At 39.0% G+C, this 51,385-nt stretch overlaps 1 long non-coding RNA gene and 1 other non-coding gene across 2 annotated transcripts; both read right to left on the reverse strand.

The window, feature by feature from the left end:
• Positions 1-15,421: 15,421 nt before the first annotated feature.
• On the reverse strand, positions 15,422-15,528 carry LOC145110176 (small nucleolar RNA R71). Its single transcript, XR_013709557.1, has one exon. It is a non-coding gene; the product is annotated as a small nucleolar RNA R71 (small nucleolar RNA).
• Positions 15,529-48,985: 33,457 nt separating this feature from the next.
• Positions 48,986-50,230, reverse strand: LOC145168682 (uncharacterized). The gene is made up of 2 exons (XR_013742002.1): positions 50,118-50,230; positions 48,986-49,615 (listed from the first exon to the last, which is right to left on the reverse strand). It is a non-coding gene; the product is annotated as an uncharacterized LOC145168682 (long non-coding RNA).
• Positions 50,231-51,385: the final 1,155 nt, after the last annotated feature.

The following is a 51,385-nucleotide window of genomic DNA, read 5'->3' on the forward strand; positions in this document are numbered from 1 at the left end:
ATCTTAAGCTTGAAGAAGGAAGCAAAAGCTTGGAGTTGCAGAAGGAAGGTTGGAGATCTAGAGCTTAAGACTCATTTTTGTATTCATAAAGGTATAAAGCTTATACTGTGACATCCCCATTTTCACGGCCAGAAAAGACCGATTTTGTTTATGCTTTATAAAAATCAGAGTACTTCTTTTAACAAAAATGTTGCGGAATTTGTTCCCAGTAAAACATGATAAATAAGTTATCAAAGCATTTCCGAAGAAATGTATTTTTATTCATTTTTGAAACATTCGGGATGTCATCGTCAATACAGAAAACATAAGCATAAACAGAACTTACATTCATTATCACTAGTGATTTACATCTCCTTAATCTCTCAGTGTAATGTAACTTCATATCGACACCTGTGATATAAATAAACTGAGTGGGTCAGGTTGGGAAACCTGGTGAGTACATAGGGTTTTCAACCCACAATAATATAATAATTATGTTTAAACAATCAAACAATCAACCCAATTCCCCATTCCCATTATCTTCTTTACTCTTAAGGATCTACCCTAAGAGTCATCTATCCTGCATTCGTTCATTCCGTAGTCCCTTGCTTCCAGGGTTATAGGACTGGCACTAAATCCATAGCTGCCAATGCTCGTTCGTAAAGCACTAATTCCATAGCTGCTATAGTTTATTCATCGGGTACTAAATCCATAGCTACCGGTGTTTATCTAATAGGTACTAAGTCCATAGCTACCAATTCCTAACAGGTACTAAGTCCATAGCTACCCGTGTTTATCTAATAGGTACTAAGTCCATAGCTACCAGTGTCTAACAGGCACTAAGTCCATAGCTACCAGTGTTTGTCCAATAGGCACTAAGTCTATAGCTGCCAATGTTTACTCACATCATCTTTTATCTCTCATCATTCATCTACCCATGCCATACCCAACATATTTGTAAATATAAAATACATATACAGTTTAAATCGTTTAAAATCTGTATAAAAACGTTCATCCAACATAGACAGCAAGTATTCAGATAATATGCACACATAGCATGTAGTTTATATAAAATACTTCATATCTATGTGTAAGATGAAAGTAACTATGCACTCACTTGATTAGGTGGTGATTCCGAACTCAGACAGCGCTTCGTTATCTCAAAACAATTTTCCTCGACAAAACCTAGTATCAATACCACTAGGGTTTAGTTTTTAACGTTAACCGCGACTAATTAATAGTCTAGCTATTATTACTATTATATAAGCGTTAAATAACACTCAATATAACTCATAATAATAGCCTAAATAATTATTTTAAGGTCCTAATAATGTTACTATAATTAAATAAAAGCTATATTAAATATAGTATATGCGTAGCTCACTTACAACGGGTTTTTATTAAAAACCAGGCTTCGCTGGAGCAGCGTTTTCGAGCCGAAAGCTTTTTTTCTCGGAGCCGTCGGGCGCTCCAGGGCTTTCTTCTCGTGCTAGGGAGGTTCCCTAGACTTGGGAGGGGTTTAGGGAGGCTAGAGAGAAGTTAGAGAGAGAAAGAAAGGCTTATGGTGTGAAGAAATTATGAAGAGTTCATCTCTTATTTATAGGAATTTTATAGTAAAGTAGCCTCCAAGCTTCGTCCGTATCTTTCGCGTACGAGCTCCGTTTTCTACGTTCTTTATATACACGCATTGGTATTTACGAGTACTACAACTTTCATTTAGACCCCGTCGGCTAATTCTCCTTCTATCTCAGATTTACAAAAACTGTATCGAATTCGCGGCGCTCGAAAAGTAGAGACTAAGCTTCGCCCATAACTTTCGTATACGAGCTCCGTTTTTGACGTTATTTATATCCATGTGTTGGTATTTACGAGTACTACAACTTTCATTTATACCTCGTTGGCTAATTCTCATTCTATCTCGGATTTACAAAACTGTATCGAATTCGCCGCGCTCGAAAAGTAGAGACTAAGCTTCGTCCATAACTTTCGCATACGAGTTCCATTTTTGACATTATTTATATCCACGCGTAGGTAAAAAATAAAATCTACAACTTTCCTTTTTACTCCGTCGGCTAATTCTCGACCGATCTTAAATTTAACAGTAGGAGGTGATTACACTGTTAAATGTCCGCGTAAAATTCATAACTTTTACATACGGACTCCGTTTTCGTCTGTCTTTTTTTCGTTGAGTTCCTATTAATGAGATCTTCAACTCTTATTTAGGTCGCGTAAGCCAAAAACCGCTCGAACTAAAATTCGAGTTTCGGGTCGTGCACTGCTATGCCAAATCTTAGAAAAATCATAACTTCCTCATACGAAGTCAGATTTGGGCGTTCTTTTTATGGACGCTCTCGGTTTAACGTTTTCTACGACTTTTGTTTAGATCGCTAAGGCTAAAAGTCGCTCTATCGTAAATTCACTATTTACGCTTCCCGGTGCCGAGCCGGTTTCGTCGCGAAACTTCGATGGGTCATAACTTCTTCGTTATAACTCGGATTTCGGCATTCTTTATATCTACGGAACCCTTGAGACATATTCTACAACTTGGTTAAGATTATTTATTCTAAATAATCTTTTGTCGAAAAGTCGTTTTCGACCCCTATTATCTCTAAATTGACTAGCCCGGATCTACGGGCGTTACATATACCTTGGCTATTATTCCACTGGATCTCTTTTCTAGCTTGAATATTGTAAGTTTTGGGGCCATTTCCAAGGCTACTCCGAGATTTGTACTCTTGGGGATGTAGAGACTTCAGATCTGGGCTCTATTGAGTTCTAGAGGCTCAAAGTTGCCACCTTTATGCAACCATAGTCCATGTAATGACTTAGGTCTCTATTTCTAGCTTGTAATGAGTGTTTTGGTCTTATATCTTCATGTATACACGTAAAGTTAGCAACTTTACGTGTTATTTTAGCCTTAGGAGCCTAGATCTATGAGTTAGAAGCATTGGAATCATTTAGAAACGACTGTATGGTTTTAGCATGCAAGGAACTCGCCGAGTTGTTCTTTTGACTCGGCGAGTCGGTTTGAGCTTCCCAAACCCTTTCTGGTTGTGAGTAAAACCATCGAGTAGGGGGGTGACTCAGTGAGTTGGACAAGATTAGGACTCGGAAGCTAAAGGACTCGACGAGTCCAAGGAGGGACTCGGCGAGTAGAGTCGAGATGTCCCGATTATTATTTCAGAAAGAACTCGACGAGTCAGAAGAAGGACTCGACGAGTTGACTCAGGGGACCACGACTTGGGTTAACCGGGGTTGACCTTGACTTGACTTTGACCAGGACATTGACTTTGACCAAGGTTAAAATGGTCATTTTACCCTAAGAAGGATTATTAGTTTATGATTAAGTGTTGTTATGGAATCTATAGCCGGAGAGTCTTCGGAGCAGCAGATAGAGATCCCTCACCCAGCTTTTCAGCAGTCAGTCTTACGAGGTGAGTTTTCTTTCAGTAGGAACGGGTCTAAGGCACCAAAGCTGGCCTATAGTATGAAATGTTAGTAGCTGAGTGTGGGTGGGGCCCGTATCTCGCAGTATAGTTTAATTATGGATATATGTCTGACTGTTAGAATTAGTATACTTGTTGTCTGTGTGATACTTGTATGTTGTATTAGTGGCTGAGTGTGGGCGGGGCCCGTATCTCATAGTAGCCGAGTGTGGGCGGGGCCCGTATCTCGAAGTAGCTGAGTGTGGGCGGGCCCGTATCTCGAAGTAGCTGAGTGTGGGCGGGGCCCGTATCTCAGAGTCAGCAAAGTGTGGGCGGGGCCCGTATCTCTTAGTTGCGTGATATATGTGTATGGTATGTGGTAGTTTGGGGAACTCACTAAGCTTCATGCTTACGGTTTTCAGTTTTGGTTTCAGGTACTTTATTTTCAAAGGAAAGGAGCCGGCTCGATCGCAGCACATCACACTACGTTTTCCGCAAATGAGATCTTTGGGATTACACTCTGATATTACTTTATGATAACATGTTTTGATTACTGACACTTTGGTTTTGACATGAGATGTTATTATGGATGTTTTCTTATACTGTTGGTTTTATAATAACCTAATAAAAATGAAATTTTTCGTCTTGAATTTAGGATGTTAAAAGTTGGTATCAGAGCCTTGGTTTGAGGGATTCGGACATACTCCCGGGTGTGTCTGAACTCAAATTAAGGACTTGGTATGAAATTTTTCAAAAGTAAAACCCTTTTATAAAAAGAAGTTTGAAAAGAGAAATGAACTTTGAAAGAACAAGATGTGTGATGCGTGCAATCAGCCGAGCTCAAGTAAGTTTTCCCCAAGATACCCATACATGTTATGATATGTTATGTTATGATATGGTTATGAGAACTGCATGCTAGATTAGGGCTAAGGATCTAGGAAGGATGCCTTATATGCCTATTGTATGTGCTTGTAGACTTTCATGCTAGTACTGATCAGTCAGTGATAGGATAGCCTGTTTAGGTTATGCCTGATTGTATGAGCCTTTGAATTGCATGTACAGATTCCTAATTATAGGATAGAATGGTTTTATTGGGGCATGATGGTTAGATTTTTCCATTGTCTGAATGGTGCTTGCTTTGTGCTTTGTAGGACTCTTAGTAATGTGAGCTAGCTATTAAGTGAATATGCTAAGTCACATGTGGCACAGGCTGGATAATCTCAGAGTGATAGATTTGACCCTATTGCGCAGCTCTTGTCTGAGTCCAACCGTTCTAGGGATGGGTCTATTATTCGAAGGATTATCTGATCTCTGTTGCATGTGGCTATATTCATGAGGTAGCTAGTTGACATTAATGGGAATCTTTTAGCAGCTGAGGACTGGGTGAGTTCGGGAACCTAGGAAAGCCTAGGATATGTTTCAGTGGGTTAGTAGTGAGGTTCAGTGAGACTTGGGTGTACCAGTTTGAGGAAGTGACTTAGAGGATTCGGGAGGATTGTTGAGGAAAGTATGGATAGGTGTGGAAGGTAGTATTGGGCCCGTACTACTGAAAGCACAGGATCCTTACTCGAATCGGTGAGAGTCTTGGAGAATCTGAGAAGCTTCGGGGAGAAGTTTGTGACCTGGTTTGGGGACAGAGGATGTTTCAGTTGTTGCAGCTTGGCCATTGGCAAGTAAGCTAGTGAGCGTGGCAGGGTGTCAGACCTTGAAGGATATGATTTCTAAGAGGTTGCAAATGCGAGATCGATTTGGAGCACTTTGAGCAGAGAGGTTCGTGTTTGGTGCGTATAGTAGAGGGTCCCGGGAAGAAACCCGTGACTTCTGATCATCGGGTGAAAGGCCAGCAGGGCCGGAGTCAGTGCAGCACGTACGGGAAAGTGCACAAGAGAGTTTATCACTCCAAGGGTTTAGGCTGCTACAGGCGTGGTAGGGTTAATCATGTCAGCTGAAGGTGATCAGTATTCCTCCAGATGTTACGAGTATGTCATCTTCTACTGCTACTAGATGGATGTTAGGAATACGTATCGCTTTGGAATTGTGTGTGAGTTTGGATAAGTCAGATCTCGGGTCAGTTTTCTGCTAATGTTTGGATTGTCAAGGATCATATATGCCATCCTGCATGCCGAAAGGTCCTTGATGAACCCACAGAGGGACGCATCTTGCGGAGTGGGTTCCACGTGTACCGTTATCATTCCAGATCTTTGTCGGGATCTATGTGGGGTATTATTTAGAGGATATTCGGTCAGGTTTAGAGCAATAGTTCTCCAGTGAAGTCAGCGTTTAGTGGTTCTATCATGGTTCAGATATGGTCGACAATTGTCTATGGATGAACTTTGGAGTTCAAGGCACTACCGTTGCTAGGACATGACTGGTAACATGAAGAGGGTAGTGCCAGTTGCGGGTGTTAGGTGCATAAGTGGTTGGTCATCAGATGATCAAGAGAATTGTATTTTCGCATGGGCTGTGTACGGATAGAGTTCAATGGTGCTGCGAGATTGGAAGTGGGAACGAGGACTCGTCAGCCAGAGTGAAGATTAGAGCCTCTAATTGTTAGCATGGGAGGTGGATTGAGGTGTCAGACTAGACCAGATTTCAAGAGTACTCATTAAGACTTCCGAGGATGGGCGATCTCAAGGTGTAACCAGTGATTAATCGCTAGCATTGGTAAGCACAGGTCGTCACTAGTGGGATATTAGAAAGCGAGAAGGACTGGGAATCCTTCAATTCTCGCGTGCCGTGAAGACTTAGTCGAATCTAAGTGGGGGAGAAACTTTTTGCAAAGTTCTCCAAGTGCGAGTTCTGGTTGTGCGAGGTGCAGTTTCTGGTACACCTCGTCAACCAGAAGGGTATATTAGTCGATCCGGCCAAGATAGAGGCCGTGATGCAGTGGGAGGTCTCGAAGTCTCCATCCGAGATTCGGAGCTTCCTGGGTTTGGCAGGGTATTACAGGAGATTCATCCAAGATTTCGCCAAGATAGCAGTTCCGCTGACCCGACTAACCAAGAAGTCGGTGGTGTTTCGTTCGGGTCCTGAGCAGCAGACAGCCTTTGAGATGCTCAAGTAGCGACTGTGCGAGGTGCCGATTCTTACACTGCCGGAGGGAGTGGAAGACTTTGTAGTCTACTGTGATGCTTCGATCACAGGTATGGTGTAACACCCATAAAATTCAAGCCAATTTAAAACTTTTTAAAACATTTAAAAAGCATTAAGTTATTACAATTTGTTTCCAAAATAGTTTAAGCATCATAGTATCCCCAGAATCAATCATGAAAATATGAGGAGGTGCACGATCACGCCTTCGCCTTCCCGCGATCATCAGAAATACCTGAAATAAATTCGACAACTATAAGCCCGAAGCTTAGTGAGTTTCCCCAAAATACCAACGCCATACAAATATAACCATATCATATAACAAATACAGAACAGCATGCATAATGAGCCTTCAGCCTGACTGGACCGCCTCGCAAGGCCTACAGCCTATCTGGACCGCTCCCGAGCCTTTGGCCTGACTGGACCGCCACGCAGGGCCTACAGCCTTTCCGGAACGCTCACCGGGTATGTTGGCCTACAACACAAAGCAGGACCGCCTCAACCCAACCCCCAATCAAACAAACATGTGCACATAAATATCATATGCTAGCACATATCATATAACAGTCAAACCAATCTAACAAATCACTAATCATTGCAACATCCCAATAACCGGGATACAGACCTAACCGGTCACTAACATAGCATCATCCTATAATCAGGACAATCATGTGCACATAGATATCATATAACACTAGCATGTATATATAACAGTCAAACCGATCTAACAGATCACAAAGCATAGCAACAATCCCTAACCAGGATATCGACCTAACAGGTCACTACCATATCATCATCCTATATACCAAGATACCGACCCAACCGGGTCACTAAAGCATAGCATATCACCATCCTAACTACCAGGATGTAAATCAGTAAGCATAACATGCAACAATCCGAATACAATCCATAAAGGGCCGACATTGGTGCCTTAGACCTTGTTGATATAGTGAGGATAACTCACCTGTCACTGCTGAAGTCCCGCGGATAAAACTCCAACTGCTGGTTGACAGCTTCCCGAACTGTCAACATCAAACAACACCCAATTAATAATTGCGTTCCAAGCCCAAGGTCCAACTCACACACCAAAAGCCCAAAAGTCAAGTAATGGGCCAAAGCCCAACATGTGGCCCAATTTTCCAAATTGGGCCCAGACCTCTAAATGGTCTTTCCTTAAGGCCCAGTATGACATAATCACAAAGGCCCAATCATGGCCCATCTATGGCCCAATTTTCCAAATTGAGCCTAAGTCTCTCACATGGGCCTTATCCTAAAACCCATTAATTATTCTAGTCCATTTGCTTGATCTTGGATGGCCCATTAATAATCTAATCATCAAGGCCCAAACGAAGGCCCAAGAATAAACCCAAGTAAAATTAGGGTTTCTCATAAAATGACGATTAGGGTTAAGTGTTTCTCACTTAACCCATTAAGGACTTAATCCATTAAGGACTTAATTCATGAAGTCCATTATTGCCTTAGGTTAATTTGCCAATGCTTATAATTTAATGTTTTAGGTTTAATAATTAATTCACGTGCGGGTCCCGATAAATCCAAAATTAGGGTTTCATGGCATTAGGGTTTTCCAAAACCTAATTAGGGTTTCCAACCCAATTACTAGCCCATTAATCAATTGAGTGGGCTTTTAGGTCCATTAGATTTTCATTGGGCCCATCAGGGTCTCATTGGGCCCACTAGGGTTTCTTTGGGGCCCATTTTGTCCAAACATCCTAAACGAGTCCAAAATGCAAACGAGGCACACCGCCACCCAACACGGCGGCCGTTGGCAGCAGGAGGCAGCAGCCACCACCTCACGGTGGTGGTTTTGACTTTCTTTCCATTATTCCATTTGTACAATTTACAATACCATCCAAACACACACACACACACACACACACACTAATAATACACACACACAGCCACTAAAACACACCCACCTACGGTGGTGCATGGCAGCAGCGGGGTTTTCCTCGAATCTCCGGCCAACGAACGATCTCACAGCCCTTACACGTGAAACACACGCACACAAACACTGAATCCCACTCACGACCACCCATACACGGCGGTTAAGGGCGGCAGAAAAGAGTTAGCGGCGTCAGCCACCACGGTTGGCAGTCATGGTGGTTCCCTTGGGTTTTTCGGCCAACAGAAATGCTCCAAAAACGATAATCACAGCAGCACCCAACTTTACATACCCAAAACAGATGTGGCCACCCACCCGTGGTGAAAAATAACGGCAGCAGCAGCAGCACTAACATCCGCAGCGGCGGCGTTTCGTCTTCGTCGGCAGAGAGACGTCCCCGACTATTTCCTGGTGGTCTTAAGGCTCTAACAGCGGTGGTGGAGACGTATCAACAAACAGAACGGAGAGGAAAGGAGAAAGTGGTTCGAACCACCGAGTACAGCAGCAGCAGCAGCGAAGAGACGACGGTTCGCTGACCTCGTCGGCAGCTCCGTCATCAACAGCGACGGCACAACAGTGGCTGGTGGTAAGGACCTGACTGTAGGAGGATCGTCCGTTAGCCCCCGGTGGTCTTCAGTTCCTCCGGTCATAGAGGATTTCATCGTTGGTCTTGGTTGATCGGAACAGGCGACATGGTGCTGGCGTCGGGGTTCAGAGATAGAAGAGGGGTGGTGACGGCTGGAGGGAGGTTAGAGGGAGAGTGGCGGCTGGTGTTTAGAGGCTTACACCCTGCTCCTGAGTACCACTTAACGAAAGAAGAGAACGGAAGTCAGAGGATTTGGAAGGAAAACAGCAAAGTTTGGTGCTCCCGAGTTTTTTTTTAGAAGATAAGAAAAGAAGAGAAGGAGTTTGCGCAGATTTGTGTTGTTCCAAACTTTCCTCCCAAAATGGGCGGAATTGGAGAGAAAGAAACGCAAGGAAGATAAAAAGTTGGAGTATGACGAAATTACCCTTAACCTAATAATAAAATGATACGTTCATGCCTTCTGTTCTACCTTCTGTTGATCTGTTCTCTGCCTTCTGCCTTGTTCTCTGTCATCTCCTGGTACGAAAGTTCTTGTTGTTCTTGTGTTCATTCTTTTTTTGTTATTCTTCTGTTCTCTGTTCACTTTTTTTTGTTACTCTATGTTGTATCATGGTAAAAACGAGACATGTACAGGTTTGGTTGTTTGGTATTTATACTGCTGTTTATCCTTGAGATGCCTCCATAAAAGGTTGTCGATTTTCCATGTATAAGAACTTTTGAAGTCTTGCCACTGATATCTTCCTTCTTTTCAGGTTCATCATCCTAACATGGATTGTCATCATTAGTCAATGAATTTTATAAGATCTTATTGTATTGCAATCTAACAATAATACTCATCCTTATTCTACATCAGTGATCAAACATTTAGTTGAAGTTTTCAAAGCAATATAAAAATTAGTTGATTGCACCATGAAAAGGTGTACAAAAGACTATAGAACGTGTGAAGAAGTAAAACAGCCACTAATAAGTAATACCTCATTTAGAATGGACGTGGGGATGTGGGGTTGTAAACACCTAATATTTACTCAATAACATGAAGGGTATAATTGTCTTTTTTTTTTACTTTCTTTTCTTTTCCTTTCAACTAGGGAGCACCTAAAATGAATACTTTCTTTTCCTTTCTTTCGAACTCGGGAGCACGTAATACTTTACTCTTTCTGCTTCCTTTCTTTTCTGTTCTCTCCTTGTTCTTCCTTTCTTTTCTTTTCTTTCCTTTAATGAACTTGGGAGCAGGGTGTTAGGGTTAGGGTTACCAGGTGGTAAGGAGTTTATATCCCGCCTCCATCAAACTTCTATCCATAATAACACTTCTGGTCCCTCCCTCCCTCTATTCTTTCAATTTCGATCCTAAATTTACCCTTTAAACCCCTCCTGCAGAAAACCCTTACAAATCAGGTCCAGATCTTACCAATCAACCCCTCCTCTACAAAAATCTTCTCACATAAGGTCTAGAATTACTCTTTAGCCCCCGCTTCCATAAATCCTTTTCAAAATAAGTCTCGATGTTACACTTTAACCCCCTGAAGGTTCAAACCTCGCCATTTGGCTTCCCGAAACCAACACCCCACTAAATATTATTCGATTTTAGGCTATAATATTACGAAATAACAATAAAAATCACTTCTCGGGGTTCCGGGTTTATTATTTAATTATTATATTTAAATGGGATGTTACATATGGGAGCAATGTTGATGCAGCGGGGGCATGTGATAGCTTATGCCTCGAGACAGTTGAAGCCTCACGAGGCTAACTACCCGACGCATGATTTGGAGTTGGGGGCGGTGGTGTTCGCTCTTAAGATTTGGCGGCATTACCTCTACGGGGTCCGGTGTACTATCAACACGCACAAGAGTTTGAGGTACCTCATGGATCAGCCGAATCTGAACATGAGGCAGCGTCGGTGGTTAGATGTGGTAAAGGATTACGACTGTGAGATCCTTTATCACCCGGGCAAGGCCAACGTAGTGGCCGACGCCCTGAGCCGCAAGACAGTGGCGGCTCCGATCCGAGACATCTGCTTGAGGATGACAGTGATGACTCCACTGCTGGAGCAGATTAGGGAAGCACAAGTTGAGGGCCTGAAGGAGGAGCGCCAGAAGTGCGAGAGGATTGTGGGCCAAGTAGCTTCGTTTGATTTCGATAGCCAAGGATTGTTGACCCTGCATGGGAGGGTCTGGGTACCGTACTGGGGCGGAGTACGGCAGGTGTTGATGGATGAGGCCCACAAGTCTCGGTTCTCCATCCATCCAGGGGCGACGAAGATGTACAGGGATCTTCGACCCGATTACTGGTGGCCCTACATGAAACGGGATGTGGCTTGGTATGTGGAGAGATGCCTGACCTGCAGGAAGGTTAAGGCAGAGCACCAGAGGCCCCACGACAAGATGCAGCCGTTAGACATTCCCGTGTAGAAATGGGAGGATATCACTATGGATTTCATTACTAAGCTTCCCAGGACCGCACGTGGGGTCGATTCGATATGGGTCATCGTGGATCGGTTGACCAAGAGTGCTCATTTCATACCGATCCAGGAAAGCATCTCAGCCGAGAAGTTGGCCGAGATTTATGTGCGAGAGGTAGTGGCACGTTATGGAGTGCCTGTGTCGGTAGTGTCAGACCGAGATGTCCGGTTTACTTCCAGGTTTTGGAAGCGGTTTCACGACGAGATGGGTACTCGTCTCCATTTCAGCACCGCTTTCCACCCTCAGACGGACGGACAGAGTGAGAGGACGATTCAGACTCTCGAGGACATGCTTCGGGCATGTGTGCTAGACTTCGGTGGCAGTTGGGATACGTATCTTCCGTTAGCGGAATTTTCGTATAAAAATAGCTATCACTCCAGTATAGACCGGCCTCCCTTCGAGATGCTTTACGGGAGGAAGTGTAGGACCCCAATCTGTTGGGGTGAGGTCGGTCAGAGAGTCATGGGGAGTACAGAGGTAGTACTCAAGACCACGAAGCGGATTCAGCAAGTCCGGAACAGGCTTCAGACTGATCAGAGTCGGCAGAAGAGTTACACCGACAAGCGGCGTTCGGACTTGGAGTTTCAGGTAGGCGATATGGTCCTCCTGAAAGTGTCACCCTGGAAGGGTGTTATCAGGTTTCGGAAGCGGGGCAAGCTGGGCCCCAGGTTCATTGGTCCGTTTAGGGTTTTGGCCCGGGTGGGTCGGGTTGCTTATCGATTAGATCTTCCAACAAAGCTCAGCCAAATCCACAACACGTTCCATGTTTCTCAGTTACGGAAGTGCTTAGTGGATGATTCAGCAGTGGTACCCCTTGAGGATATTCAGGTTGATGACAGCCTGAACTACATCGCGAAACCAGTGGCGATTTTAGATCGCAAGGCGAAGGAGCTGAGGAACAAGAGGGTAGAGTTAGTGAAGGTGAAATGGCAGCACCGGAAGGGTTCAGAGTGGACATGGGAGCCCGAGGAGGAGATGAGGGAGCACTACCCGGAGTTGTTTTCAGATCCAGCAGACTTCGAGGACGAAGTCTAAGTCAAGTGGGGGAGAATTGAAATGCCCCGTTCCTGGTACGTATTTAGTTCATATTATGCTTGTTTTATAAGAGCTACTCGATAAAGTTGGTATCCCTAACTCGTCGAGTAGATGCCAGTTTAATCGCGGCGTTTAAGTGGACTACTCGACGAGTCGGTAATAGACTCGGCGAGTAGGTACATCAGGAGGAAACCCTAATCCTTAGGGTTTGCACCCTATTTAAGCAACATTATGGGTCTTCACCCCAGCCTCCATCACCTTCACAGTCCATTCTCGAAACCCTACTTAGTTTTGGTGAATTATTGAGCTAGTTCTTGCCATTTTGTGATCTTAAGCTTGAAGAAGGAAGCAAAAGGTTGGAGTTGCAGAAGCAAGGTTGAAGATCCAGAGCTTAGGACTCATTTTTGTCTTCATAAAGGTAAAAAGCTTATACCTTGGCTATTATTCAACTGGATCTCTTTTCTAGCTTGAATATTGTAAGTTTTGGGGCCATTTCCAAGGCTACTCCGAGATTTGTACTCTTGGGGATGTAGAGACTTCAGATCTGGGCTCTATTGAGTTCTAGAGGCTCAAAGTTGCCACCTTTATGCAACCATAGTCCATGTAATGACTTAGGTCTCTATTTCTAGCTTGTAATGAGTGTTTTGGTCTTATATCTTCATGCATACATGTAAAGTTAGCAACTTTACGTGTTATGTTAGCCTTATCAGCCTAGATCTATGAGTTAGAAGCATTGGAATCATTTAGAAACAACTGTATGGTTTTAGTATGCAAGGAACTCGCCGAGTTGTTCTTATGACTCGGCGAGTCGGGTCGAGTTTCCCAAACCCTTTCTGGTTGTGAGTAAAACCATGGAGTGGGGGGTGACTCAGTGAGTTGGACAAGATTAGGACTCGGAAGCTAAAGGACTCGACGAGTCCAAGGAGGGACTCGGCGAGTAGAGTCGAGATGTCTCGATTATTATTTTAGAAAGAACTCGACGAGTCAGAAGAAGGACTCGACTAGTTGACTCAGGGGACCACGAGTTGGGTTGACCGGGGTTGACCTTGACTTGACTTTGACCACGACATTGACTTTGACCAAGGGTAAAATGGTCATTTTACCCTCAGAAGGATTATCAGTTTATGATTAAGTGTTGTTATGGAATCTATAGTCGGAGAGTCGTTGGAGCAGCAGATAGAGATCCCTCGCCCAGATTTTCAGCAGTCAGTCTTACGAGGTGAGTTTCCTTTCAGTAGGAATGGGTCTAACGCACCAAGGTCGGCCCGTAGTATGAAATGTTAGTAGCTGAGTGTGGGCGGGGCCCGTATCTCGCAGTATAGTTTGATTATGGATATATGTCTGACTGTTAGAATTAGTATACTTGTTGTCTGCGTAATACTTGTATGTTGGATTAGTGGCTGAGTGTGGGCGGGGCCCATATCTCGCAGTAGATGAGTGTGGGTGGGGCCCGTATCTCATAGTAGCCGAGTGTGGGCGGGGCCCGTATCTCGAAGTAGCTGAGTGTGGGCGGGGCCCGTATCTCAGAGTCAGCAAAGTGTGGGCGGGGCCCGTATCTCTTAGTTGCGTGATATATGTGTATGGTATGTGGTAGTTTGGGGAACTCACTAAGCTTCGTGCTTACGGTTTTCAGTTTTGGTTTCAGGTACTTTATTTTCAAAGGAAAGGAGCCGGCTCGATCGCACCACATCACACTACGTTTTCCGCACATGAGATCTTTGGGATTACACTCTGATATTACTTTATGATAACATGTTTTGATTACTGACACTTTGGTTTTGACATGAGATGTTATTATGGATGTTTTCTTATACTGTTGGTTTTATAATAACCTAATAAAAATGAAATTTTTCGTCTTGAATTTTGGGATGTTACAGCGAGGTTGGTCACAGGGTTATGGGGCGGACTGAGGTAGTCCTTCAGACTACGGAGATGATTCAGTAGATTAGGCAGAGATTGCAGGCTGCTCAGAGTTGGCAGAAGAGCTATGTTGATCGGCGTCGATCCGAATTGGAGTTTCAAGTCGACGACTTAAGCTACTGAAGGTCTCACCTTGGAAAGGTGTGATCCAATTTAGGAAGAGGAGGAAATTGGGTCCCCGATATATTGGTCCTTTCCAAGTTATTGCCAGGGTTGGCAAGGTTGCTTACAGATTGGATTTCCTGAGGAGCTCTGTCAAATTCACAGCCCTTTCCACGTTTCGCAGTTGCGAAAGTGCGTATTGGATGAGGATGCGGTAGTCTCCTTGGATGATATTCAAATTGATGAGCGCCTGAACTATTTTGAGAGGCCCGTAGCTATTCTGGAGAGAAAGGTGAAGGCTGCGCAACAAGGAAGTACCTTGGCTAAAGGTACGATGGTAGCATCGGAGGGGCTCCGAGTGGACCTGGGAGCCGGAGTCTGAGATGCAAGAGCATTACCCAGATTTGTTTGTTGTAGCAAACTTCGAGGACGAAGTCTAGATCAAGTGGGGGAGAGTTGTAACATCCTGGGTTTTAGGTATTTTCAAATCATTCCTTTGGTTTTAAGTATTTCATTTTTGGGTCCTTGGATTATAAATATGTAACCCTAGGGAGCCCTAGTGGCAAAATGGTAATTTGGGGAGCAGGTGTAGTACGCTGGGCGTACATGTGAGTACGCTAAGCGTACTAGGGCACACCCTAGTACATTGGGCGTACACATATGTATGTTGGGCGTACTAATGTCTGGTTGAAACCCTAATTTTTAGGGTTTAAGGAGTATTTAAACATCTTTATGGACCATTTGCCCTTATCCTTTCAGCCTCCAAGTCCTTGAGTCGTTCTTGTTAAGGATGCTTCCCGTCACTTTTAAGGGAGCTGCAAAGGATTGGTTGAAGGCACTTCCACCCGATACAATTACTACTTGGGCATAAATGCGTGAGCAATTCCTAGAACAATTCTGCCTAACATCAAAGATATCTAAACTCAAGAAGGCAATAGCCAACTTTGAGCAACAACCAGGTGAGTCGCTTTATGAGGCATGGGAGCGATATAAAGGGTTACTAAGAAACTGCCCTCAAAATGACCTTAACATACAACAAGAAGTGTCTATATTATATGACGGGGTGAATGTCATGACGAGGCAACTCCTTGATTCCCAAGGACCGCTTACTAAGAAAAATCCGGGTGAAATCAAGGAGTTAATTGAAGAATTCTCCAAGCATTCTCGTGAGTACCATAATCCAAGACATGAAGGGACAAGGGGAATTGGTACTGGAACATCAGAAGACATGGTTGTTGTGCTAGCAATGCTGAATACTATGGACCAAATGATGACAAAGATGGACTAGTCAATTCATGCTATTAGAGTTGGATGTGAAAGATGCAATGGTCCACACTTGACCAAAGACTGCCACTTAGATGATAATGGGAATAAGGAGGTACAAGTTTGCTACTCGAGCGGAGATAAATATGATGAAGACTGGAGAAAACCAAAGAAGGAGTGGTTTCCATATGAAGAATATTAGAAGCAAAAAGAAGAAAAATATAGGCAGACTAACCGAGGCTTCTACCAAAAAGAACAACCACCACCTGAAAAGAAAGTTAATTTTGAGACCATACTAGCTAGATTCATGGAGGCTTCAAAGAAAAGACATGATGAGACAGATGAACCGATAAAAGATCAAAGGATGATGATGAAGGATCAACAAGCCATGATGAAAGATCAACAGGATATGATGATTGACCAGCAAGCATTATTAAGAAATCATCAAGCATCGATCCAAGATTTCGAAGCCCAAATTGGTCAACTAACGACTTTGGTAAATGAACGATTATCTTCACAAATTCTCGAGAAAAAGCTTCAATCGCATGTTATGGAGGTCGATACTAAAGAGGATACCATCTCTGAGTTCCTTGAAGCTCTTGAAGTCAATCCACAACAGACCGGACCAAAGACGAAAAAGTCCAAACTCGAAGCAAATAAAGTTGCTGAAACATCGAACTCACGACATGAGCCTTCAAAGCTCACAACGTGGGCTCGGTCTGAACATAAAAATTTGGATAATGTTCCTACTTATCGTCCTCCTTTATCGTTCCCGTCACGGGCTCATATTCATCCATTGGAACAAGAGCATTTGAAGTTTATGAAGCAAGTGAAGGGTATTTCAATAAATAGTCCTTTTATTGAAGCATTGTCTAAAGTTCCTGAATATTGCAAGATCTACTTGACACTCGCCAGCAGCTAGAGAAGAATTCCAAGGTAATTCTTAGTGAGCATAGTTCTAAAGTGATTATGGGAGAGTTACCAAAGAAGATGGGAGATCCTGGACGCCTCACTCTTCCATGTGAATTTAGGAATAATTTGAAGACTTATGCTTTAGCTGATTCTGGAGCTAGCATAAATCTAATGCTTTACTCTTTCTATCAAAAGCTAAATCTTCCGGATTTGAAGGCAACAAGAATGACAATTCACTTGGCAAACTGTTCGGTGACACATCCAAGACGCATTGTTGATGATATTTTGGTAAAAAATTGGGAAATTCGTTTTTCCAATTGACTTTTTCGTAATGGACATGAAAGAAGATAACAATGTCCCGATTATTCTTGGTCGCCCTCTACTAAATACTGCTAGAACCTTGGTTGACATTCGTGAGTCCAAGCTTACTTTAAGAGTTGGAGATGACGAAGCTACTTTTGGAGTAGAAGATGGTTTTCAAGGGAATGATGTTCAAGGTGAAGTCTTCAACATTGATGAAGAAGATGAGCTTGAAGAGTTGGAGAAACTAATGGAAGAAGAACTTAAGACGATTCAACAAGTTAAACGCACCAAACCGAGAGCATCCGTTCCACTTGTTTTTGAAGTAATTGCTTATAAAAATCCAACTTCTTGGGTGAGTGAGGAAAGTGAAGACTTATCAAGTGATGAGGATGAGGTTACTTCCGAGGAAAAGAGTCCAACTGTGGATGAAAAGATGCTACCTATAGAGCTAAAGAATGAAGAGAAAGAAAAATCTCAACTTGTGGAAAATAAAGGGGTTAAAAGAAAGCTTGAAGAGAATGATATGAAAGTTAAAAAAGAAAATTCAAAGAAGGCCTATATCAGACGAGTTCAAGTGTATAAAAGAATGTGGAAAGAGCAAAAGATACAGCTGGTGATGGAGACTCCGACAAATTCAACGTGAGGTGGCATGGAGTCTGGCTCATGACTCCAACAAAAAGAAGCGCTTCTCGGGAGGCAACCCGAGCTTGGTTTGCAATTTCTTTTCGTTTTTGCATTTAGTCTAGTTTTTGCATTTTTAGTTGATTTTGAGGATAATTAATCATCTAATCATCTTAATTATTTTTGAAAGTGGTGAAAATTAAGTATGGGGTCCTTAAAGATTAAATGGTAAAATAAATTAAATTTTTAGTAAAATGGACTTTTTGTGTGAAAGATCTCGACACCACCTCGTGGTAATTTTAATTGTCCCGTAATATTCAGCCCAGACTATACTCACGACGTGAGGCATAAAGGCTCACGGCGTGAGCCTTTCAAATTCGGGACCACAGATTTAAGTAATCAGACACACAATTGACTACCAATTTTCTTTATTTACGAACGGAACTAAAATTCTCTTGTCACACCCCCAAACCAGAACAGCGGAAACGTCTGGGGGCGGATGGAGTGTCTTCATGTATAGTATCATAACAATTGAATACAAATGAATCATAACATCACAAACATTCATACATCAAGAATACAAGGTTACATTGTTTGCAAACTTTGTTTACTCAAAAGTTAAGTACAAATAATTGAAAAGTAGAAATCATGATGTAGTGACGCCTGTCCTCAAAATGTTTTCGTTATACCTGCTCACTGGTTTCCTGGGAATACAAGCAGTTTTGAAAAGCGTCAACATTAAAGTTGGTGAGTTCATAAGCGTTTTTGTATGAATAAAATTTGTAGTGTTTCCTTGTAAATGATAGCGTAGAGTTTTCCAGAAAATTCAATATTTTCTTAAATGTAAAATGTAGTCTTAAAACCCTAAGACCAAAAATGTAAGTGTAACGACGTAAATTTTCAAACAAAATTTTTTATTTTTAAATCACATAATTCTCATAACACATTTTATAAAAATCTCATTTATTTAATTTACAAACGCAACTCCATGTTTGTTTGATTAATAATCTAGGATCCTCGAAACATAACTCTTTCTCTGGTGTGTACAATCAAGTCGGTGCCTTCTCGCGATCCTGAGAAAAACCTGAAACACATAACACATAACACAGTAAGCACGAAGCTTAGTGAGTTCCCCAAAATACCACATACAACAATTCACCACTCGAGGCTATACTCTGTAGGACCCTCCGGTACATGTGTCTCAGCGGGACCCTCCAGTCCCGTAGCTCGTTGGACCCTCTGGTCCGGTCTAGCTCGTTGGACCCTCTGGTCCGGTCTGGTTGAGCCTTCCGGCCTCATATATCGTTGGACCTTCCGGTACGGTCTAAATAACTCATAGCATAATATCACATAGACAAGATGCATAACTCAAGTAAGCACATAAGACCTTCCGGTCACACATAAATACCACTCCAGGTAACGTATAGTGAGAAGACTCACCTCGAATGATGAACAGCCCCTAAAACGTTGTTGCCACGCACCGGTCTCTAACTCTGATCCAAATCCACAATTAACTCAATTAGGAACTAAGTCCAGACTCTCACTCATTAGGTCTAAAGGAAGACCACTAACCGGCCCATTAATAGCCTAAAACCCATTGGGCCCACCAAGGCCCAATAATAAATGGGCTCTCCCAAGGCCCAACTCTCAAGTCCAAGAGGCAAGCCCAACTCAAGGGCCCAAGGCACATATACATATTCCTCTGGTCCAAATCACTAGCACAACAAGCCCAAACTCCAGGCCCAACACTTAAGGCCCAATATAAGACTTAGCCCAAAAAGTCCACAGTGGGGTTACGCGGGGCGTACCTCCCTTGGTACGCTTAGCGTACTCCAGCGTACACGAATCCTGATCGGGGACACTAACCTAGTATGCGGGCCGTACTAGATTTACGCTCAGCATACGCCCATATTTACTTTTTCTACTCTTTTGGTCTTAATCAGTTAAGACCTTGACTCATATCACAGATCTGGACTCCCTAAAGGCTCTTACTCCATAAAGTCAATGACTTTAAGCCTTTTCATGGCTGAAAAGGTCACAAATCCCAAAACTCTCATTCTCTTGTCTCAAAATGCTCCTAACTCATGCATGGCTCGATTTCAACATCCAAGACCTGATTTTTATGAATCCTCTCCACTAGAAACACTTAAAGGGATATATAATAGTCTCTAGAGTTCAACAACTCATAAAGCTTCAAGCTTTGGGACCAAAAACCCTAAAATGGACCCATAACAAAAACTAGCACAACAATAAGCAAGTTTCAAACTTGATACCTCTGGAAGATGCACCAATAAGAGAAGAACATAGATCCAAAAGCTAGATGCTCAAGCTATTCTCTTTCAAAGATCCTTCTTCTTCAAAAGCCAAACATAACAAGTCACCACCCCCACTAGATCCACGTGAGAAAACCACCAAGATTCAAACTTTATGCTTTCTAGAGCTAGATCAACCTGATTAGGGCTTGGATCCACAAGCTCCAAGCCAAGCAATGCTTCCTCAAGAAACTCCTTCTTCCACCATATGCACCAAAAACTCACTAATTCACCAAAATGCTCAAGAATCACTCAAATGGAGGCTTAGGGTCGATTTCTAGGGTTTAGAGGGATGGAGGTTGAAGATATTAGGGTTAGGTTATGAGATAAGGAGCTTAAATAGGCTCCAAGACCCTAAAATAGGGTTCAGGTCTGATTAGCGTACGCCCAGCGTACTCCGAAGAACATTCGCGACCACCCCTGGTCAGTACGCCCAGCGTACTTCCTTTTTAACTAGTACGCCCAGCGTACGCTTTGTGTACGCCCAACGTACTCGGCTAAGCCTGAAACCACAAAACTTCAGAAGGCCATAACTTCTTCGTTATAAATCCGTTTCCGACGATCCTTATATCCACGAAAAGGTAACGAGAATCCCTACACTTCTATCAACTTTATTCCTCCTGAAGCCCACTCGAACTCATACCCAAAATTCATGAAAAGCCTGAACCAGCGCCTTTAACAATACATTTGGGCTCTAAAGCACAAACCGAACTCTTTTATCACACATCCAACCTTACCCACATCCCAAAAGGCCTAAACCTTTATCCCTCAAAGACTCAAAGCCTTCTCATACTCGGATTAAGGCTCACGGCCTTAAATCACAAAACAATCTGGAACAGGATGTTACAGTAAGTAGTGTTGCATTGTAAAGTAGTATCATATAGCTTTATATATATATTTTATAAAACCGAATGAAGATGCATTAGCCCCGTAAACCAACTGATTGTTAATACCCTATGTGAGTTATTATAACCATACTTAATACGACTAGTGGCCTGTACGGCGTTCTTCAGGCGTCGAAGCTGGTAGACATTTGTCACCCTAGACTTCCGGCCTAACTGTAGCGAACAGCTTAGGTGCGGAGTTGTCAATCTCGTATAGATCTATACACAATGGTCTCGCTCTCCCTCTAGGAGACGTTGGTTATAATGCAGGACTTAAGGTGTACTTTAGGTAAAGTACGTGAAGAGAGAGTGTCTCACGAACTGTACCAACGATTTACGTGTAATGTAGTGAAAATCCTTTTTGTATGTAAAAGCATTTAGTTCATAGAGTGACTTAATTATAGTTCGAAATAATTATCTATAATAAGCCCGAAAAGTGGTAACTAGTTTAAAAGAACTCCAAACTATACCCATTATAGTTTAGCTAAAAAAAGTTGTAGAGTCAGAGAAAAGTAACTCATTTATAAATTTTGTTATACCAAGAATAATAGGTTTAGGAAGTTCATCACTTGGTTTAACCCAAGAGAATATTGTCTTAGTAAAGTTATGAAACTCATCCTTGATGGGAAATTTCCTTTTATCATAAAAGTCATAATTTTCTTCTTTGTTCATGTAGTAAAATTTAAAAACTTGCTTTTATATAGTTTCATACTATAACTTAACCATATTGTGCATGAAAGCTGGAAATAACTAGTAGAATCACATAGCATGCACATAAAACCTTATACACAACATATAGATGAACACATATAACAACATTTTGTTATAATATAGTTTTGCTTGTATTCCCCCACCCCCCCCCCAAAAAAAAATACATGAAAAAATCTCGTAAAAAAGTGGGGTATGAACTCACATTGAGTGGTTTTTTTGGTTGATTTGAAGAGGTGTTGAGAAGTTTTTCAAGTCTAAATACTTGAATGTAGCTGATGAACTTCCTTGAGAATAATGTTATCCTAAGGTTTTAACACATTTAAAGTGTGTAAATGGAATGATCTAAACATAAGAGTGTAAAGGATGCTAAGAAGTCTCGAATTTACTTACCAAACCTAAGAAGAATGCTTGAAGAAATAAGCCTCTTTAATGCTTGGAAGTTAACCTCTTGAGAGCAATGGAGTTTTCACAGTAAGTAGAATGGAATTGTGGTATGTGAGGGAGTGGTTTTCGTCCAATATAAAAGGATGGAGATGATAAGATGTGTGCTTGGTTAACTGGAGGTTAAGGTGTTGTTATTTGGTGGTTATTATATGGTTTACTGTGATTATATTGGAAATGGGTTAGTTTTCAACTCCTAAAGTCAACATTTCTTGTCTTATCCTCATCCATGACCGCAAACACTTCTAAATGCTTTAGCATGACCATAATCATACATGATTTCGGTCCTATACTTGATTCCACTAATTGATTTCGGTCCAAGGCCTTTTCCCATGGTGTATGAACCTCCTGTAGTAACCAGCGAGGCATAAGAATTGTCTGATCTCCGTTGGGGTTATCGGGGTTGCCCAGCCTTCGATTGCTTTGATTTTGGAAGGGTCCACATGTATCCCTTCTTCACTGACCACGTGAACCAGAAACTCCACCCTTCGGATACAGAACTCGCATTTTGTGAACTTCGCATACAGCTTCTTCGCCCTTAGTGTTTCTAGAACTTGCAGCAGATGTTGAATGTGTTCTTCTTTACTTCGTGAATAGACTAGTATATCATCGATAAATACTATCACGAAGTTGTCAAGGTAAGGTCGGAAGACTCGGTTCATCAGGTCCATAAATGTCGCGGGCGCATTTGTTAGACCGAAGGGCATTACTACGAATTCATAATGACCATAGCGAGTTCGGAAGGCGGTCTTGGGGATATCTTCCTTTCGGACCCGTAGTTGGTGGTACCTGGATCTTAAGTCTATCTTTGAAAAGTAGCTTGCCCCTTGCAACTGGTCGAACAGTCGTCGATCCGGGGAAGGGGGTATCGGTTTTTGACGGTGAGCTTGTTTAGTTCTCGGTAATCGATGCACATGCTAAACGACCCATCCTTTTTTTTACAAACAAGAACGGAGCTCCCCAGGGTGAGAAGCTAGGCCTTATGAATCCCTTGTCCAGTAATTCACTCAATTTACTGGAGAGTTCTTGCATCTCCGCAAGAGCTAGTCTGTATGGCGACTTAGCGATTGGTGTGGCTCTGGGTATCAAGTCGATCCTAAATTCGAATTGTCGTTCGGGGGGCACTCCCGGGAGGTCTTCAGGAAATACGTCGGGGAAGTTGCATACCTTCAGGATCTCTTTAATGTTCTTTTCTCCTTTCTTTTTGTCGACCACGTAGGCTAAAAAGGCATGGTTCCTCTTGTGTAGACACTTCTATGCCTTGATACATGAGATGAGGTGAAGGTTTGTACCGGGTTTGTCACCGTATATGACCAAGGCTTCATTGTTTGGAAGGTGAAGGCGAACGGCCTTCTCGTAACACATAATGTCGGCACGGTGAGGACTTAGCCAGTCCATGTCGATGATCACATCAAAACTCCTTATGGTAACCGGCATTAAGTCGATTTGGAAGGAATGGTTATTCAAAGTTAGTGTGCACCCTATGAATACATTGTTTGGTTTTTCGGTTTTCCCGTTAGCCATTTCTACGGTAAATGTGTCGTTTAGTGTTTGAGGATTTTGTTTGAGTAGATGCTTAAACTTATGACTCACAAAGCTTCTCTCTGCCCCGCTATCAAATAGTATGCATGCATAAATGTTATTGAGGAGGAACGTACCAGTGACCACTGTAGGATCCTTCATCGCCTCCTCGTGTCTTACTGCCAGGACTCTTCCCATTCTTCTAATATTCCTATTGTTGGCCTTTGGATAGTTTCTCTTGTAGTGGCTTGTTTCTCCACAGCCATATCACACTTGACTCACCACAGTGTTGGTGGGTTGGGTGGCCTGTTGTGCGGACGCCTTGCAGTATCGGGCTGTATGCCCCTTCTTGTTGCAGGTTGTGCAATGCAACTCTCGGCAGGCGCCGTTGTGGTGAAAGGGGCATTTGTCGCACTTTGGAAGATTACCAGCATATTGCTTGGTAGTTGCTGGTGCAGCAGGGGCGGTAGCGGCATGAACCGCCACGATCTGTTGCTTCTTGGAGGGTTCCTGAGCTGGTTGGTTTTTCTTCTTGTTTCCAAACTTCCTCTTATTACCACTCTCCTTCGTCTGTTCGGGGTATGGGAGTCATCATGCCTTGTCGAACTCCATGATCAATGAGCTTCTGAGCAAGGCGCTTGGCGCTGTCGAAAGTTGTTGGGTTTGCAACAATTACATTTCCTTGAATCTGGGGAGATAGCCCCCAAATGAAGCGTTCAACTTTCTTTCTCTCTGAAGTGATCATTCTGGGGCATAGGATTGCCAGGTCGCTGAATCCGGCGGTGTAGGCTTCGATGTCAGAGCCGTTCATAGTGAGATTCCAAAGCTCATGTTCTAGCTTCTGTACCTCACCCCTTGGGCAGTACTCTTCGAGCATCATGATTTTGAGATCCTCCCAGCCCATCGAGTTTGCTACCGGGAGGGTTAGAGCTTTGATGTGGCCATTCCACCATGAAAGGGCCCTTTCAGAAAAAAGTGCAGGCTGCAAACTTTACTTTGCTTTCCTCGGGGCAGGCACAGATTTCGAATACTGATTCTGTCTTTTCGAACCACCGCGTCAGATCAATAACACCACCGCTTCCATTGAAGGGCTTGGGCTTGCAGTTTGCAAAGTCTTTATAAGTACATTCCCTTGGGTGCCCTTGCTTTTCAGTTTGATTGGAGTTGTTTGTTCCATTTCCACCTCCGGTGTTGCTACTGCTTATTTGGGCCATGGCAGCGGCTACAGCAGCGGTCACTGCAACTTGGAACACTGCAGTGTCCATTGGGGAGGAGGTGGCGGTGGTGGGGGCATCGTGGTATCGTTCTTGCGCCTATTTTTTCTTCGGGGCAGCATTTTCTGCCACATGATGGAATGATGATAAGTTTTTTATATGAGTTATGGTACGGACACTACTATAATGGAATACCTTGTATGTATTGAATCTAGTTGTTATTGAGAGTCATTTGTATTTTATAATTGAAATTTTACTATACCAAATAGAAATGAAAAGAAAAGACATAGCAGATAACATCATCCAATAAAATGAAATACATATACGTTTCATTGAAGACAAGGTGCTAGTACATATGTTTCGGGGAAAATCGACCTCTAAGGAGGTCTATAGTACATAAAAAGAAATAAAAATTGTGTAGCATAACGACCCTCCGAATAGTGAGATCACTTAGACGTAGGGTCGGTCCCACATACAGGAAAATAAAAGGGGTAGCACCAACGCATACCCATACACCTAGTCTATATCAAAGTTTGAGTAGGACGAACCCTACTCACGACGGGTAGTCCTCTGTGGTCCCTGAGATGAAGTAGAGGCGCCCTGCAGCTCAACCAACCGACACTCGGCTGCAATCACTCTTTCCTCGAGTGTCGCATGCCTCTCCTGATATTCCCTTACCTCCGCTCGGGCGGTGGTAAGGTCCTCGATGAGTCGGTCCATGGGATAGTAATCCCTCTCAATGTCTCATGTGCGCGCGTCCGTGACGTCTGCAGCGGCTCCCAATTCCAGTACGCGGTTTGCCGTCTCCCTTGTCTGGTCACCAATGTCCGAGATCCACTGGATCATGACGGGAAGGGCTCTGTTGGCTGGTCCCCCGTGGCGGAGGTCATAAAAACCTCGCTCCATACCAAAATGTGGGCGTTGCCCCTAATGTCGACTCCATCTCTCAAGGTCCTCTACCCAGCGGGGCGTAGGTCTGATGTAGCCTAAACGGTGTGCAGGGAATCGAGCTACGTAAGGAGGATTGATGACTTTGGATTCCGCATCAGACTCCTCCTCCTCCTCTTCCTCTTCTTCTTCCTCTATCTCTTCTACAAACTCTTCCTCTAGCTCTTCTTCCAAAATCTCCTTGGGATCCTCCCCATGATCCTCCACAATCCACCCTCCATTCCCCTGGTTGGGGAAGTAGGGATCTCCGGGGATATGGAAACCTGCCATCGTGTCTGTACGATAATATAAGTATGAGAAGTACATGAAAGTTTATAATGTGCTAAAATACTCCTATAGTATTTTAATTCTTTTATGTTTGGTACTATAACTTCTTGGTATATATATATAGGGTTGGTAAGTTTTAGATTTGTTGTCCACCACGACCACTCCTAAACACATGTTGGTCATATCTTGAATAAATATAGTTGATCAGGCTATATTTATCCCAGATATGATTACATAATTGTCTAAGTTTAATCGCGATCTCCAACTCTTCTAAATACTTCTTATTATAACACTATTCCTAATATGCATGCATGTATGTACACTTTTATGAATTACTTATATTTTTAAAATATAATTTTAGTCAGAGTGTTTTAATCCCATTGTATGTATAGTTGTATATCTTGTATGGTTTGATATACTAGTTCACTATAAACAATGCTCTGATACCAATCTGTCACACCCCCAAACCAGCACGGCGGAAACGTCTGGGGGCGGATGGAGTGTCTTTATGTATAGTATCATAACAATTGAATACAAATGAATCATAGCATCACAAACATTCATACATCAAGAATACAAGGTTACATTGTTTACAAACTTTGTTTACTCAAAAGTTAAGTACAAATAATTGAAAAGTAGAAATCATGATGTAGTGTTACTCAAATGTTTTCGTTATACCTGCTCACTGGTTTCCTGGGAATACAAGCAATTTTGAAAAGCGTCAACACTAAAGTTGGTAAGTTCATAAGCGTTTTTGTATGAATAAAATCTGTAGTGTTTCCTTGTAAATGATAGCGTAGAGTTTTCCAGAAAATTCAATATTTTCTTAAATGTAAAATGTAGTCTTAAAACCATAAGACCAAAAATGTTAGTAGTGTTGCATTGTAAAGTAGTATCATATAGCTTTATATATATATATATATATATATATATATATATATATATATTATAAAACCGAATGAAGATGCATTAGCCCCGTAAACCAACTGATTGTTAATACCATATGTGAGTTATTATAACCATACTTAATACGACTAGTGGCCTGTACGGCGTTCTTCAAGCGTCGAAGCTGGTAGACATTTGTCACCCTAGACTTCCGGCCTAACTGTAGCGAACAGCTTAGGTGCGGAGTTGTCAATCTCGTATAGATCTATACACAATGGTCTCGCTCTCCCTCCAGGAGACGTTGGTTATAATGCAGGACTTAAGGTGTACTTTAGGTAAAGTACGTGAAGAGAGAGTGTCTCACGAACTGTACCAACGATTTACGTGTAATGTAGTGAAAATCCTTTTTGTATGTAAAAGCATTTAGTTCATAGAGTGACTTAATTATAGTTCGAAATAATTATCTGTAATAAGCCCGAAAAGTGGTATCTAGTTTAAAAGAACTCCAAACTATACCCATTATAGTTTAGCTGAAAAAGTTGTAGAGTCAGAGAAAAGTAACTCATTTATAAATGTTGTTATACCAAGAATAATAGGTTTAGGAAGTTCATCACTTGGTTTAACCCAAGAGAATATTGTCTTAGTAAAGTTATGAAACTCATCCTTGATAGGAAATTTCCTTTTATCATAAAAGTCATAATTTTCTTCTTTGTTCATGTAGTATAATTTAAAAACTTGTTTTTATATAGTTTCATACTATAACTTAACCATATTGTGCATGAAAGCTGGAAATAACTAGTAGAATCACATAGCATGCACATAAAACCTTATACACAACATATAGATGAACACATATAACAACATTTTGTTATAATATAGTTTTGCTTATATTCCCCCCAAAAAAATGAAAAAATCTCAAAAAAAAGTGGTGTATGAACTCACCTTGAGTGGTTTTGTGGTTGATTTGAAGAGGTGTTGAGAAGTTTTTCAAGTCTAAATACTTGAATGGAGTTGATGAACTTCCTTGAGAATAATGTTATCCTAAGGGTTTAACACATTTAAAGTGTGTAAATGGAATGATCTAAACATAAGAGTGTAAAGGATTCTAAGAAGTATCGAATTTACTTACCAAACCTAAGAAGAATGCTTGAAGAAATAAGCCTCTTTAATGCTTGAAAGTTGACCTCTTGAGAGCAATGGAGTTTTCACAGTAAGTAGAATGGAATTGTGGTATGTGAGGGAGTGGTTTTCATCCAATATAAAAGGATGGATATGATAAGATGTGTGCTCGGTTAACTGGAGGTTAAGGCATTGTTATTTGGCGGTTATTATGTGGTTTACTGTGATTGTATTGGAAATGGGTTAGCTTTCAACTCCTAAAGTCAACCTTTCTTGTCTTACCCTCATCCATGACCGCAAACACTTCTAAATACTTTAGCATGATCGTAATCATACATGATTTCGGTCCTAGACTTGATTCCACTAATTGATTTCGGTCCTAGGCCTTTTCCCATGGTGTTTTCGGCCTTAGTGGATCTTTAATGTGTGTTTTCGACCCTAGTGGGCTTGCTTGGGGTTGATTTCAGTCTTAATACTTCCTAGGCATTTTGATTTTGATCTTAAGTAATATAGACCACAAGGATGATGGCCTTCGAACTCAAGAATTCAAGGTCCTTGCATAAATACATGTTGTTATGTTAAAACTATTTGATTCTTGTTTGATCTGCATTGATTTTTCAAGGTTTATTTCAACATAATTTCCAAGTGCATATTATCTTTAATCATGAAAATGGCACCCTCTTGGCTTTCAAATAACATTATTGCATCAAGTTACATAGATATATAGTGTGGATACACTTGTACACAAGACCTCTTAGACTTAGTTTGGCCCAAAATTTTCTAGTTGTCACATCTGGTCCCCCACACTCGATTTCAGTTCTTGTCTTCCACTTCTACTTTCTTGCTTACGTAATCCCCGATTTAAGGTAAACAATTCCTACTCTTAATGCTTTAGTTTGACCAATTTGTTTGATTTAATGTTTAGGGTTTGTGGTTTGGTTGAATGTCGAAATTTATGCCTAGATATGCGATTCCTCCACTGCATGTCATCAATATATGTTTAGTATCGACTTGTTAGTAAACCCCAATAATGAATAGAGTCCGATTTTGTTCCTTCCATGTCCGATTTTAACTACAGATTACGAACTCACGACGTGAGCTTCCGGCTCACGACGTAAGTCCTGGGTAATTGGCTTTTCTATTTTGTTAAATCTGTCTAATGTTATGAATATGTTTTTGGTTGTTTCTTGTTTATTTGCATTTGCAGAAAATGGCTTCAAGGAGGTCTGATGAGCAATTTCAAGGGCATGTGTCTTCCCGCCACCTATTGTACCAACTTCCCGTGGACATGCCTACAAATGTGGTCACTAATTTCACCAACAAGTTGGGATGGTTGCACAACAGAGAATTTGCCATATCCCTGAGAATTGACTGGATGAGGTTAGGAGAAATTGGATTAATGGAAAGGATGGTTCCATTTTTGACAAAGAATTTTTCTGTGGATGGCTTTGCTTTCACCTGTAACGGGTGGAGGAATATATTTTCCATTAGTGAGCCAGTCTTCCAAGAGCTTTGTGTTCAGTTCTTCGCCTTTGTTTCTTTTGAAGAGGCCACTTTCGATCCATCTTACTCGAGGGCTTTAGTTTTTTGCCTTGGTGGAGAGTTTAGGGAATGCAGCCTCGCCGAATTTGAATGGCGAATGGGGATTTATGAGGAGCATGAGACACGGTTACTAGTTTTCGACCTTTTCTTGAGATATGCGGCTCGATAATATTTGTCAGGAGCATCTGGGTATGATTTTTGGGGAACGATTGACAATGGGGCATTTCATTCGGGTGTTTCGCAGGAGAGTCATATCTAATCTCCGATTCATCGACTACTTCACCGGTTGATCACTTTTTCCATCAACCACAAGAGGCATGGGGACAAAGTTACGAGCTTGAACTTATTTTTCCTATGGGGCATTGTCATGCCGGGAGTTTTTTGCAACATCCCGTATCATTTGGCTAGTTATTTGGGTAGCAAGGCCGCTATTTCCCGAGCCTGTAACCCCATTAATGGGGCCACTTTGTCACTTGCCTTGCAAGGTCATATGGTCTTCTTACACCGCGCTTGACTAGGACGTTGACACGCATGCCTGGGGATGATCTCTATATGGGTTATTTGGAGTTAATGTGTGTTGTAGTCAACATGGGTTCACATTGGAGCATACCTATTGATGATGATATGGAGCCTCATGAACAACCTGAACACCAGCCGAGGCCCCGAGGGAGAAGAAATGTAAGAGGACGAGGAGATAGAGGACAGCCGGTGCATCATAATGCACCCATGGGAGGTGCCATTTTTGGAGGAGATATGTCGGGTTATTTTTATCAATTATCTTTTAGTGTTAATTGGATCGGGGGAATAGTGGAAAACTTGGTTAGACACTTGAATGTTGAGCAACCACCTCACTTGGGAAATCATTATCCCATATGTCCTACGTGGAGTGAATATCAAAACCGGGGTGGAGATGGGGCCGGAACTACCGGAGCACATGACGAGGAAGATGATGATTAGTTTTATCCTTTAATTTTATTTTACTTGGGTTTATTTTAGTTTATTTTTTGTGTGTTTGTTTTGATTTGGTTGTGTAACGATATTTTGAGATTGTTATGTTTCTTTTTTCACTTCCTTTGGTTGTTATTTTCAGAATTTTGTGAGAGGAAACGCAGGAAGGATTATTAGAGATATGAGTGCGTATTCATGTTTAGTCGGATATTTAGAGTCGAGAGTCGAGACCCACAATCTTAGATAAGTGTGGGGTTGATCGAGAGAGAAACAAGTTATAGAAGAGTCACGAGATATAGAGTTTAAGAAGGGTCTTAATCTATTAAGACATAAAATGACAGAAGAATTGAAGAAACCACTTTCTATGCCCCCAGTTAACTTATTCCTCATGTCGTGAGCCCGTTATCAATGACTTTCAGAATTCGATTTCAATCGACCTCACGTCGTGATCCCTAAACCTCACGTCGTGAGTCCATAATTTCATCAATATATAAGACCTTTATTGCATATTTCTTTTATAGGTCACTATTTCCCTTGTTGGAAATATCATGAAGCTGCTAATGACTCATTTTCTCGACCATGCAATGTGACGTACGCTTTCCCACATTGTCCTATTATACTTTGAAGATTTTTCTACGCCGCATCTATTGAAGATTGAAGTCTCGGTTCCAATTTTTGTCAGCACATTCACATATCTCACTTATTGAAGATCCAAGTTCCATATTAGAAGAAGTCCATAATCAAGATGTACAAGTTATCCACACGTTCAAAATTTGATCTCGCCACTACTACCCCAGGGGAATCTGTTCCTTTTTCTCCATTTTATTGCTTTTAAATTATTTTATGCATACAATGAGGGCATTGTATGTAATAAGTGTGGGGTAGGGTCGAAAAAGTACATTACTAGGAAATTTAGAAATTTAAAATTTTTTTAGACATAGATTTGGAATAATAATCTAAAATTTAATTCTAGTAATAATAGTTTAAACTTAAGTTGCCAGTGTTATGTGGGATGATCCGATGAGAGCTCAAATGTTTAACTGAGCCAACATATGTTATAGTATATTTGTGGCTTCCCATTCCTAGTGAAAAGTCATGTGATATGAATGGTAATCTGGTAGTTTATGTGGCATAAAAAGTTTTGCAGCGTGTACCTGAAATCTATCCAGCAGAGCTTATGTAGTCATTGCACTTAGACTAATATCTTTAACTAATAAGGGTTGAAGTTAAGCTTCATTGCTTAAGCATGTAGGATTTGAGTGAAAAAAGTGAGTTATATATATATATATATATATATATATATATATATATATATATATATATATATATATATATATAGAGAGAGAGAGAGAGAGAGAAAATTACCAAAAAGTTGAAGAATTTTGGAGCTATCAAGTATGAAGATCAAAAGATCAAAATTCCAAAGAATCAAAAGTTGAAGATACCAAAAATCAAACAAAAAGGTGGTGAATTCAAAGAAATCAAAGATCAATTATTCAAAGAAGTGAAGAATTCCAAGAGCTCCATTGTGGTATCTAAAGTTGTAATTTCTAGATTATGTATGCTTGGGTAGCTTAACCAAAAATACCTTGAGGTTAAGAAAGGTTTCTAGGGATTGATTCGGAGGGTTGCAAAAATGAGTGTCGTATAAGCTAAGGGTGAAGGTTCATAAGGATTGTGAGTATTAGGATTGGGAAGTTATTAGGACCTTAGACACAAATATGCGCATTGAGGTATTGGTATAATGGATGAGTTCGAAATGGATTGTTCTATGTGATGCTAGTGATGAAAGTTTGAATTTAAAATAATTAGATTTGCTTGAGGGAAAGCAAAATATAAGTGTGGGGTATTTGATATTGCCATATTTATACATATTTTTAGGCAATATTTGAATACATTTTGATTAATATTTTGGTTATTTGCATAGATAAGTGGTACTTATAAGATTAAATTACAATTTGTAGCCAGAAGAAGTCATCTTGAAGAAAAAGGGCTAAAAGCGACAAGATTGGAACTTTGGAGGTTAAAAGCTTAAAAAATGAAGAATTCAACTAAAAACGTCCTCACGACGTGAGGAGTGAAGGCTCACGACGTGAGCATAGATATTCTAGAAGATAAACATCTGGAAGTAAGAATTCGTGTTGGATACGGATTGCTACCGAGCTCACGACGTGAGATACCTTGCTCACGACGTGAGTAGGGTTATTTCGGAAATATATATATATATATATATATATATATATATATATATATATATATATATATATATATATATATATATATATCCTTGATCTCACGATTTTGGGAGGTTGGCTGGATTGGAGAGAGTTTCCAGAAGACGATTTTCAGAAGTTTAGAGGCTAGAAACTTGGTAATACACCAAGGAGGAAGAAGAAGAACATAGTTTACTTTTTGATTTGGTACATTACTATGCTTTTGATTATGAAGTATAATTGTTTGTTTGTTAGTATGAGTAGCTAAATCTAGCTGCTCCTGTTAGCTAGATGAAGCTGGAACTCATGAACTAGTAATTTGATTATGGATTCTTTTAGTTGGTTGTTTGCTTGTGTTTGATTGTTTATACCTAGCATGTTAGAACTTGATACTTAGGGTTGCTTAAACTCATGTTTTGTGTAGTTAGTGAATATTGAATTGCATGAACTTGACACCTAGTAATTTAGTGACCATTGAATTGCTAGAGCTATGATCAAACCAATCTTAGTTAAGTAATCAAAGTATTAGTTTTGGCTATGCTAGAGAACATATATTGTGATTATAATATTGTGTTTACCTAATCAATCTTACATAGCTCCAATCCATTTAATAATTGATTCAGTGTTAAATTATGTGTGACTATGCATAGATCTACATGAATTAATTCAACATTAGTAAATTTGGACTTGAATTGCTAATAAAATATTAATTGGTAACCAAAGAGAATTATCCTTAATTAATAACTAAATAATGAGGGAAAGTGGATTCGAACTAACAAGAGTGTTTTTCATAATTGATTGAATTAGTTGTTGATAATTTAAGTTTATCTAAACTTGCAAAATTGGATATAAACAAATTTACTTTGCTAGAATTTTAGGTTAATTTAATAGTGAGTAGATTAATTAATTAAAATCGTTCCCTGAGTTCGATACCTGACTTTTGTGTTATACTATTTGCGAAGGGGTACACTGCCCTGGGTCGAATAGCTAGTAGATTAGGAGGTAAAATTAGGTGTAGCTAGTTCAGACGCATCACAAATCATTCAAAAGTATGTCAGAATAAAAACAGTTATCAGAGTACAATCCCAAAATCATATAGTTGCGGAAACATGGGTGGACGCGTTGCGATCAAGTCGGGCCCTTCCCCTTCGAACCGGAAGTACCTGAAACCATAACCATAAAAACGTAAGGACAAAGCTTAGTGAGCTCCCCAAAATACCACATACCATACATATCATTAGGCCTAGCCTGCACATTGGGACCAACCCTTCCAAGTCAATGGGCCCAGCCCAACATACATATGCAAGAGTCATAGAGACAGCTAGCATCCTACATAACATACAATGGGCCTAGCCCTTCCTAATCCATGGGCCCAACCCATCATATAAATGGGCCTAGCCCAACATACTATGCAAGAGTCACAAAGACAACTAGCATAACAGATCCTAGCGGGACGACATTGGTGCCTTCGATCCAAAAGTACAGTGAGGAGACTCACCTCAATCCGAGATAATCGAAAAACATGCGTTGCTGCTACCGGAATCCTCACACTGAACACAACCAAAATATCCCTAATCAATAATTTAATACAATTTCCCAAAATACAAGGTCGCATACCATATCCTATCCTTCCAATGGGTAAAAGACCATTTTACTCTTCTCATATTTGATCCAATAACCCATGACCCAAACTCCAAAAAGACCCAAGGCCCAAAAGAAGATCTTTGGCGTACGCCCCGCGTACGACCCACTGAAGCACAAGGTACAACTTGCTAAAGCTCCAGTACGGGGACTTCATGCATTAAGTTGAGCGTACACATACATACTCCTAACGTTCCCACCAGGTGACCAAAATTTTCATGAAGCACTTAATGCTTAAGACCAAAACATCCGAACTCAAATCTAACCTCTAAATAAGGTCTAAACCATAAAGTTGCCAACTTTCCTCCTTTGCATGTCTTAATGGGACCCAAAACCTGTTTTTATCCATTTAAACCCATAATATGAACACCAACTTAAGCATGATTCATCAAAACCCATCAAGATGACATTTTTATGCACCAACAACCTTAGAAATGCTAAGATCTAATATTCTAAGCTCCTGGGGTAGCTCATACTCACAAGGATGACTCAAGGGACCACAATAAACCCAAAACAAACCCTAGACTAGATCTAACACATAGAGTCATCAAGTTAAAAACTTTATGCCTCCTCGAAGTTGATGAAGATGATTAGAGCTTGGATTCACAATCTCCAAGCCAAGCAATGCTTCTAACAAGATCTCCTTCTTCTCCAAGACACACCAAAAATCACACAAAGGCTTGAAATTCACACAAGAGAGGCTAGGGTTTCAAACTTATGGTTAAATGGGATAGAGGTTGAAGATAGGAGGGTTTGAGAATGAGTTAAGGCCTTTAAGTAGGGTCCAAGACCCTAAATTAGGGTTTGAGATTGAGTCGTGAACACTAGCATTCGCGAAGGAGCCTTCGCGATTACTCCAACGATGTACGCCTAATATACATTCCTTGTACGCCCATCGTACACGACATGCTCCTTACCGACCTATCTTCTGATGGCCATAACTTTTGCGTCCCAACTCCGTTTTCGTTGATCTTTATATCCACGGAAAGGTAATGAGGAGCTTTACAACCCTATATAATTACTTTTGAATTAAAACACCTCGAACTAAAATCCTTAATCCATGAAAGGCCCGAACCATCATTTTTACCATTATACCGTTGGGCTCCGAAGCACAAACTGAACTCTTGGTACCCACCACCTACCTTATCCACAACCAAATGGGTCTAAACCTCTCTTTTCCCAAGGCCCAAAGCCTTATGATAATTGATCATCGGGTCACAGCCCCGAATTATGATTCGACTCGAACCAGGGTTTTACAAAAAAAGAGTGGATCAGATGTGTCAGAAATAAGTAGGGAGCAGTGAGGTGAGATGTGGATGCCCAGTTTAAGGTTTAGGAGAGTTTAGAAGTGTGGATTTAAATTTGGCTAGAAGCCCTTTGATATGTAGTTTACGAGTAAATTATATTTGTTACTGAAAAAACACTACTATATAAGAGTAATTGCATTAAAGATTAATTAATTCTACCGTTTTAGTTTTTTTATTCCATGATGATAATCAATGTTTAAAACCCGGTTTTTTAGTTGAACTAGTGTGAGGAATGGTTCACGGGTCAACCGGTACAACGGGTTGTCGAAGTACGTCAACACGGTTTCCAAAATATGAATGATTATTCTATAGCTGCAATGCATAATATAATGTATTTCTTAGTGAACCTTCATATACTATTTAAAATCTTTCAAATATAAATGATTAATTTGATCTTCTTCAACCAAGAAATAGAAGTATTAGTTCAAAAAGTAAAAGAGTTCTTATTGAATGTATGCTTTTGGAGTTGAAATATATAACAAGAACTACAAGATATTAAATGTCAAGAATTATATGATATGTTAGTCCACCTAACACTTTAAATCGAAGTACCCAACACTTGTAATTCACAAATCTCCACTCTTTGTTGAAATAAAATATATAAATTTAATAAAATCTTTTTACTAAACATTAAAAGATTGATTCTTCTAAGAAACAAAAATATTGGGTTCATTCATCAATGTAAGCCATATAAAATAGTGAATTAAAAATAAAAAACAATTGAATATTAAGTTAAAATAGTTTGATGTTTTGTTTCATAATTTTTTTTTATAAAATATAAGTTATGTATTTATGCAATCTTGTTGAAAATTAAAGAAGATAAACTTAAATATGTAACATGATATTATTTTTTCTATTAGATTGAAATCGGATTTTGTAACGAATCAGGTCAATGATTAAGTTTTTATGGTAAAATCTGACGGTTCAATCCGATTCATAAATATACAAAAACATATCTTAATTGATCCGGTGAAGAGCCCAGTTGGACTAGTTTAGTCCAACTGGTTTGTCTGGCCGGTGAGAAACATTGATAATAATCATTTTTACTTTTTTCAATAATTTATGCAATGTTTTGACATATTAGACCGTTCATTACTACACTAATCGATTTTTTTAAGGCTAGATGAAGTTGCCCAATAACGTGCTCGGCACATCCTACGTGTCTTCGGCGAATGTCGCACCACCAACTCAACATGCCGAGCTGCAAGGGTTAGCTCGACAACCGAGCGTAAAGGAGAAAGAGTGGTTTTTTTTTCTTTTTTTACCACTTTCAAAAAATACCTCATTTTACCAAAAATATAATCGTTTTTCTTTTGAAATTTCAAATCTAAAGCATTCATCAACTACTATAAATACCAATATCCTCTTTATTTTCCACCACCTTCAATCCTTTTTCATTTATCTCTCCCAATGTTTTTTTTATTTTCGACCACCTTCAAACTTTCTTCACCTCTCACAATTGTTGAATTTTGGACCATGGATGAAAATATCATTTTGATTCGTGCATGGGTTGATGTAAGTGAATATCAAAATCACAACTATCTCGTAAATGAGTCTTTTTCTGGAACAGAATCATCAAATGATACAACCAAGAAGTAGGTGAAGGGCAACACCAAAATAAAGATCAACTTTTCGCCAAATGAAGAAGAACAAACGGTTTCACAATGCATGAAAATGGTGGGCTATGGTCAACCAATGCTCTTAAAATTTCTGTACAATAAACAAAAGCATTTCCGATTTGTAGAGTTTTGGCAAGTTATAAGGAGGTTGACAAATAGTGTCAATATGTCAAATGAAGTTGTCTTGTGTTTTATTATAATTTCAAATGTTGGTGTTTTATTTTAATTTCAATTCTGTTGTGTTTTATTTAATTTCAAATGTATTTATTTTTTTAATTTTAATGAAATTTTAGTTTTATATAAACTTATATATCAGTTTTTAACTTTTTATATACATTACTTTTAGTTTTAAATAAAAACTATATATTATGGCAAAAGTGATAAACACTTCTAAATGACAGGCTGTCACAAATATAATGTGACGCTAATGTAACAAAAAAAAAACCGGTAAGACAAATATAAACTACTCATTTTAGGACGTATTTGGCAAAAATAGTTGTTAGCTGTAAGCGGTTAGCGGTTAGCTGATATCGGGTAGCTGGTAGCGTGTAGCAGGAAACTGCAGGTTTTATTTTTTATATGAGTCTTTGGAAAAAGTAGCCGATAGCTTTTGAAATATATAAAATTACATAAAAGGACAATTGATTAAAAATATATTAATATATTTTTAATGATAATTTATAAAATTGATTTCAAAAGCTCCGTATAATATAGCATGTCAATTATACCACCACCCGAAGTATATATTTTTTTTCTTTTACTTTTATATCGATTAAAACATTATTTTATTTTATTTTTAATTTTATAATGATTAACACAACATTAACAAGGAAGCAATTGGGCCCTTTAGTCCGATGTATGATGTATCTATCTTGTGGACTGTGGACTTCACGGCCTTTTTGAATTGTTCTCCTTGCTTTTACTTTTGATCGGTTTCTTTCATTTTTGATTTTTTGTACTTTTAAGCATTGCTTAGTGTCCGACCCAAATAATACAAAGGTTTCTTTCTTTCTTTTTTTTCCTCAAAGTAATGATAGGAAAAATATAGATTCTAGAACAAAAAAATACAAATCCAATTCCACATGAACTAGTTATCTTATTATTAACAGTATAAAAAACAAACGATTAGATATTGCTATTAATGATTAATTATCGTGAAAATTACAAATTTAGCCAAATAATTAACTACTTTGTGGAAAATAGCTAAAAAAAACAAAATTGCAAATTTAGCCACTAAAATCGCAGATGGGTATAAGCCATCTGCGATTTCGCCATGCCATCTGCGAAGGTACAAGTGGCTAAAGCACGTCTGTGCTTTAGCCACTCGTACGTTCGCATGTGGTTTTTTTTCGTTGTATATATATGGCCTATTTCACCCTAAAATCGCAGATGGACTATGTCCATCTGCAATTTCCTCTGTGTTTCAGTTGCGGTTTTTCGAAGTTTTTTTGGTTTTTTATTTTATTTTATTTTATTTTTTTATTTTGACTACGAAAATGATAGGTTTTGACTACGAAACAATCTTATTATATATAAACTTTTTCAAGAAATTATCATTTTTGTTGTTATTTCTTTGGAAAATTTGTTGAAAACCTCTCTAAAAAAATGTATGAATATTTGATTTGCGTTGTAACGGGTGGGAGGTGGAAAGTTTTTGAAACAAATCTTGAATACGTATGTCCACAAGGAGGTATTTCTGAATTTTCTTTGATATTTTCTGAGTATATTAGTTATAGTTAGTTTGTATCTTTGGTGAGAAGGAAAACCGGTTTGTTAGACAAATATAAAATTAGTCTTCGTTTCCATAATCCCGAATTGAATCATTATATAGCCATGGTTGAAGACATAGATGTTAGAATGTTGATCAATGTAATCAAATCGAGTGGAGGAAGGGTTGTGAAAGTGTTTGTGGTGGTTGATGAAGGTGATGCGGTTACGGAGGGTGGTGAGAGTGGAAATGAGTCGGTTGGTAATTTATGCAACGATAAAGGGAGCAACAATCCAATAGGTACTTTCATGACTCCTAGTGTAGCTCAATTTCATAATGTTGCTGAAAATGTTAATGTGAGGTATTCACCTATTCACTATGTGGATCCTGAGAATTACAAGTATGTTGGTGATGATGATGTTGGTACATATCTTAATGACATGGGTGGTCATTGTGTCGATGTTTCCGAACAAGAAGTTAAAGTTATGAATAGGCGTGTAGTAGATAAAAGTAAAAAGAAAAAAGTTATGACTCAGAAAGATCAAAATGTACATGGTTACGGGGATTATGTTGATGTTGCTGATGTAGCTTTAGATATAACCGACTTAGAAAGCAATTCTAATAGAGATGAGTTAGGTGATGAAGTTAAAGCTATGTTTCCCGATAACCTTTTTTACGGTATGCCCCATGTACCAGCATGTCCAATTGATGTCAATGAAGATATCACAGCACAGATGGTAGATATCAATGTTCAAAAGATTGAATGTCTCACTATATTTAAGAACAAAGAGCTTCTAAAACGGGCGATTGGGAAAAAATGTCTTCGAGAACGTTTTCAGACGAGGACAAGTAGATCGACCAAATCAAGGTATGAGGTTGTTTGTGTTGGGAAAAATTGTTCTTGGTTACTAAGAGCAAATGGAATTAAAAATTTTGGCGGACTTTTCCAAGTGAAAAAAATTGTTGACGTACACACATGTTCTTCAACAATTTTGCAACCTAATCATCGAAAAGCAAACAAATATGTTTTTGGTGAATATCTTGATGATGTTTTGGCTGAAGATTATAGTAGAGTATATCGGCGACAAGATATTATTAATGATATGAATGCTCAATTGAATATCAATATCTTATACCATCAGGCTTGACGTGCGAAGCAATATGCACTGTTGTTGTTAAGGGGTACGAAAGAAGATTCATTTACTAAACTTCCGGTTTTTTTCCACAATTTGGTCAAACATAATCTGGGTACCGTGACACATATTCAAACAGATGGTGAAGATCGTTTTGAGTTCTTGTACGTCACACTTGGTTGCTCGGTTAGTATTATTATATTTTATTATTATTTGTTTTATTTTGGTGTATTTGAATAGATATACAGTGTATTGTAGGTACGCACTTTTGTTAATTTTTGTAAGCCGACCCTTGTAGTAGATGGAGCCCACCTAAATGGCGAGTTCAAAGGTACCATGTTACTTGCAATTACTAAGGACGGACAAAACCAAATATTACCGCATATGGTATATGCAAAAATGAGCGTACAGATTCTTAGACATGATTTTTTCAAAAACTACGTGATTGCATAGGCAATATGGAGGAGCTTACAATTATATCTGATAGGTCTCCATCTATAGCGACATCTGTTGCCAACATTTTTCCTCACGCTCATCACGGAATATGTAGTGTCCATTTGTATTTCAACATAGTAGCTAGATACGGGAAGAGTAAAACAGTTAAAGGAATTTTTTGGGAGGCTTGTAGAGCGTATACAGTTGATGGTTTTGATGCTGCCATGGACCTAATGAAAAAGACAAAAGAATCGGTATGGGAATACTTAAAAAGTATAAATCTTGAAACTTGGTCTAGGACACATTTTAGAGGGAACATATACAATCTTATGACGTCCACTTCTTCTACAAACACCTTAGTAGGTTATCGGTTCATAAACACCTGTTGCTCGAGTGCATGTAGCCTTTTCAACACCTCCTCTAAGCTTGGTTTCCCACTATGTCCACCTCGACCGTGAGAGCGACCACTAGAAGACATACTAGACGTAGATTCATTTTGTCTCCTAAAATGGTCCCGTACTGGGGATGAAACTTAATTTTGTTCACCATATACATACTCTTGACATGACATATAATAAGAAGACGTCATCTCATCATCACTCGGTGACATGCTATGTCTTGGTCGTCGTCCCTCCTAAAACAATGTAACATATTAAAAATGCAAATAAAAGTGCAATCATTAATCTTTTAAAATTAAAATAATATTTAAAAACATTTGTCATGTCAAAAATCTTGTTCACATCAACCTATTTCAATTTTTTGGTACCACTCCATCGTTTGATCCGAGGTGTGTCTCTGTTTTTTCGTAACGCATATCCACCAGCACGAACAGTTGGAAGCATCTCATATAGCCATATCTACAATTTCACAATTATAGTAATAAAAATTAAAATAACTAACATAGCAATAACATCTTACAAATAATAATAAATTTGTATACCCTAAATGGCGCTGTAAATCCAGAAACGGAGTATTTAAAAGTTTGGCGACGCTCCGGTAGTGAAAAATATCTATCTATCTTGTTACACGTATCCTCAAGGTAATCGTAGGTAAACTCTCACAGATAGCTACCCCAAGCAAAACTGTCAAAAAATAAAAATTAATTATAATATACATTAACATTAATAATATGAAACTTTCAAACTAGACAAAAAAAAAATACATGTTCCACACATCCAAATTCTCGACCAAAAAAAACCAGTCTTGCGGCACCCGGTCATTTAAGTCTTTTCCCAAAAATCTTTCACACAAAACGTATATAAGACACACTCTAACTGCATCATCATCCGTAGCTTCTAAGAAATGATGATTTAAAATAAAACTTTTCAAGTCACAGATTTTCACCGAACTATTTGTATGGTTCGGAAATAGACATTCCCGCAATAAACATCTTTTTTGACTACTAAGATTTTTTTCTAAGACTTTTTTCCCAATCATTTTGGGATACACACCAAAATTAAACCCGGTTATCAAACAAAACTCTTCCGGGCCATAAACCATTTTCATATCCCCCATTCTAAAATATAATCGTTTTATGCCATCTGAGGATACTACAACGTCCGGCCGTAGCTGATGAAGAAACATTTTATGGAACAACAATTCGTCCCCTTGTAAATGAGGGACGTCTAACAAGTAAGCAAATACAGTCTGTCTAAAAACTTTCGTGTCGTGCACCATGCAACACCTCCAATACTTCCCAAATGTTGTACCCCGATCCTTTTAGGTTGACAACAACTTTAACATTTAAATTTCTATAATCATGTTGAAAAACAACATATTAACAATGTGTAAACCAACATGGACACTAAAAATATATAACCATATTGTAACAACTATTTTCTTTAAAAATATCGGTATATTAAATGGAATAAATAAACCAACATTCAAATGACAACTATTTTCTTTAAAAATATCCGGATATTAAATGGAATAAATAAACCAACATTCAAATTACAACCATAACAATGCGTAAACCAACATGTAGACTAAAAATATGTAACCATATTGTAACCATTTTTTCATAGTAACGACAACTAAATAAACACTAATTTAAAAAACTAAACCGTATATAGACTAAAAATATGCAAATGTAATACCACATCAATCAATAATAAGTATCATCTTATTAAAAAACTCATTTCACTAAACTTATTAACAAAAAAATTATCATATGTACAACAACTCAATGCACACTTTACGCATTGTATACTTGTACATTCATACAACCACTAACCAAATAGCATCAAAACTTCAAGGCTACTAATAAATACTACTAATATATACTACTCTATCTATCAAATACAACACAATTACCCAATAACACACAATATATTTTGGGTTTTTTTTTTCAAAAACTAATAGAATAAATCCTAAATGAACAAAACCTACACTTAATAAATGTTGATTAAAACACAAAATGAGTTAAGATCTTACCATATTTTCGGGATTGTTGAAGAAATCGTCCATTATAGCTCTAAGAAAATCGCAGAGAGAGAGAGAGAGAGAGAGAGAGAGAGAGAGAGAGAGAGAGAGAGAGAGAGAGAGAGATTCTCCAAGAAAGATAGTGAAAAATGAAGAAAAAAAAACGTTTTTATAGTGACTAACATGAAATCGCAGATGGGCATCACAAAATCGCAGATGGACTTTTCCATCTGCGATTTTAGTGGTTAAATTTGCAATTTTGGTTTTTTTTTTTTTTTTGACTATTTTCCACAAAATAATTAGTGTATTTGGCTAAATTTGCAATTTTCTCTCAAATCTATAGCATAAATACATTGTTAGTTTAGGCTACCTTTTTTGTAATTTTATTATAACGACTTTAACATATAAATCTTAATTCAATATAATGTTATACACAATAAGTCGTTTTCTAAACCAAGTATTTAAATAATGTATTAATGGTTACTAATTTTGAAAAAATGTTATTTAAATGATTATGTAAGTGGAGGTAGCTTGGGTGAAGCCGTGGCACGCACACCCCATCATGAGATGGCACTTAGCTTGCAAATGCAGGATGAGGTTTGTGTGGGGTGCATGACATATCCCCTTTTCAACACGTCTTCTATAACTAAACCTACGCGGCTACTCCCATACTATTTGTTAATTATCAAAATACTGAAATAGTTTAAGAAAAAAAGAATTAAATCTACAAGGTATAATAACTAGTAGATAGAAATGAAGTTGATTATAGTCAAACTGCAAGTATTTCAAATCGTGAATGATGTTTATGATTGCATAAGCATGTATTAGGAGGATAAACGTGTTTTGGTAAATGGTAAACATAAGACTTTAAGAATAATTACTTATCTTTTTATTGATGATCTTTTTATTTATTAATGAGATCCTAAAGAAACAACGAGTTTAATATACTTAAAGAGTAAAAAACACAAATAAGATTAATCACATTAAAACATTTTCTAAGAAATAATTAAAAAAACTTACATATTTTTTGGCAAATGACAAATAGTATGGGAGTAGCCGCGTAGGTTTAGTTATGATAGCTTGTGGGTTTAATTCTTTTTTTTACATGGGCCAACCCATCTACGAAAAGAGGTAAGAAATGTGTCTCCGGTGGTCCCCTATCTAAGTTTTTTTTTTTTTTTTTTTTTTTTTTTTTTTTTTTTAACACTCTAATTTTGCATATTCCGATAAACGAAGAATAAAATGGAAGACGGATACAATCTGCTTTTTCTGCCCTTTAACATTATTTACATTTAAATACCTACGAAAATGTCGTTTTCTTAGATAGATCTAACATTTCTGTATATACCGTCTTTAAAAATATCAGATATGTAACATCCTCATTTCTATCCCCAGTACGATAAAAATAGGTAAATCTAACTACCAACTACATAATACAACTTGCAGTCGTGAAAAAACATCGAATCTACTTGATTCTAATGTTATTGGGTATGGGCTCGTCAAGGGGTGTTGAGATCTTTTGTGGCATGCCATAACGACGTTATAACACCATGAACACCGCCCCACCCTCATGTTATGGTAATGAGTGTTTGGCGTTATAACATATTGAAACATGAGTATTCTTTCTTTCTTCTCTCTCTCTCTCTCTCTCTCTCTCTCTCTTATTGGCTGCACATTCTCTCTCTCTCTCTCTCTCTCTCTCTCTCTCTCTCTCTCTCTCTCTCCCTCTCTCTCTCTGTAACACCCGAAATTTAGAAGGTTAATTATGGGAATAAAACCTTATTTCTAAAGGTCAACTCGTCGAGTTTAAGGCTTAAACTTGACGTGTTGGAAATATGTGGCACGCACGTTTTGGAAGATCAACTCGACGAGTTGGCCCTGGAAGAGAAAACCCTAATTTTTCGGGTATAACACCCTATTTAAAGGACTTAACTTCTAGGGCTGGCCTCCTTACCAGCCTCCCTTGTCCAGAAGAAACCCTAGATCGTTTTTCCACTTGTTACTTGAGTTTTGTGAGTTTTAGAGTGATTGTTATGAGATCTTTGAAGGAAGCATTGAAGAGAGAAACATCAAGCTTGGAGGAGTAATCTTGGATCCAGAAACCCTACATCAAAGGCTACATCTCGGAGGTATAAAGTCATAACCTTGACATGTAGCTTAATAGATATCATCTCTTGTAGTTTTGGCTTGGTTTTAGGTCTTTGACCGAGTTATCCAAGAATAAGAGGATTCCAGGGGTTGTTAGGGCAGATCTGACCCCTAAATGACCTCTTTGAAGCTTAAAGTTGCAAGCTTTATTGGTCCCTATGTCCCATGCTTGCCATATGTTCATTGAAGCCTAAAATGGACCTTAGAGAGTGTTTCAAACATGTATGGTCGTAAATTTAGAAACTTTACGTGGTTTGTCCACCCTTAGACACCAGATCTGTGTTTTGGGACGTCGAGGTGAGAGTTTAAGGGCTTAATGGGTCAAGACCTTCCTTAAAGGACTTAGGGTTTGAGTTTGTAGCCTCATGGATGGTCCTTGGGAGTAAAGTTGGAAACTTTATCCTCCTAGACATCTCTATGGATAGGGATCTGAGGTTTGGAGCCTTTGGATTCAAGAAAAAGGGCTTAATGCATTAAGTGGGTTGATAGATCGAATAACTCGACGAGTTCATGGGTGAACTCAGAGAGCTGGGTTGGGGTTGCCCCGAGTCTGTTAAAAGGCAGAGGAACTCGACGAATTGTAGGAAAACTCGACGAGTTGGATCGCAATATCGCGATTCGTACTTGGGAGTGGACTCGACGAGTTGAAGGACCAACTCGGCGATTTGGGCACCTGGACCGTTAACTTTGGCGTTGACTTTGACCTTTGACTGATGCATTTGACTAAGTTTGTCTCAGTGGGTGTTAGAGTAACCTGGAGTGTATTGGAAGAGAATATGGGCTTAGGATAAGACCCATCCCAAAAATCAAAATCATAAAGTGTGAGGAGCTGTACGATCACGCCTTCGCCTTCCCGCGATCATCCGAAGTACCTGAAACCAAAACTGAAACTGTAAGTCCAAAGCTTAGTGAGTTCCCCTAAAATACCCATACACACAACAATATACATATAATCACAAACAACATACTATGGGTCCAGTCAACCATCGGGTTGGAATACCCCAGGCCCTCAGCCATTAGGTTGGAATGCCAACATACTATGGGTCCAGTCATCATCGGGATGGAATACCCCAGGCCCTCAACCATCAGGTTGGAATGCCAACATACTATGAGTCCAATCATCCTCGGGATGGAATACTCACGGCCCACAACCATCGGATTGGAATGACAAGGTCTATTGGCTCTCGCACAAAGCAGATAAGCCTCAACCACCAATCAAACATGTGAACATATATCATATAATCACATAACAGTCTATAAACAGACAAACCGATCTAGCCGATCATAACAGCATAATAACATCCTATCTACCAGCATACCAATCTAACAAATCATACTAGCATAACATCATCCTATCTACCAGGATACTGATCTAACAGATCGTAACAACATAACACCATCCTATCTACCAGGATACTGATCTAACAGATCATACTAGCATAACATATTAGGATAACAATCCAAAAGGGCCGACCTTGGTGCCTTAGACCCTTGAGTATGGTGAGGAAAACTCACCTCACAAATGTCGAACTGTAGTGATAAGGTCAAACTCTCGAATCATACCCACGAACTCCACCACCTATATTCTGATGGGTTTTGAGCATTCTAACACTCCTGTGGTGTACATGCAACCCTATAAACCTTGGATCTATATTTTCTCTATTATACATGCAAATATTCAATATTCCAAGGTTTCATCCTAACTAGCATAATATGAAGCAACTCTACTACAAAAGCCTAGTTAGATGACATACCTTTTGATGGAGCTTGAAGTCTTGATCTTTAAGATCTTAGCCCCAATAGTGTGGAAGCCTCAAGTGGAATCACAAATCACCAAAAACACCTTGGAAAACTTGAGAGAATAGAATGCACACTAGAAATCAGCCCACTCTTGTATCCTCACACACTAGTGCCATTTCATGTGCCAAAGACCTCTTTATATAGTATGGAGGATTAGGGTTTCATCCATGTAAACCCTAATACCCATAACCTTTCATTTCCATAGGATCCATGGGTTAAAAACTCCATGGACTATCCATGCAAGCTTAGCCCAACCTAAATGAACTTGGCCCATACTATATATAAGAGTCCATATTTAATTAGTTCCTTTTGATCACTAAATTAATTCTTGATCAATACTAATTAAATAATATGATTCCATATTAATATATTAGAACTTATAATATATTAATATAAATCATAAACATACTATTCTCAAAAGACTATCCATATAAATTGTTCCGATGAAGTGCAACCCAAATGGACCATGCCAAATCGGGTCAAGTACATACCACTTATAGTTATGGACTTAGACACTAATCCAACATATTCACCATAGGACCACTTCCATAAATTCCCAATTTACTAAAATACCCCCAGAAGTCAAACCGGTCAAAGTCAAAATCAACGGTCAAGGTCAACAGTCCATGTTGACTCGACTCGTCGAGTGTAGTTTACTGACTCGTCGAGTCTATCCAGAACTCGAGAAATCGTGAAAACCCTAGTTGACTCACCGAGTTTCCAGACAACTAGTCGAGTCCATGCGTGTCCAAAAGTCGGGAAAACCCTAACTGACTCGTCGAGTCGTCTTGCTGACTCACTGAGTTCATGCAGAAACCAATATCGACCAATCTTCATCGGACTCGTCGAGTTGACCATGCAACTCGTCGAGTCCACCATGCAACTCGTCGAGTCCCCTCGGTCCATTTCTCATTCCAACGTTTTTAAGCTACCCCAAAGCTCTAAATTGTAGATCTAGCTTCCTAAGGCACAGATTCCACGTAAAGTTGCAAACTTTACGTGCATGCAAGGTCTTAAAGGCTTAGAACACCAAAACCAAGTCTATAATGAGATTTAGGGCATGGTGAGAGGTCACTACAAGGTAAAGTTGATAACTTTATGAATTTGGGACATAGAGGAGTCCAGATCTGAAGTTACAACTTCAGATCATGACCAATACCCGAAATAACTCCATAATAACCTAGAAATAGCCCTAAACCTAGCATGAAGAGATCTAGCTTAGAGAAAAGTCAAGGTAACGACTTGTTACCTTCAAAATGATGCCAAGATGAAGTAGAGTTAGATCCACAAGCTCTTCTTTGCTCCAAGCTCCTTAGACTTCAAGCCTTATTCACAAACACCACTTTCCAAGCTTCTTAACGCACAAAGATGGAGTAAAATCGCGATTAGGGTTTTTTGAGTCAAGGGGGACGGTAAGGGAGGCTGTTGGAGGCTAATGACCCTTTAAATAGGGTACAAAACCCTGGAAATTAGGGTTTCATTTTCCAGATCCTACTCGTCGAGTCAGGGTCCTCCGACTCGTCGAGTAGGTCCAATAATCCATGCGGGCTAACCTGCCTCTACACGACGAGTTGGGGCAACCAACTCGTCGAGTAGGTCCATGAACATGTATATAAGGCTTTAAAACTTATACCTGGGAGTCGGGGCGTTACAACTGTTTAATTTAATTTAATTTAATTTTTTGTTTTCTTATTTTAGCATGGTACTTTGAAAGTACAATGCGTGAATAAGAAAACAACATTAACATAACACTTTAAACAAATTATATATATATATATATATATATATATATATGATATAAAATTATGATTGTATGTTAGACAAATAAATTAAAGTTTGTTGCTATATCTCGCATTTAGGCCCTGATTGCGCTAGATGCAAGGAATAACAATGTACTTTCATTAGTTTGTGTAATTAATGCATCTAACTTTCATTTTTACTCTAAATCCTGCTCTTGAGGCACTGTTTATTTAGTTTAGTTTAATTCAGTTTGTTGTTTTCTTATTTAAGCGTTGTACTTTGAATTACCATGCTTGAATAAGAAAAAACATATCATAATATTTTATACAAATTATATATAAGATATAAAAGTATGATTTTATGTTAGACGAATAAATAGAAGAACATTGCTCTATTGCTCCTAATTGATTGTATACAAAAAAAAAAATTATATGAATGATATAACTATAATGGGGTAATGTTGTCATAGTACAATGCTATAATGGGAACAAATGAAAGTAGGATTCTATAAAAGAAAGTTACATCAATACATAAAAGTAGGTTTTTTACATCGGTCAACTCGACCACCAGATGGGTATAACACTAAAGTCGCTTATTAGAAACTTCTTTCTAGAAGCATCCTCAACGATATAATTAAACTCAATGGTATTTTATAATTTCTTCAAATAGAGGGTCAGACATACCATTAAGAATGTGGCCTATATAGATGTAGTCTTCATTCTTCCACTTGCAACGGTGTTTATTCTGCTCCACAATTTCATCTTCTTGTGCTTCTGATGCAGGTACTCAGAACATGAACCACCTTTAGAGTAGCTAGCAGAAAGTGCATCTTCTTTTGCCAGCGACAAAAGTCATTTCCCTAGAATTTCTCCAACTTGTCGAACTTGGAAGTCATCTCTTTCACCGATTCACTTATGATTTCAAAAAACCGAAACAAATATCATATTCGATTTTAAGGGTTTGGGAGGAGAAGACGACTTCTGAAATCGATGAGTAACTTGGATCAGCTTGAAGGATCGTGAGAACACTTTCCGAATATGATATTTCGACCATATGCCTAAGTTACATGAAATCCAGATTATGATGATAATCTTTCAAGGAACAATCTTAAATCAAAGGATTGACAAAAGACCACAAACTATGGATTTATAGAATTCATATTTTTCTGATTACCAAAGATAAACATCAATCAACATTAAATGTTGATTTTATCCATAAATAAGATATTATGGTTTCAAAGATAATTATGGAGAATATATTCTAAAAACAATATTTCCCATAATAATTTCCTTAACAGAAGGGCACAACCCCATTGACCCCCGTCATTTGGTCGAACCAAGATCAAACTCGTTTTATACAACCATGCAACATCTCTTAGCTTGTAATAAAAATAAGATTTAAACTTCATTGGTAATAGTTAAATTTCATTATACTAAAATGACATGTAACATTAAAATCACCAATACTAAGGATCAAAAGAAGATTGAATTCCATTTTAAGCAAGCTAAATGGAAATTTTAAAAGCAAAAAACTCTTGCAAAGGTGATATAAAGTCATACCTCTTATCAATAAGTATGGACACATACTTACGTCTATTTATGAATCAAGCATCGTAAAGTTGAGGTAGAGATCGATATAATTTCTTTTGGCTTTTTATCCGAAGTACATTGACAAATTAGCCTAACCGAAACATGTAACATGCAAATATTCAACCCCTTTTATATAAATTTGGATCTATTTGACGGTGGAAAAAATTTAAAGTTATTAATCCGAATATGTTTATCTATTACGTATATGTGTTATGTGCATATATATTATTTTAAGAGCGATTTAATAGTTGTCCAAAGAATAAGACTAGTTCCAGGATAGATGTCGCCAATGTGGCATCATTGTATTTTGACCATCAACCTTCCAAACATTTTTCTAGACTATTTGCCAGTTGTTTGGTATACCTGCAAAATAAAACAATATCATTGCACCCATTAATATATGATTAAAATCCTTCATCTTCGATTAAAATTAAGGGCAAGGGTTAGTGGTTAGGTGCAAATTTATATTTTAAGAAACTTGCATGTTCTATGTGTCAACAGGGATTGGGTGTTAGGCAATAAACAACATATGTCAAGTGCACCATGACCTATTTAGTTGGGGATAAAACATTTATATATTTGCTGGTTTTCAATGATACTCGTGGGTGATTAGCCGAATCTATTTTTTATGGTGTGAGTGTGATACAAAACAATTTAAAGACTAATTTTATGGTCTTGTTTTTTTGCTTGTCCTTTTGTGGTAATTTATAATAATTGATGACTAAGTGTGATAACTGCAAGTTCTAATACAATTTATAGCCTGACATTCTGGCAATGATAATATTTCGCAGGTAATTATTTATATGATATGTTAATATATATTTTTCGAATTTAAAACTACAAATAATCCATTATTTTAAATGTTCTAGGAGGTCTAATAGCCCTCCCACCTATAAGTTCCAATAGAACGAAAATGGGAAGATGACATGATAGGGTTTTCCAAGATGTGAGAATTGTCTTGATTTTTTGTATTTTCCTGATCAATAGTATGCTCCACCTAAATTTGATCATTAGGGAGAAATCAAGTAGCTTATGGGGTGAACTAGACCAAACATCAACCAAAGTCTTACTTTTTTTTTTGAGTCGTACGAGGAAAAATGTAGTGTCGAATACCATTAAATTTTCAATAAACTTTAAACTCTTTGGAGTAAATTTCCATGCCATTATAGCCTTTACCGAAAAACGTAAGATTTGTGTTCTAGAAAATAACACCGAACCTTTTGCAGGAAATTATCAAT

This window comes from Lactuca virosa, chromosome 4 (assembly GCF_052849685.1).
Source record: "Lactuca virosa cultivar CGN04683 chromosome 4, Lactuca_virosa_CGN04683_v6, whole genome shotgun sequence".
In the NCBI taxonomy this organism is placed as follows: Eukaryota; Viridiplantae; Streptophyta; class Magnoliopsida; order Asterales; family Asteraceae; genus Lactuca; species Lactuca virosa.